Below are 72,089 nucleotides of genomic sequence, written 5' to 3'. Positions count from 1 at the left end.
CTCCAAAGAATACAAACTCAAGAATAAGAGAACCGAAGATCATCAAGTCTTCAAGATTGAGTTTGTAACCCTTAGGAAATCCAAAAATGCAAACTTAAAACCTGAAAAAACATGAAAAGATGCAAAACATGATGACAACTCTAAATGCATGCACAAAGAAACACATAATCAACAAAAAGGTTTTGTAACACCAACAAATCCTTTTGTGAGAGAGAGACCAAAATTCAGGAGAGATACATCTCAAACATGTTTCTAAAAACAAAATTCAGGAAAGCTCTTTCAGAGACAAACATCATCGTATTCATTCCAATATTTTGAGTGTCATCTTGGGATTCGAAAATCTAATATTTCACTCTTAAGACGATGCTTTCAATGCTTTCTTGTCGTTTAAGAATTATTCATTAACCTTGACACCGTAATTGATCCCATACATATCATCTTAATCATTACCATTTGGTTAACATGTATAAGCTAATTTTTCAGTACTGCAAGCACCGAACATTTGGTACCTCTATTGAACATTTGGTGTAACAGTAAAATCTGTTAAAAATCCAAGATCTTATACTTTACCAAATGAGAACCAACCATAGCATCCTTAAATTATAATTAGAGTGTACTTCACCCTAATTTATTTTTTGGGTATTACAAATTGTAATCAGGTTTGATAGTAATCAAATATGATTGATTTGATTACCATACTTATCTATCTCAATTTTCCTATGAATATGAGCTTTTGTATTGTAATATTATCAAATGAAATAAGAGCAAATGTAGCCTTAGAGCTTTATCTATAGATGTAGGTCATAGACCGAACCATGTAAAATCATTGTCCCTTTTATTTATTTATGCTATTTGTTTATATTTTTCTATTTGATTTATATTTTCTTCATCGGTAACCGAACAACTTCTGGTGGTATTGTTTCCGCCAAGGTAATTTCACTGTTATTAATTGTGTAAATTCACCTTTTGGAACCAATAAATTCAAATGTGAACAAAGTGGGATTAGGACATGTGTGGCAAGAAAATGGTTTTTCCAACCACTGTCGCATGCTTCAGTTTCGAGTTATTACCATATTCAAACTCTTGTTTAGTAAATTCAAGATCTCTCTTACTATAGCTAGCACTCCAGAATTACCTCTACAAAAAGTTGAGTTAGCCTTGTCCTATCTTTAGAAGAAAATTTGAAGTTTTAAAATTTACCATCGACCAAAAGAAAAAAACCTTCAAGTTTTTTCAAAATGAAAAATGGGACTGCTTTCCTACTGCATTAGAGCTTGGTTCAAAAGTGAGAAAACCATAAACATAGTAGGAAGCAATCCCATTTTTCATTAGAGAAAAACCACGAATACCCAAAACACGATCCAAATAAATGTTCAGCAGAACCACGAAAGCCCATATAGTAAAGCTTGTGAGAAGTAAAAAGGTATGCTCAAGGGAGAGGGAGAAAGTGTTTTGTTGTTATCGTTCACAACAACAATGATGAACAATATAAAATCAAGAAGAAAGAGATTAAGAAAGATTCGAGACACAGATTTAACGTAGTTCGACAATGTGTCAACGTCCATAGAAAGTGCGGCTGTATTTTGCTATTAATGATTTACGGTTACATTATAATATATATATATAGGAAAATCCTAAACCCTAATTGTACGAATGTATTTTAAAAATTTCCAAAATACCCCGTACCGTACCCCCACAACCTAGTCATTACCCTCGCAAACTTAATTACGCCCATGGGCTAGTAGACTCCCGCTCCGTGAACTTCGCTATCTCCGCTCCTGTCTACTTAACCTTACACTGGTGTTTTAATATCATGAGCCACTAGTTCCAACATGTTTCATACGCACAAGCAGTAAAAAGATATAGGATGGGCATTCTGGTCATTCTGGTCACGATAGTTCTAGCAGATACGATTAGTGCAAATGCAATAGTAAGTTGTATATGTTGAACAACGACTGTTTATAAGTTACGAATTAATTGGAGGATGATATTACATACCAATAAGCCTCTAAGGCTCCACTATTTAGAAAGCCATTACCATGCTATGATCATGCCCCATGGATAAGCCCACACCTGGCCACGTACCAACAATTGGACGCACCCCATCTCTTTGGGCTGCACCATTGGTTATCTCCTCTTTGGCCTAGGGGTTTCAGGCATTCCCTTATATCCCCACGAAGGCCACGTGCAGAGGACTTTATCTTCCTCTCTCTCTCTCTCTCTCTCTCTCTCCTTCTACTACAAGCTTTTACTAAGCTTTTATCACCCTAGCTATGGATTTTTTGACTTGAGTGTCGGAGGGGTGACTCTGGGTCCAATCCCGGCCACCCTCTGACGTCTTCTTCTTTCTTAGCAGGTGCAGGTGAAGCTCTTCTCTAGAAGACGGCCTAAGGTCACTGTCCATGTTCTTTAGATCAACACGAATGATTGTGAATATGTTGACTTAGTATTCTAGTAATTAAAATTTTGTATTCTTCATTAGTTTTAGTTATGTAAAAAAATATGCCTACCAGATAATAGTAGGAGCATCACGTGGATCATGTAAAATAGTGCTTCTCATGGGGCGTTATGAGACGGGTTCTTTACTTTAAAGGTTTTTGTAAAGTATGAGATTGATTGTAATTGTTCTTTATAATGGATAAACTATGAGACTGATTGACTGGCCCCCGGCCATAGTCATCTTACTTCCGAAGAGTTTTTTAAAAGATTTTTACTTTTATATCAAAACCTTTCGTTCAAATTGTTTTATGCTTTACTTTATTTTTGTAATTATTGTTTTGCATGGCTGTGGAATTTTTATTTTGCTTTCATTGTTTGCAAACACCTTTTCACTCTTTTAGATGTTGTTCGGGTTCATTGTGCATTTTTCAAGTTCGATGAGTGGATAGTTTTAAGAAGGGAAATATCAAGCTCAAAAGGTTGATTGGAAGTGTCTGAATTTCGGGAGATAGGAGATTTTGATGCTTTTCTTAGTTTTGTTTTGTTTTGTCTTGTTTTTTTTTTTTTTTTTTTTGTGTTTTTTGTGTTTTTTTTTTCAATATTAGTGTTTGATTTTCGGTGGTAGGTTTTATGAGTACAATTCAAACAGCTTCATTTACATTCCGAAATGCATATCTCTATAAAGGATTAATGAAAAAACATTAAAAACATGTTGGGAATGGGTACTCTACCGGGATGAGCCAAGTAAAGGATTGAATAAAGAAAAAAAAATATTTTAGGTAATATGAAATAATGAATTGGGAATCATACCAAAATTAACACCGTTTGCTCTTTTCCTGCCAATTCACAAGTACAACACATTCTAATTCAATTAATTTTAATTACCAACTCATGGGTTTTCAAACAGGCCAGAAAAACATTAATTTTTTTTGCAACTGTTTTGTCATTACACAACCAGTCTGAGTCATGAGACTAGACATCTTCTATTTTAAATAAAAACTAAATAATGGTAAAATCTAAAAATTTATTTATAAGAATAAACATTTTTATTAAATTCTCATAATTATGATGACTAGCACATAACTCGTGCTATACGAGAGATTCTTCATTATAATTTAATTTCAAAACTTAAACGCATCACATCTTACTTTTCATTATAAGTTAAAATAGGTGTGTAAAAAAATATACCGCGCCTCTTTTAATAAAAACATATACTAAATGTTATATACTGAACATGTACTTTTTTTTTTTTTTTTTTTTGAAGTGTACCAAACACGATTATCAAAATATTAATAGAAAATTTGTTCGAAACTTTAATATTGTTGATGTGGTATTTATTATATTTCAATACAAATAAAACTCATAAAGTTCTAATCATTTCACAAAAATACAGGGTAAAATAAACAAAAACTACACTCTTCTTTTTAATACAAAATAAAACATATATTTCGCTCAATATTTAATGCAATCAAATAAATCTCTTCAACACTTTCAAAAAAATGCTAAAAAATTCAAGTAAATCAGAAAAACGAAAAAAAAAAAAAATCTAACAAAATATTCAAATGAATTAAAACATAAAATTTTAGTGGTGTGATACCCATTATATTTCAATACAAAGAAACTTTCTATAGAAACAAACATATAAATAATCAATTTACAGTCATTAAAATATATACATAAATACACGAAGATAAATCCAAGCAACGAAATTTTTGATTAAATAGAAACCATACACAGTATCAAATACAATGCAAAATAAACAAATTTTTTTATTTTATGAGTACCCAATAAAACAAAATTTGCTCTCAGTGTTTAATGCGATCAAATAAATCCTCTTAGGTTCAATGTCTAATTATCTCTTTAGTGTTTGAAAAGAGTTTCTAATTCTTTTTTTTGCACAAAAATCAAATAAACGCACTATAATCTTCCATTAGCCCACTAAAAATCCAAACAATTTATTATCATAATTCATAAGTTGCAATTTTCATCAAAGAACAAACTGAAAAAATAAATTACCTACAAATACAGTTAATACTCAATTACAATTATTTGGAGAGGGTGGTGTCTTATTAAAGGTTTGTTTAGGATTGCAATTTTAATAACTGAAATTTTAAAAATTGCTTTTTTAAAATTGAATTTTTGAAAGGTTATGAATAAGAATTACTTTGAATTTTTAGGTTATTATTGTTGAAGAATGGAGAGAGAGAATGAATTTTTTTGTCATTACACAACTTGTCTGATCAGCCATGAGACTAGACAAAGGTGGTAATTCTGTTTTAAATAACAACTAAATAACGGTAAAATCTAAAACTATACTTATAAGAATAAACCTTTTTATTAAATTCTCAAAATTATGAAGATGTCAAATTAGTTTATGTTTATCCGTACAGAAATTAAAATTAACCTAACTATTTAAATGGTTCTAGAATTTCAATTATTACTCTGTTCATGGTTCTTCATAAACAACTGAATAATGCGAGAAGTCACTCTTGTGTCCCTCTTGGGCTTGTAATTAATCAAATGGTAATTTTAAAAGGCACCTTGTTCATAGATTGAAACAAAAATGACTTCTAGAATTACTTCAAACAACCTAATTATGTAAAGTTTTGGATTAAGAACGAATGGTTTGTTGACTACCTTATCTTCACTTTAACTAAAAAGGCTTTGAATCTTCATGATCTTTCGGGCAGCTGTTTAAAAAAAGTAAACATTAAAACAAACTCATATGCAGCTTGGTGAGCAGTGTGGCTTGGTGAGCGGTGTGCTATATATATATCTTGTTCTGGATCCTCAGTTTGCTCACCTAGGATGAGATGATGTTGTAGACATATCCTTGAATAAATAGCATATATTATTCAAAAATAAGAGAAGCTGCAACTTTGTTTTTCAATGGCCAATACCAAAGTAATTAGAAGATGCATATTTTTCATGCTAGCCCTACCTTTTGTGCTGAGTGATAGATTTGTTGGTGGAAGAAGGATTGAGACCAAGGAAAGCAAACAGTTTGTTAAGCATAAAGGAACTCTCAAAACTATTGAGGTCATAATGAATATATTACATCTTTCGTAGTTGTTAATTTGTATTTTAATTCTAGATAATCTCTTTCTTTTTTCTTCTTCTTTTCCGCCCCTATATATTTTTCGAAACTTCTCTGTCTTGCTTATTAATGGTATAGTAAATAAAATCTTTATAGGGTAAGAATGGTGACATAATCGACTGTGTAGACATCCATCAACAACCTGCTTTCGACCATCCATTACTCAAGAATCATATCATACAGGTTAATTTTTTTACTGTTTTTCCAAACTCCATTGATGCTTTACAATACTATGTAGTTGCTTTATTATTGTCATGTTTAAAGGATTTGTATAATTGAAAACATAGTTCAAATGTATAACTAAAATGTTGATAATTTTTAGTACAATTTTTTCTTGTTTTTTGTTGAGCTGTCATTTCATATAGAGAAATGATTATTCTCCTTCTCATTGGTCATCTCCTGTCCAACTCTTGCAAATCCACTATTGGATTTGTGGGACCTAGATCCACAAATCCAATGGTGAATTTGCAAGATTTGGATGGGAGGAGGAAAAAAAACATGTCTCTTTCAATTCATATAATGATGGGTCAATTGTAATTTTGTAATCAGATGAAACCCAGTTCCATTCCAAGGGTAACAAATGGAGAATTATACAATGACGAGCTGCTTCAAGGTTGGCATGTGGATGAAGAATGCCCTGAAGGAACAATCCCAATTAGACATCGCCGAGAGGGTGAATCTTTTGTCCATCGTACTATACACCCAGTTGCACGTCGAAAAGAGCTTAATATTCGCATTGATGATGATGTTCATACAGGGCATGAGGTATATCATATTATCAAATGATTATTGTTTTCAAATGTATAACAATGACAATTGCAAACTAATTAGAATTCCTTAAACTAATTTCAAATTATTTTTCTTTGATTTATTGATCATTTTTTTTTTTAATTTTTTTTTTTTTTTTACATATGAATTATATTTGAAACTAGTACGCTACCGCTTCTGTGAATTCTGGCAACTACTATGGAGGACATGCAAAACATAACGTATGGAGCCCTGTGGTAATGGATGGAGACTTTAGCCTTAGTCAAATATGGCTTGCAGCAGGTCCTGAAAACAAAGTAAATACCATTGAAGCTGGATGGATGGTAAGTTTGTCGACCAAATATAGTCCTTCCTGGGAAGATAAACGTCAATTACTTTTGATTTTGAGTGTAATTTAATCTAACTTTGAAACAATTATAAACTTTTGGATTTAGATGTGGGGGAGAAAATTGATGTCATAATGAAATTCAAAACAAAAATCATACAAATCAAGCATTTGTAGAATAATTTCTCTTCAATAATTAATTTCATGGTTCCAGGTTGATACACCTCACGGGCAACCCAAGTTTTTCGTATATTGGACTGTAAGTTGGCTCATTTCCTTTCATGATATTGATAAATCACATCTTATCCTAAAAGCTTAAGGTGATAGAAAAAGGTAAATTTAAGAGGTAATTACTTTTTCCCCCCATCAACTATAACGCATAGTCAATTTCCCCCTATGAACTGCCAATCTTACTGCTCGATCCTATCATATTACCATTTTCTTCCCGAAACCCACTTTCGTCAATCAAACTCGTTAAAAAATTTGAAATGATCTAAATACCCTAACTTTATAAACAAAAATTATATATAATACCCTTAAAATTATATATATATATATATATATATATATATATATATATATATAGGGGTGGCAGCCACCCCCTCTCTTTTTTTTTTTTCAAAAAAAAAAAAATTAATTTCTAAATTTTATATACTTATATTTTATGTTTGAATTTTTTATTTGGTGGTAATTCTATCTTTTAATGAGATTTAACGTCTTAAAGAGAATATTTCATCCAATTTAACGAGTTTGACTGACGGAATGGGGGTTTTGAGAAGAAAATGGTAGTTTGATAGGGTCGGGCAATAAGGTTGGCAGTTCATGAGGGGGAAATTGACAATGGGTTGTAGTTGATGGGGGAAAATGTAATTATCCCTAAATTTATCATTTAGTCAAAAATTTAACATTCTTCCTCAAGTATGAGCTCAAATTCTCTTTTATTGGGTGTAGCCTAACACGTAAAATATTTAATTTTAAAATGATCATGTGTTCGATATTTGACTCCGTCCATTCACCCTCTATTTATATTAAAATATTTCACGTGTTGGACCTCACCTAAACCTTATTAAAAGGAATTTTGAACTTACACGTGAACGTGAGCGTTAAAGTGTTGATTAATGATTATATTTACCTCTTTCTATATGCTTAAACTTTTAAGGTAAATAGTGAAACTTAAATTCGAATTAGGATTCTCAATCATAGTACTGTCAAATGAGGAGATCATCTCGAGTTTTGAGCTAATCATTACCATGCACGTGTCAAATTGCTACTCAATATTGCATTTATTGCTAAGTTAATTTGTTCAAATTGACTAACTAACCAAGCTATAATTATGTGTGTGTGTGGTTTGTATAGCGTGATGGGTACGATAAAACTGGGTGCAATAATCTTGACTGTCCTGGTTTTGTGCAAGTAAACCGTAAATTTGTAGTTGGTTCTCCTTTAAAGTCTGTTTCAAGCTACAATGGGGCACAATACGATATAGGGATAACCGTACACAAGGTAAGTAATTTATATGCACAAGTCTATTTTTTGACATTTTTAGGGGTACATAAATTAGGCTAAATTCTCCAACTTATAATATGAATCAGGATAAGGAAAACTGGTGGCTACAAGTGCAAGGTCAGGAAATTGGATATTGGCCTCAATCCATCTTCACAGATTTAGCAACAAAGGCTGACTCAATCGCCTGGGGTGGAGAGATTTATACCACAGGGAAAGAGGGTCATCACACATCAACTGATATGGGGAGTGGACATTTTTCGAGTGAAGGGGATGGAAAAGCAAGTTATGTTAGCAATATTCAATACATGGATAGCAATGGCAAATTCATTAATGTTGGTCAGGAATTGCTAGCAGATTCAACAAAATCTTCTTGCTATGATATAAGTGTTAAAAATGGAGGCGATGGAACCCTATTCTACTTCGGGGGTCCTGGGTATTCAGCAGCATGTCCTTAGAAAGAGAAGAAGAAAAAAATGATGGTATTAGTACAAATAAATCACATCTTTGAGGGATCAAAATGTCTTTAAAAAGATATCAACATAACTTGTGTCGTCCAACTATTGTTTGGTAGCACAATTTGTGCCGTCCAATTATTGTATTATAAGTAATATCCTTAATAATTTGAAATTTGGTCATTCCCTAAGCTTTTGTGCTCATACTTAAATGTCAAATGAAGATTATCAAAGGACAAAAACAAAAGTAAAAATAAAATCTCCACGCTATAGTGACACCAAAGTGTTCGAGATCAACTAGCATAAGATTATGCAAATGTTGGACGAAAAATTAATGTGCCCATCAATTTTTTTCTCAAATTGCAATTGTTGATTTCCTTCTTATTACAAGGGATTTTGTAACACTTCGGTCCCATATTGAGAAATTGAGAAAAAGTCCACATAGAGTGGGTGGTTTATAAAGATAGTCATAAGTGCTAAATCTTATATTGCCTAGTTACTAGGTGAAACTGGGCTTTATAATAAACTGCAGAGAAGCTTTAAATTGACTAGTCATTTTGAGGTGGTAGCGCAGATGTGGCTAGCGCCTTTCCCTAGGTCGTTACAAATTTTATTGCATTCTCTAACAAGGGAAGATTCTCATACAAACACAACTTTAAATGTGGCACACTAGAAGTTTGAACACGCCCATCAAACGAAACTATCTGAAATTGACATATGGAGGTTGTGCCTGAAAAAGTGTAGTGCCCCCAAAATTGGACTGATTAAATCGATCCATCTTGGTAGGGTCATTGGCAATTCCTCTAGTGCAATTAATTGGAAATTGACGAAGGCGATCGTCTCTAAACAACTCAAAGTAAATATAAGTAGAAGGTAAAATATAAGATCTGAGAATTTCTACAACCGTAAGGTGCACAAGTATTATCATCAATCATAAGCTCAGAGCTTCCAACCAAAATAAGAACTATCAGGCAAACCTAGTATTGCTAAATATTCACTTGGCATCTTTATCATAGCAAATTGGCTTACACTTAAGATTGTCAACCTACTAAACCGCAATATACTGTATAAGTCCAAGACTTAGTAAGTAAACCTCACAATTGAGTATAAAATGAGCTTTCATTATAAATACTGTACTAAATGTGTGTTTTCGCAATTTTGGTAGGTATTGCCTCAGTCATTACATCATGAAAATATAATTTTGTTTTGAGAAGTATTGATGTAATATCAATGAAAATCGCCAACATATTTTAATGCAAGAGAAACTAATGCAGTGTTTTAGGTCATAGCTATCTTATATAGCCTACTCGAGATATTATTCATTTTCGGCAGGGTTGGTGCCGTCTCATGGGACTTGTAATATAATACTGGTGCCTTTAATATTGCACAAATTGTCCATGACACTAGCAGCCTGATCAAGTCCGACCTCAAGTGGCCTATACTACTAATGATGTACAATTTATAGTCCCGCCAATCAAATATGGTTGTGCCGGCCATGAAAAACCACTGGATCTGAGACCCATATAAATGCAAATCTCCTTTGACCATAGAATTAAGGTCATAGTAAGCTTATGACCATTATATCAAATGTATCGGGGTACTATGTCATACGATGCATGTCATTATTCATTTAATTAGGCATTACCCAATTTCATGAAAAGTAAATAGACTCATAATATACGTGTGCTCAGTCAGATGACATATCATATGTTTTTATAAAAAGCAATCGTAAGTATTTATTTACTTTATACGCTCGCACAAATCCTTAGACATCTTGAGTTCCTGCTATATTGAAACATATTCTAGCATTATATGCAGTACTAGAGAATCTATTGTAAACACATAGAGTCCTAATTGTAAAGCAAACTAGATAGAATGTCATAAAACCCTAATTAACCATCTTGGACACTGTCCAAACATTCGTGCTCATGGTCGAACATTCAAACTTGAGGTCGAACGTTCGGTCAGGGTGCAGCGAACGTTCAATCAAAATGCCAGAATGCATACAAAGTTCCTATTTCTAAATCAACACATAGCAAATCTCATCCTAGGCTCCTAATAGGTACATCAAGACATAATAAACCATAACAACATAAAAATCTAAGAAAACAAAAGGTGTTTTAAAACATTTCAAAAACCTTTTTGCTTTTTAAAAAGAGTAAATGCATAAACTCATCATGGCTTTTAAAACTTGAAATAGACATGAAAATAATATAAACAACATGAAAACGAGCTTCTGTAGAGGAGTTTACCTTTGAAGATAGCGAACCACTTCAAAATCTTCTCCTTCTCTCTGTAGTATCTCTCTCTCTAGGTTTTGGTTGCTGGGGTGAAAAGTGAAGTTTGGAGGCAATGATGGGTGGTATTTATAGAGGGGGGGTTGGGGGGGCATTGCCAAAAGCTAAGAAATTGGATAATAGGTTAAAATTGCTTTTCTAACTAACATCGAACATTTGGTACTATGCTTTGAATGTTCTATGCATTATTACTAAATGGTTCAAGGGTTGCAGGTCAAACGTTCATGTGGTCTAGGCTTGAACGTTCATGCTATGGTTAAGGTCAAACACTCGTGCTAGGTTTAAGGTCAAACATTTTCAGATAGAAACTAAATGTTGGATATTTTGAGTTGTTTTTCAAACAAAAAGGTTTTTAATCAATTTTAAGGAACAGTTGCATTTATGAAAGGGATTATTGCAAGTGGTTGTTTTTCAAACAGTTGTATTTCTCTCTCTCTCTCTCTCTTTTTTATTTTTATTTTTATTTTTTTAATTTTAGGGCTTCACCAAAAGTTAATGTCATGATCCAGAAAAATGCTAACAAAATCTGCACCAAAGTTACAATTGGAGCTCATTGAAATCAGTTTTAAAACACAATTTAACCTATTAAGGAAATAATGTAGGACTTAGAACCCATACAACATCATATATACATATAAGCTTGATCTTTTAAGAGACTAACTTAAAATTGTTACAAATGGCAATCCAAAATGATGATAAATGTCTCTTTAAATATAATATATAGCAAAAATCTAAATATATTAGAAATCTAAATCAAATAGGATTTCATATGATTCTCAAGATGGCATAGGTGACTCTCAAACTCAGCGCAGCCACCCTCCGTCCATGATTCACGAATCTTTGTCTTGTGCTGCAACATGAGCTCCTTGTTTTCTGCTCAGTCACAAGACCGCTGCAGCCTGGATTCTATAGCTTGATCACATGGCTGCAGCTACGGTTGCTTCTCAGCCTAAGATAGAAGTTCTATCTTTTTCCTTTCTTAGTATTGTATCTATTGTAATCCTTAGCTCTTCCTTGTATCTCTAGATGTAAGACTTTCCTCTTATGTTTCTTATTTTTCTTGTAAAAGCACGATGCCTTGATAGCTATATAAAAGCACTCTGTTCTTGGTATGCAACCAAGACAGATTTCACTAACTTCTCTAAATTTACAATATCAAATTAGAGAACTGTATGTACCAAAAATCCAAAATAAAAATTCTCTTCTTTTTTTTCTTTTTTTTCTTTTTTTCTTTAGTATATATATATATATATATATTCTTTTTTTTTTTGTCTTTTTTCTCAAAGCCTCCAATAATTTTGATTAGATTTGACAGGTAATTGAAGGAAATTGAAAGTTTGATACTCTTAATTGAAAGTTTTTGAACTTTGGGGGAGTACTTTCAAAACACTTGAAAGTTTAAGAGGGTTTTGTGACATTTTTCCTAAAAAATAAGAGAAGGTTGCAACTTTGTTTTTGAATGGCCAATACAAAATTAAGATGCAACTTTTTCTTGATATATGTATCTTTGTGTAGAGTGAAAGATTTGTTGGTGGAAGAATGATTGGTACCAAGAAAAGCAAAGTCTAACTATGCATAGAGGAACTGCCCAAACTAATGAGGTCATAATGAATATTAAAGGAGTAACTTCAGTTACCTTCAGAAATGTCACACATTTTGCAAACAAACACCCCCCCCCCCCCCCCCCCAAGTTTAAAAACTTTCATTTTGGTGTATCAATCTTTTGATTTTTTCCAATTACCCCCATCTGATGGGATTTTCTGTTAACTCCTAACGGAGGGGGTGTGAAATTCCTAAAATACCCTCATTTTCTATTAAAAAATAATTTTATTTGAAAAAAACTCATGACCCGTGGTTTCACTAGTGGATCTAACCCACCCGCCTTGTGACCCACTGGTCATATTATTATTATTATTTTTTTTTAAGAAAAAAAAAAAAGAGGGACCCATCGTGGGCCACAAAGTGACCCACAGTGGGTCATCTTGGTCACCTTCATGAGCTTGTGCATGCTCCACTCATCTCAAGCTGGGCAATGACTTTGATACCACTTGTAACACCCACCCCAATGACACACAATATTGTCCGCTTTTGGCTCTCCCTAAACTAGACTTCCCAAGAGGTCACCCATCCTGGTACTACTATCGTAGAAGCACGCTTAACTGTGGAGTTTTGATGGGTTCATGACCATTACTGCTTTAAAAAGTGTCATTGTCATGAAAGATATAAGTATACATATAAGCACATCTTAATTTCCATACCTAGACGATACGAGACGCCGCATAAGTAATGTTACCCAAATTAGATCATTCTTTTTTCTTTCTTTTTTATTTTTTTATTTTTTTTATTTTTATAATTCTAGATAATCTCTTTCTCTCTTCTTTTTCTTTACCCTCACTATATATTTTTGGACAATATCAGGCTTTCTTATCGGTGGTCTAGTAAAATATTTGCAAAGTAAGGATGGCGATCTAATACACTGTGTAGATATCTATAAACAACCTGCCTACAACCATCCACTACTCAAGAATCACACTATACAGGTTTCTTTATTGTTTTTCCTAACTCCGTTAATGTTTTACACTATGTAGTTGCTTTGTTATTGTCTAAGCCCTTCGCATGTTTAAACAATTTGTATAATTGCAAATATATTTAAAATGTATAGCTAAAATGTTTATAATTTTAAGAGTTTTTCTTCTTTTTGGGTGGGCTGTCATTTCATATGATAGTGTTATATCTATGCAAAAACAAAATGGAAAACAAACGCCTATAATTGAAGTTTGCTTATACTTACTAAAAGGAAGATGGATGGTTTGAGCTTAAGTGAAAGAATAGGGTTACCTACAATGGCTTCAAAGTTCAAACTCCTTTTCAACAATCACCTCCCATTACGTGAAATAGTTAATTAAAATTATTGGTTAATTATAAAGTAAAAGTTTGAATTTAAGACATTTGCTTTAATACCATATTAAATTATAAATTGTCTCAAGATAAAAAGAATATAAATTTAATTATTTAATTAATATATATGTAACATATATCTTGGGAAAGTTGTTATAGGAATTAAGTAATTACTTCAAAAAAAAAAAAAAAATTCTTATCCTTTCAAACACATCATTTCGAGATCTAAATTGATCATTAATATGAAATGCGTTAGAAATTTTGGGTTTGGCTTTTTATTCCAACAATCGAGCAATAAGACTCAATATAGCAATTTGTTTGTGGTTAACAAGATGGAACCCAGTTCCATTCCAAATGTAACAAATGGAGAATTCTACATTGCATAGTTGTTTCAAGTTTGGTTTAAGAATGTACAATGCTCTAAAAGAACAATCCCAATTAAACATGCATGAGAGGATGAATATTATGCACAACATGCTATACCCTTATGTTAGTTCTTGTGTTAGCTTAATTTAGTTCCAAAATGTATAGGCTACTGTTCATGGGCTCAAACACTGATATAGAATGCTCAGAATCCAATCTCCACCGTTCATAATGTAGATTCATGTGTTATGAACGTCCCTGCAAAATTTCAACTCAATCGGACCACAAACACCCATCGATCGGAGCTATCGATCAAGACTGGACAACATTTCCAAAATGTTGTTTCACCCATGTCCGGACATGCCTTCCCTGGGTCGGACCACATTTCCAGAAACTCAAATTTTGCTCCGCAAAGCCCTGTCCGGACAGCCCATTAACCTGTTCGGACACCCCATACCTTTTAGGCCCAAAAATGTGATTTTAAGTGAGTTAGGTCTAGGGTTTTGTCGGGGTATATATACATTATTATAGAAGAAAGAGGTACGAATTTTCACCCCCAGAGAGTTCGTCGGAGGCTGTGCTAAGAGAGATCATATGTGGTGAGCGTTAAATTGAATCTCTTAAAGTTTTAGTTATTCCTTTGATAAATCTACGGTTGAGAAGTCTATCGGAGTTCCGGTAAAAGGAAATCATATAGAAGAATTGTGCCAGATGTTCTGGAAATGGCTACTGCGGTAGAAGTCAAGTGGGTCGCTTGTCGTGTGCAAGGAAGTGTCAATTGCAAAGGTTTTGTAATCCTTCTTGTATTCCTTATTCTTCTTATAGTGGATTGATTTCCTAGGTTTGGCCGCCCCGGAAAAGTTTTACATTTAGAGAGTTCTCTAAATGGTTTCCTCTTCGTAACCAAATATCTGTGTTCTTGAATGTTTATTTCATATTTGTATTTAGTTGAATTTTAACTGTTAGGTTAGATCTTATTCTGCATAATTTTTGTGAAATACCTAAACATTTGAATAGGTGTCGTTTGGAGTCGTTTTTAGAATTTTCACCTTATATCTGCCTTGATTATGATTTTAATGTTGGTCATGAGGTATTTCATATTATCAAATAATCAAATGACTATTGTTTTTGCATGTATTGTGACAGACTAATTAAAATTCCTTAAACTAATTTCAAATTAGCTAGGTTTCTTTAATTTATTGATCAATTTCCTTTCTTTTCTTTTTTTTTTTTTCTCTTTTTTCTACATATGAATTATATTTAAAACTAGTACACTAAAGTTTATCTGATAAGTGGCAATTACTATATATGGAGCACATGCATTTATTAATGTATGGAACCCTGCAACCTATGATGGGGAGTTTAGCATTGAACAAATATGGCTTTCATCTTTGAAGCTAGATGGCAGGTGTTGTGTAAATTTTAATTTACTCGCAAGTGCAAGAATTGTTTTGCAATATAGTATTGTAAGTGCGAGATCGATCTCACAAGGAATTGTATTTATAAAAACCTAATCTATCTAGACCAACTAAATCTTAACCTAGTTCCACAAGATGGGTGATTTTTAAACAGCAAATAAAGAACATAAAATAGACAAACTAAATTTATCAATTGACAAAGCACTAAGGTTTTTGTATTTCACACTCACCAAATCATAATAACATATTATCGTGGTTATCCATACAACCGAAATTCTCTACATAATACTCTTGATTCCCATCAAGATTGTTATGGACAATAAAAGTCCCATGCACATTCTACTTTGCGTAAATATTAAATTAAATCATTCACTGTATCTATTTATGGCATAAATCACAATAAATACCCAATTCAAACAAAATCATCCAATATATCAGTTTGCATAATGGATATCCAATTTGAACCAAATTATCCAATATATTTGTAAAACGGGTCACAATTAATATCCAATATTTTGACAAATGAAAATCCAAGCAATCTATTAAATGAAATTAACCCACTAATTAAATTGAAGTAGAACATTGGAAACATAAAAATCCGGAATGTATAAAAATTACATGAAAATAAGGTTGATATTCATTGGTGTTCATCCTCAACCTTAGTTGAGGGTTTAGTAACATATAAATAAGAAACTAAACCCTACAAACAAAATGCTAAACATGAAGGAAAAATTAAGCTAAAGAGAGAAAAACAATGCTTCTTGTGTTGTCGCCAAGAGAGAGCCAGCATGCTTCTCTTCTCTTCTCCCTCACTGCCAGCCGTCCCCACTCTCTTCTCTTTCTTTTTCTTTCTATATCTCTTTTTTTTAGGGTTTCTTTCTTTTCTTTTCTTTTTTTCCAAAATCGGCGCTGGGCAAGTCTGTCTGATGCGTACACTCGAGCGCACTCGTGCTTGTGGGGTGCCTTCCTAGGGTGCAGGTGCTTGAGCACTGATTGACCATGCTCAAGCGCTTATGGGCTCGAGCGTCTGTCTTCTAGGCTCAAGCGCAGATACGTTAGAGCATAAGGCTGCTCGGCTCGATCCTTAACTCTTAGGTGGCTTTTTCCATCATTGCTTTTCTCACATTAAATCCGTAATTTTCCCTTAGCAACTGCAAAACACCAAAAGTGCAGAACTAACACAAAACATTATGCTATAATATGACTAAAGGATTAACGGATGTAAATTAAGGCGCTCAAATATGTAATATTTGGCACTTATCAGCAGGTAAGTTTGACCAAATATAGTCCTTCCTAGAAAGATAAAAGTTAATTGAGTTAAAGAATTTCTTTTGATTTTGAGTGTAAATCTAAATGTTGAAACAAGTAGAAACTTTGGGTTTCAGATGAGGAGGAGAAAATTGATGTCAAAATGAAATTCAAAACAAAAATTGTAACATATGAATCAAGTATTTGGAGAATAATTTCTCACCAATAATTTCATGGGTCCAGGTTACTTCACGTTACAAGGAAGCCAAGTTGTTCAAATACTTAATTGTAAGTTAGCTCCTTTCTTTCCCTATCACAGCACTGTTATATATTGTATGCATGCTTCTCAAACAAAAAGATAATCTCGAGTTTTTCAAGCTAATCCTTAGGATGAATATGTCAAATCACTAATCAAGCTATATATGTGGTTGTAAAGTTGATGGATACCAAAGAACTAGGTGCTACAATCTCAATTGTCTTGGTTTTGTGCAAGTAAACAGTAGATTTGCACTTGGGGAGCCAATACTCAATAGGAATAACCATATACAATTCAATATGCACATGTCTATTTTCTGTTGAAAGAAATGTGTGTTGGTGTGTGTGTGCGTGGGGGAAGGAATCCTGACATTTTTGTTTTAAATTCATTTTATAGTTCATAATGAACTTCTCCAACTTATTTGCTTTAGAATATGGGAAATCGGTGGTTATGAAAGCAAGACTAGGTATTTGGATATTGGCCTTGCTCCCTCTTCGCGAATTTAGCAATTAGTACTACCCAAGTGGGCTGGGCTTAAGGTTGTAAGCGAGCCGAGCTAAGTTGAGCTTTGCCAAACTCGAACATGCTCATTTTGGAACACTAGTAAATGAGCCAAGGTCAAGCTCGAGCCGAGCTAGGAAAACCTCAACTCGGCTTGGCTCGTTGGGAAGATTTAATAGCTCGAGATCGAGCTTGGGATCGACAAAAAAATAATTTTGAGCCAAGCCATCATGTAGCTCGATTCGGCTTGAGCTCGAGTAACTTGCTAAGGAAAAACCTTGTGCGAGCTCAAGCTAGGCTAATAACCGAGCCACTTGGCCTGAAAATGTTTTTTTTAATAAATCATCTTGACTTAGTTGAATCAATTATTGTTAAAAAAATTGATTTCTTCTCACCATTTAAATTTCAAATGGTTTAGCACCAAGGGCATTTTAGTGATTCCATTCACTACCCATTAGTTGGCAAACACTTAACCTACAAATGATTGGACCATCTAATTTATAGAAGTGTGAAGTTGGAGTGTTTGCTTCTTTTTTCGATGTGGGACAAAGACAAGACAAGGACAAGCATATGAATTATCTCCTCTATGAGTAATTCATCATCCCAACAAAAGACTGCAACCTAGTAGTAGACAGAGGAGGAGGCTTTCTGTACATAAGCATCACAATCCCCCAATGGCAGCAACAACAACACTTGCAACTAGTACATCCCAATCCCCAGTCTACCCAAGGATTGTTGCCAATGCATTTGCTGTGTAGAAACCCAAAAGAAACAGAAATATCTTCATTGGGAACTTCTTCCTAATCAAGTTCAACTTCTCCAATACAGCTGCACTCACAATTCTGCCCAATCGAGTGCGTCCCATGATTAGGGCATCACCATTCAATATATCAAAGCACATTGGAAGGAAATTCATACATTTGAAAACCAATTGACTTGTTCATATTCTTCAGTGCACTGAGTCAACCCTTTTTTTTCTTCAATATCACCTATACATCATCACTCTAGTTGTAACAACACAAATGCCTCACAAAATTCAACAATTTTGGAACTAGGAGTTATATACTATTCAATGAATCATATTGTCATTACATTATATAATAAGATATATTGTGTTATATGCATCACTTAACATTTAATATCATTGAATTTATTATACTATATCATATGATTATATAATAATACTTAGATCATATTATCATATAAAACTTAGATCATATGATCACAATCGTATGATCATTTGATATAAAGTATAATGATAATACATATCATCATATAATCTTATGATATCAATTCAAATGACAATACTTAATTTGTGATTATATGACATGACATACATTGTTATTCTTGATTATAATGCTAATCAGTTCATTTGCAATTATTCCAATCACATTGACATTGTATATGATATGATTGTATGAAACTATGAATAAAAGGATCAAGTGTAATAAGTTTTCATTCGAGTTCTAAATGAGTCAGGCGATTCACGACTTCAACAACTCGAACTCACAAGCCCCGTCGAGTTTAATTGAGCAAGCAGAATATGTATCACTAACTAATTGAGCGAGTTTCAACAATAGCGAGTGAGCTTGTACAATGTCAAGCTCAAGTTCGGGTCAAGCTTAACCGAGTGGGTATCGAGCAAGCTGTCAAGTGTGTCGGCTCAGTTATAGCCCTAGTTGGGGTGGAGAGATTGTCAACTCAGGAGAAAAGGGTCATCACACATCAACTCAAATAGGGAGTGGACATTTTGCGAGTGAAGGCTTTTGGAAAGCAAGTTATTTTTGCAATGTTCAATACATGGATGGCAGTGAAAAATTCAATGACGCTCATAAAGGTTTGGTAACAAATGAAACAAAAACTTTGTGCTATAGTTTAAGTGTTGTAAAACATAAGAATGTAGGCTTTGGAACCCATTTTTATTTGGGGGATCCTGGTTATTCAGAAATATCCCCTTAGAAAGGGAAGACGAAAAATTGATAGTATTAGTAATAATAAATCACATATTGGAAGGATCAAAAAGACATCACCACAACCTTTATCATCCACTATTTTTTTTTATTTTCAATAATATCCTTAATAAGTTGAAATTCGATCATTCCATAAGAGGCAAAAAATGAAGTTGATAATTTGAAATGTCAATTCAGTCAATCCTTAAATGTCAAATAGAGCTGATCAAAGTCCACAAACATTTAAAAAGGAAATAAAAAAATAAAATAAACAAACAAACTCTCTGTGCTATAGTGATACCAAAATGTTTAAGATCAACTAGCTAAAGATTATACAAATGTTGGACGAAAAATTAATGTGACCATGAATTGTTTTATTTTATTTTTTCAAATTGCGATTGTTAATATCGTTTTTGTTACAAATGATTTTATTTCATACTCTTACAAGGGAAGATTCTCGTACAAACACTACTAAAAAACCTAATGGACTCCAATCTACACCTAGAAGGGGATTGAATAGGTGTTTAGCAACAATATGTAGAATTAAAAATTAATAATCATGCAAGCATTCACCAAATATATATATGCAGTAGATCAATGAGACACAAATATTTGGTTATGAAGTTGAAACCTTTTGAAGAATGCTTCAAAAGTAAAATCACTACAAGGTAGCCAAATCCAATAAATCATTTTATAATGGGAAAACAAGAAAATACACAATGTCAATACTTACAAAACCTTTGCAACTAAAAATCTCGTATACTTGTGGTTTCCTCTATTCCTTGGGTATGGAGATGAACATGTGCTTATATGTATACTTACACCCTTCATGACAACAATGCGTTTTAAAGTCATGATGATCATGATCCTATTAGAACTCCTTAGTTACGCAAGCTTATACAAGAGTAGTACCAAGATGGGTTACATCTCGGAAAATTTGGTTTAGGGGAGCCAAAAGCAGACAATATTGTGTTAAACAAATGGTATCATAGCCATTGTCCAGCCTGAGATGGGGGGATCATGTACAAGTCCATGAAGGTCGCTAGTGGGCACTCGTTGGGATGTCAAGAATGGGCTAATCCCATGAAGGTCGCTAGTAGGGATGATGGGTCCCAAGAGGGGTGCTTGTGGCATCCCACATTACCTTTGTATGGAAATGGAGATGTGCTTATATGTATACTTAACCCCTTCATGAAAACAATGCGGTTTAAAGCCTTGATGATCATGATCCACTCAAAACTTCGCAGTTAAGCGAGCATATGCAGGAATAGTACCAAGATGGGTGAACTCTTGGGAAGTCTCGTTTAAGGGAATTAAAAACGGACAATATTGTGTGTTAGTGGGGAAGGGTGTTACAATACTAGGCAAATGACCACTTGACTGCCACCACAGTAATTCTCCTAAAACCTCTTGAACATTTCTTCTATGTGATCTTTATTGGAACTCCGGTAGGCTTCAGTTATTTTTGCCATGAGATGAGGATACAACCTTTTACTCGAAGAGAGAATAATCCTAACACTCTATATCTGAAAAGCTCTCTTAGCACACATGATTCTCACATAGAATCTATATAGAATTCATGCTTAGTAGTTCCCTATATATAGAGTACAAGATTCCTTAGTCTAATAGAATACAAATTGTGAAGAAAAACTACAAAACTTAGTCGGCGTTCGACGTGGTCCTTTCTTGTTCAGACGCAACTAGGTTTCCTAGTGCAGAATACCCAAACGCTATATAGGTGAGAATTCAAAAGAGACTCCCTATAAGGGTGTCTTGTTTCAACAAGGTCTAGACGAGCGTCTTTGTGAGGGCCTTGTTCGGACGAGGTGCGGATGAGATTTCAAACGAGCGTTTCTGTGAATCTAGAAATGATGTCTCGTCCGAACATGCTTGAGACGGCATTGTAGATGGGCATATTTTATCACTGAATTTGGCAATTAAAAATTTAATAAACTCCCCTTTTGGCAATTTTGTGACCAAATTCACAAGTTACATCAAAATAGATAAATCTTATTTCTTGAAACACTCAAAAAAATGTTAGGTTTTAGGTTGGCCTAATTCAATGAAATCTCTTGTAACGTTTTTTGTGTTTAAAACTTTAAGGAAATAGCTCTGATGTCTTCAAGCTGTTTTTGGTGAAGTCTCTGTTTTCCTATTATAACGAGATATATAATGGGGAGTTACTGTTTCCTCGTCAGGAGTGCCGTCAAAACGAGACATGTAACGAGGAGCTACTATTTTCTCGATAGGAACTGCGTCAAGATGGAACATGTAACGGGGAGCTACTGTTTTCTCGTCAAGAGTTGCGCCAGGACGAGGATGTGACAAGAGTGAAGCTGAAGCTACTGTTTTTCTCGTCAATATAGGACATGTAACGGGACCGATGTTGGGCTCTCTGTTTTCTCGTCAGGTGGCACATTAAAACGGGACATGTGATGAAAATGAGACTTTTATCCTTCCAGTTATAATGGAGTAGCTTTCTCGTTAGAACGTGGAATTCTCAAATCTACGGATTTGTTCTTCCTGTCATAACGAGAAATGTATTCCGTTAGGACGTGAAGAGTAAAACGTCTCTATTATAATAGGATTTTCCTGTCACTGTTCAAAGCAGACTTTGGATTTTATTCTCTGAAAGCACTTTTCACTAAAGTCTCAATAGTTTCTCTTCGGGCGCGGTGTCTCGGGAGTTTTGTTCAAGAGAGGACGTGATATAACCTTGGACTATCCTTTGCTCTTGATTGTTGGCATGTTGCCTTGTTCGCTTGTTGATAAAAAGATCGTGAGTTCGTGAGTTTGAAGAAGGAAGTCTATTGAAGGGTTGGTGAGAAAATGCACTCTGTGAAGATAGTAAAGATGGAGACAAGCTAAGATGCTTGTTATTCTTACTAAGTCTAGAGGTCCTCAAGGTTGTGAGTATTGTCTAGTCTGTAACTCTGAATCTTCATATAGTGATTTTATGGGTTTGGCTGCCCCGTAGTGATTTTTACCTTTGATGTGTTCAAAGGGTTTTCCACTTCGTAAACAAATCTTGTGTTGTGATTATAATGATTGTTTATATTCCACTATGCTTGATTTAATTTGTTGTATATGTAGTTCGTTGTTTTGATTATTTAGCAATTAGAGGTAGAGCACGATGCTAGTCATTATTTTAAAAAGATATCAAACATATGTGGAACTAGAATACCCAATGTAACAAATAATATAACAGATCTGAATAGAATATAATCATGAATAGCTCACCAAATTTGTTAGAATACAAAATATCAATCTTAGATGCAACAAGTATATCAATATCAAAACCATTTATGGTGTTCTATCTATTCCCCTAGTCAAACTCTCTAAACTTTCTCTCCCCCTTTATTGTCATGAAATGGCAAAGAGTGTGACAATTAGTCAACCAATAAACTTAAGGAAAGTCAGAGAACAACACAAACAAGATCGAAACGGCAAAATGCATAATGAATGAAATGCAAGATCATGATAAAGAAAATTTACTTCTCCCCCTCAATGTAAGCATTTACTCAATACATATATAATTGTAGTAAATCAATGAGACACAAATATTTAGTTAAGAAGTGAAAACTTTTAAAAGAACTCTTCAAAAGTAAAACTACTCCGAGGCAGCCAATCCTAGAAAATCAATTCACTATAGAAAAAACAAGAAATAGGCAATCCCATGTACTAGAAAAGAGAGCCACTTGCACACTACCGTCATAGTTCTCCCAAAACCTCTGGAATATTTATTCTATGTGATCTCCTTTACTAGAATCTCGATAGGCTTCGGTTATTTTTTATCTATGATGAAGACACAACCTTTTACTCTAATAAAGAACACCCTAATGTTCTATATCTCAAAAGTTCTCTTATCACACTTGATTCTTACATAGAATCTATATAGAATTCGTGCTTAGCGTTCCCTATATATATACTATAAGAGTCCCTAGTCTAATAGAATACTGTAGTGACCCAAATAATTAACTAGGCTTAGGTAGCTTGGTTAAAGGCTTAATTGGACTTTAAGTCGCTTGGAACAGTTGGAGGGGCATTTTTGGGAACTTCAGACTTTCTAGCTAAACATTCATGTGAGGGACCATGCGAATGTTCGCCTTCAAACAATACACGAACACTCGTGTGGGGACTGGCCGAACATTCGTTGACTTTTGGTTGACTAGTGGATATTGCCCGAGTGTAAAATGCAACCCTAAAACTGCTTGGGTAAATAGTACATGAACTATTAGATATTTTTGTCAAATATGTATCTGGCATATTTCGGTGATCAAAACATTGTAATTGCATTCCACATGTAATTTGGCAACTCTAGGTGTAGTAGGAGCACTTTGCAACACTTAAAGGAGAGGTTAGTGTTCTCCGTTTGCCCTCCACCAGAGGCTGCTATCCACAGGCTGAAACACTGATAAAGAACGCTCAGAATCCCATCTTCACAATTCATATTAAGGATTCACGTGTCATGAACATCTTTGCAAAGTTTCAGTTCAATCGGACCACAAACGCTCATCAATCGAAGCTATTGATCAAGAGTGGTCAGAATTTTTGAATTCAGAGACACTTTGGAACAATTAGGGGAAGGCCGTCCATGACCGTCCAGACGAACACATGGGTGTCTAGACAGACGAAGCTTCGAGGAAGCTGCCGATGAAGTTAACAACATTGAAAAATTGCCCGATACATTTAATGCAGTTTTCGATGCAGTTATTGCAGGACATCCAGATGGAGACTAGGGCGTCCGAACGGAGGAAGCTTCCATCCTGAAATTATCAAACCATGTGAGAAATAGTTAGCCGTCACATTGAATGCTCTTTGGGAGACATGACGCTGCAGCATTTAATACTAGGCCGTCTACATGAACCCTATGCCCGTTCGGACAAACTCAGGTCAAAGCTGCGTTGAATTTTCCCTGACAAATTTAATGCTTCTCGAGAATCAAGGATCAATGCCATAAATGCTAGCCCATTCAAATGGCCTCCCAACCTGTTTGGATGGCTTGTGGTCAAAAGTCAGCACCGTACATTAAAAGCTTGCCGAAATTGTCAAGATGTTGTCCATGTGTCACTAGGCCATTGCACCGACAAAGTCCGTCCGAACGGCCCAAACAACATTAAATGCATGCTGAAGTGGCACCCCATTGTTGCCTATAAATTGAGCACTCATGTTGCTCATTTGGATCAAGGAAAACAAAGGGCAGAAGCATGAAATTGAGAGAAAAATTCTAAGTGCTTGAGTGAAGTTTTTCCTTGTGTTCTAAGAGAGGTTTGTTCAATAGCTCTTGTTTTTACATTCTAGGTTCATTTTAATTTGGACTTAGGACTAATGTTAGGTTTTCCACAGATTTGGAGAACTTGAACCCCTTGGTGGATTTATACGACCCGGATGAGTACGAACTCACATAATGCTAGCCATTTCTTTTTCTGCATTACACTACTATTTTGTGTATTAAACATGCATGTTTACAGCTCTCATTAAATACATTTTGCTACATCATGAACTCTATCATTTGTAAAAATTTGCTACATGACAAGATAATGGAATGATTAGACTTGTAAAAGCATGCATGTAAAATACGAACAAGACTAATTGCATCGTATGACATGATACACTGGTACATGCGGGATAATGGCCATGGGCTTACTACACATGTTAACTCTATGGTCAAATGTGTGTGTTATATGGGTCTTAGATCCAATGGTTATTTCATAACCGGCGCAGCCTTAACGGGGGAGTCACTATAAGACGTACATCATTAATAGCGTGGGCACCCAAGGTTGGACTCGGTTTGGCTGCTAGTGTTATGCACAGTAGCGTACAATGATTGAGGCATCGACATTGTATTAGAGGTCCCTCGGGAAAGCGCCAAACCTGCTGAGAATGAGGAATATCTCGAGTAGACCATATAGTTGAACTATCATTGATTCTCATGATTATAGCATGTATTGATGAGTGCCAAATATTGCATATTTGAACCCTTTAATTTATATTTGTTAATCTTTTAGCTATGTTTTAATCTGATGTTTTGGGTTAGTTTTGTTTTTTTAATGTTTTGTAGGTAGCTAAAGGAAAACTGCTGATTTAAGATGAGAAATGCAGAGTTTTGAACAAAGTTCATTAAGGGAAAAGCAGCACCTATTCAGACAATGGAAACGCCTGTCTGGACAGGCGTGCGCTCAAACGCACTGATCACGCACTCGAGTACACTCGGGAGAAGCAAATGTGTTCGGACACAGAAAAGGCCTGTCCAGACAGTTCACTCATCAGATTTCATAGCTTCAAAGCCCAGTGTCGTTTTGAAGGCAAAAAGCCCTAGAAAACCCTAAAAATGGCTCTATAAATAGAAGAGACATCAGAGGAGGCTAGGGGGGCTGTAGAGAACGAAATTCCACCATTTTTCTCCCATTTAGTTTAGTTTTTCTTTAAGTTTAGGTTTTATTTTTCATAATCATGTGTAACTAAATTCTAAACTAAGGTTGAGGATGAAGCCTCATCAATGAAGCACAACATTGTTTTCATGTAAGTTAATATTATCCAATTTTATTGAGTTTTAACATTTCAATTGTTTTACTTCTAATCAATTTGTTGAGTGATTCTTAGATATCTTGTGTGATTCAAGGATACATTTGATGATTTGAGATAATTTCACATAATTGATTGCTTGATTTTTTATTTATAAAACATTTGGATATCCCTTGTGATTTATTCTACGGATACAAATGATGTTTTGATTTAAATTGGATATCTTTTGTGATTTACAGATACACTTGATGATTTGATTTAAAGTGGATTTCTTTTGTGATTTGTGTAAAGGAATAGATACATGGAATGATTTTGATTAACTCTTTGAAGCGAAAGTAATACAAACCTATGATTTTATTATGAGAACTTTGGATAATATGGATGAACATGGAACATGTTGCTATGATTTGGTGAGTGTGGATTCCAAAACCTTAGTACTTTATCTCTTGATTTATTTAACTTTTATTTAGTTTATGTTTTCTTTTTATTGCAAACAAAAAATCAAATCTATTTTGGAACTAGGTTAGGATTTAATTAGTTTAGATATAATTTGTTCTTCAAAAACAGAATTTCCTATGAGATTGACCTCACACTTGCAATCCATTAACTGCAAACAATTTGTGCACTTGCGAGTACATTAAAATTTTCACAACAAGTTTTTGGCACCGTTGCCGGGGAATTGTTTGATTTTTTAAAACAATTTATTTCTAAATTAATTTTATCTTTCTACTAGTTATAGTTAGGATTTTAATTTTGCAATTTGATTTTTTTTTTTATTATTCTTGTTGCTATATAAAAAATAAAAAATAGAGTTTCTTTTTTTCTTTTTTCTTTTTGGCTTGTTTTGCAGCTTCTGACTGACCTTCGTCCGTACACTAACTCGAGTGCGATCAAGTGCAAGTGCAGCACGCTCGAGCGCACTCGTGCCATATGGAGAACCAGTCCACAGACCAATGCACAACAAACAGCACCTTCCGCATACCAATGTAAGTGCAATGGAGCACACACCTAGTACGCTGGAGCGCACTCGCAGCCAAGGCAGCATCTAGCCCAGTTGAGCGCACTTGTGCTCAACAACTTCGTCAACTCGAGCGCACCAGCGCTCAAGGCAGCACCACTGACTAAACAGTGTGCCTGCGCTCGATCCCATCTAGCTTGCACTCGAGTGCACCAATGCTGTGGGCAGCCCCAACAGACTGGCAGTAGCTGAATTTTGCCAAAATTTATTTTGGAAGCTTTTGTGAGTTTTTCAATTTTAGGTTTTGGTATTTTTTTTTTAGTTTTATGCTTCTTTGTTAGTAATAATTTTTGATTTCATAATTTTTGTTTTTGTTTATTTTATTTTATTTAAAAAAAAAAATTGTTTGTGTTTCATGTGAGATATGTGCATGCTAAAGAGTGAGAGTGAAGCATGAATTTTCTGTTTGATAATTTTAATAATTTTTCTATACAACATGCTTCTCCTAGTTGTAGGACACTAGCTCCTACCAACTACCCTCACAATTTTTACCCACATGGACCATGTTCACGCTGCTCCAATCCTTATCATCATATTAGCAATTGTTTTTACAACTCAGACTGAAGCAACCATTTTGCTGATTTGGTGCAACCTGATTCCACTTGTGGTGGGGAACATTTTCCAACTGCTCACATCGATGACCTTGCTGGTAGAGCAAACCAACTCATGGCAGCTAGGCTTGCCCATGCCCAGTTTCCTCACACTTATGCACCACATAAGTCATCTTCATATTGTTTTAATCCTTATCACTATGCAAGAAAGTGTCCATTCATAGATACTACATGATTGATGATGATGATGCTAGTAATTCTTATCATGAGCATGTCAAAGCTTATTTTTCCACCACACTTGGGAGTGAGGAAATTATGGATAACCATGAGGAGGAAGAAAAAGAGGAGCAAGTTGAGCACCCATAGCAAATTGAGTCCCCAGCAGATAGTCCAAGGACAAGAAAGTGAGTACTGAAGCTCCTTCCTTCTTCATAGTCTCTCTTGAGACACATCATGAACCCAAAGCTTCAGCACTTCAATGCCTCAAAGAGCCATATTATGTCAAGATCTTCAAGGACTTATGCACACAAGCGCACAAATTTGGGAATCATTTTCCTAAGAAAATCCTTCAAAGCAAGCAAATTGCCTACCTAAGATGGTAAAACATCCTTCTAGAGTGCTATCAAATTTTAAAGAAGAAAGGGTGGAAGGAATTGGTTGGACATCCAAGTAATCGGGGAAAGTACGGTAATTTTTAATTTTTTTTTTATTTTATTTTTCGCACTTCATTTTTTTATTTCTTTTTCCTTTTTCATTTTATTCTTGTCATTTTATTTTTGTTTCTAATAGCAATTAATTGTTTGATGTTTGTTTCTATGAGAAAATATTGCTATTGGTTTTGTTGATAGGTGTTTTGGTGTTTATGTTTGGGGGACGCCCTAGCCTTTTTCACACTCAGTTGTTTCCTTACTGCGGGTAATGTATTTCTATACTACACATTGAGGACAAAGTATAATTCAAGTTTGGGGGTATGGAAAGACACTCTGTCTGTTTGTTTGTTTTTATTTGACTGTTTGTTGTAAAATAAAAAATAAAAAATAAAATAACAAATAACAAATAAAAAAAAAAAAAAAATTTGCTATGTTATTGTTAAGTATGAGTTAAGCTGTAACTGTGGTTTGCATTTCATTGGTTTCTTTAAAGTGTTGAACTCATAATGGTTTGTGACAGCTGCCTTACCTTAACTTAGATAAAGGCTTTGTATTTATAGAATATTCAGTTACACAGGACATTGATGTATAGAGTATAAATATATGTCTTTGTGAAAGCTGTTTACATATGACAATTAAACTATACATTAAACTCATCTTTGGCTTGTTGAGTAGTGTGCTTTTCTTGATTTGAATCCTCTTTTGTTTTGCTAGCATGAGATGATGTTTCAAACATATCCTTGACAAAATAGAAGTATTCAAAAAATATAAGAGAAGTTTGCAACTTTGTTTTTCAATGGCAAATACAAAAGTAATTAGAAGATGCATATTTTTCTTGCTAGCCCTATCTTTTGTCCTGAGTGATAGATTTGTTGGTGGAAGAAGGATTGAGAGCAAGGAGAGCAAAGAGTTAGTTAAGCATAATGGAACTGTCAAAACTATTAAGGTCATAATGAATATATTACATCTTTTTTAATTTTTAATTTTTATTTTGATTCTAGAAAATCTATTCCTCTCTTCGTTTTCTTTTTCTTTTCTATGGCTATATATATTCAGGCTTGCTTATTCATGGTCTAGTAACTATTAAAATCTTTGCAGGGTAAGGATGGTGACGTAATAAACTGTGTTGATATCTATCAACAACCTGCATTCAACCATCCATTACTCAAGAATCATACTATACAGGTTTCTTTATTGTTTCTCCTAACCCTAGTTGATGTTTTATAGTGCTATGTAGTTGCTTTATTATTGTCTCAGTCGTTCTCTTGCTTAAACAATTTGTATAATTGAAAATATAGTTAAAATTTATACCCAAAAAGTTTCTATTTTTTACAATTTTTCTTCTTTCGGGATGGGGGTGTTAAAACAAAAATAAAACAAACAAAACAAAAATGGAAAACAAAGCGCTTTACTGCCCATGGATGTCAGTTAACTCAATAACTAGGTTTTTTTGTCATTGCACAAGAGACCTATATATGCTTGAATCTTGCTAAAAGGTAATACTATGCTTGAATCTTGCTAAAAGGTAATGCGATAAACCACATTTTATCCCACAACTATCTCACAATGTTGACATGGCAATCATAACCAACTTTTGAATCAATCCCTGTTGAAAAAATAATAATAATAAATAGAAAAAATATGGGTTGGTTCGCACTACCACATGTTATTTATGAGATATAAAAATTTAGTTTATAAGATTACTTGTTGCTTATATAAACTAAAAGAAAGATGGATCTTGATGATGTTGTGATAGGAAGCTAAACAAGTTAATAATTTTCCTATCCTTTCAAATGCATCATTTTCGAGATCAAAATCTATTTAATATGATACATGTAAGAAATTGTGGCTTTGGCTTTTTATTTGGTCAATTGAAGACTAAGACTAATTATAGTAATTTGTTTATGGTTAATAAGATGGAACCCAGTTCCATTCCAAATGTAACAAGTAGAGCATTCAACAATGTCGAGTTGTCTCAAGGTTGGCTTGAGAATGGAGAATGCCCTGAAGGAACAATCCCAATTAGACAAACTCGAGAAGATGAATATGATGTACATCGTGCTATACCCCCAGTTGCACATCGGAAAAAGTTTAATATCAGCCTTGATTATGATTATAATCGTGGTCACGAGGTATATCATATACATATATTTTTTCTCCTTTTTACATATGAATTAGAAAAATGCTAAGGGTACTAAATTTTTACCAAGAGAGGCTTACCATATTGATGTGTAACTCATTCATATGAATTATTTTTCAAATTAGTACGCTGTAGTTGATCTACGTGGTGGTAATTACTATGGAGCACATGCATCAATTAACGTATGGAACCCTGCAACATATACTGGGGAAATTAGCATTGCTCAAATATGGCTTGCATCTGGTCCTAAGAACCTAATAAACACCATTGAAGCTGGATGGCTGGTAAGTTTGATCGATAAAAACATCATTAAGATTAGCAATTGCTTCTGATTTTGCATGTTAATTTGAATGTTCAAGCAATTAGAAACTTTTGGATTTCAAAAGTGGGGGAGAAAATTGATATCATAATGAAATTCAAAGCAAAAATGTAACATATAAATGAAGCATTTGGAGGATAGTTTCTGATCAATAATTTCATGGCTTCAGGTTAATTCACGTGACAAGCAAACCAGGTTCTTCATATACTGGACTGTAAGTTGGATAATTTCAATTCCTTCCATGATATAACTTAAATTTGCATATATTGGACTGGTCGTTTGTTGCCACTTAAGGGTTTGGGCATGGTTGAAAGGTATTTTGAATGTCATATCCCTGTTTGTGTCCCTCACATTGAGGATCCGGGTAGGGTTTAAGGATTTCAAGATAGTCATGCCCCATCTTATACCTGCTATTCGGAAGCTTGTTCTGTTTATGGAACCCTGCATACACTTACCGCCTTTTACGACAGCCTCAGTTAGCCCTTTGGGCCGGATCACTTATTTTACTCATTTCCAGCTACTTTTTGGGGAGCACTGTCGCCTTTTTTTTTTGAAAAAAAAAAAACAAAAACAAAAAACAAAAAAAAAAAAAATTTTGCAGTAGGAATCCCCATCAAAACACTATTACATATTGCATGTATGTTTGTCAAACCACTAATCAAGCTATATATGTGGTTTTAAGCGTGATGGGTACCAAAGAACTGGGTGCTACAATCTTGATTGTCCTGGTTTCGTGCAAGTAAACCGTAGATTTGCAATTGGTTCTCCCATTAAGCCAGTCTCAAGCTACAACTCAAAGCAATATGAGATAGGGATAACAATATACAAGGTACTATGCAAGGATTGGGATTCTTGACATTTTTGTTGTAAATTCTCTACATATTGCTCACTAAATTCCCTAACTTATATGATTCAGAATAAGGGACATTGGTGGCTACAAGTGCAAGATCAAGTACTTGGATATTGGCCTCACTTAATCTACACATACTTGGCTAGTAGTGCTACCGGAATTAGCTGGGGTGGAGAGATTTACAACAAAGGGGAAGGGGGACATCATACATCAACTCAAATGGGAAGTGGACATTTTCCGAGTGAAGGCTATGGAAGAGCAAGTTATTTTCGCAATATTCAATATATGGATTACACAGGAAAATTCAATGACCCTGATCAAGGACTGGTAGCATATGCAACAAAACCTTCATGCTATAGTATAAGTGTTTCCAACAATAAGAATGGAGGCTATGGAACCAATTTCTATTTTGGGGGTCCAGGGTATTCACCAATATGTCCGTCTTAGAAAGGGAAGAAGAAAAACTAATAGTAATAAATCACAGATTGGAGGGATCTAAATGTCCTCAAAAGAATGTTACCACAACCTGTACTGTATTTTCAATACTATTTTTAACTAGCTTATAACCCGCGCAATGGGCAGGATTTTTTATTACAAATGAATTATAAAATTTAAAAATATTATAATCGTACTTTTCATAAGTATTATGAAATTTACTTTTCATAATTGCAAGAGAAAAACTTGAATTTTGCTTAATCAAAACATTAATATAAAATTAGAAAGAATCTATAATATTGTTGGTGTAATACTTATTAGATTTCAATACAAATAAAACTCAAAATTATGAACATTCGAAAAAGTACTTTGGTTGTAGAAAAAAATATGCGCGAGATTTTTTGTTATAATTTAATTTAAAAATTTAAACATATCTCTATCGAACTTTTTATTATAGGTTGTAAAAAAAATAAAAAAATTACACCTTTTTAAATATAAAGACATACTAAAGGTTATACACCAATATACTACTCAAGATAATAACACACAATCATACACAAAACATTGGATAAATGTATAAGTAGCATAAAATTTTACTATCATAAGGCATTTAACTTTAATTAGTTTAATCCATATAAATTAAAACACGTTAAAATCTTTGTTCCCATATGTATAGTTTAAAATGAAAAATATAAAAGAAAAAAAAAATAACGAAAAGAAAACGTGGATTGTGATTATCAAAGCATTAATAAAAAGTTAATAAGAATTAATATTATTCATCTTATACCTATTATATTTCATACAAATTATAAAAACCCATATACTTATGAGCCTTAAAAAAAGTACATAGCAAAATAATAAAAGATATTTCAGTCAACAATGCAATCAAATAATCATCTCACATTATATTCAATCTTAATTATCTCTTAGGTATTTCGAAATTCTTTTTTTTTTTGTATAATAATCAAACAAAATTTTGCCTTCTTTTACTTTCAAAAGCATAAAAAGTATTTTAAGAAAATATCTGAAAATCATGGTAAATCATACAAATAAACAAAAAATCTCATAGGTGAATAGGTCTTAGGCAAATATCAAAGATCCAAAGTTCATCAGACCACCAAAAATAATAGGTAATCCACCCGAGAAATATAGCAATAATTATTGTGAGTTTCACGAAGCTGGAGGCCACTACACAGAAGGATGCATAGCACTAAGGCTATTAATAGAGAAGTTCATCAAGGATGGAAAGTTGAGTCAATTCTTGGGGGGTTGGAGGGATCAACCAAGGCATGACTGGGACAACCGTACTCGGGAATACCGTCCACGGAACCACTCGCGCAAGGATGGAGGAGGCCGGGAAACCATCCTCGGGAAGATGAACCCTGGGAGCATGGTTATAGAAGAAGAGAAAAGAGCCGGAATTGTTATATCGAACAATTAACGATTTTATAAACTAATGGACATTAAGAAAAAATAAGTCCCAAGATGATCGTTGTGATTTTACACTTTGGTTTGGACATTGAAGATATAATTGCTCGTAAGATGCTAATCATATATACAATTAATAATTAATATACAATATATACAATTAATAATTAATATACAATTATATATTAAAAAAAAAAAAAAAATAATGCAATGAAATTTTTGATTAATAATCTTTATGCCTCTTAAAAAACCAGTTTTTTATTATTTTTTATTAAACGACTAAACCCATGCAACTTAAGTTCTTTTGAACCGGTCTCTTATTATTTTTGATTGATAATGCAATGAAATTTTTTTCTATTTTGTTTCTACATCCTATCGTTTAGTTCATCTAATTCAACTATAACATATAATATTATTTTATATACATATTAAAGTGATTAAACGTAATAGGGCAAGACTTCCAGGCGGTAAACTAGGTTGAAAGGTTGAGATTGCCTAAGGGTTTTTTAACCCCGTGAAATCAAAAAAAAAAAAAAATTGATGGAAATTTATTCCGTTTTAACTCTCGTTATTTTTTTTTTTTTCTATCCAAAACTTCTTCTCTCTCTATTTTCTCACCATACCCAAAATAGACCGTTTTGTTTGCTTTTTCTACCCAAAACCGGCACTCCATTTTCTTGCATCCCATCCCTAGCAAAGTTCTTCTACTTCTTCTTTTTCTTCCAATTGTCCTTTCTTTTTATTCTGTTTAATTTATGAATGATAATCATTTCGTGTAATTTTGATATATGATGAGCAAGATTTGATTTTTAGGGGGTAGGATTTGGTATTATTCCTCGTTTCGGTCAATCAATCTCAATCTTAATCTCTTCTTGATAATCTAAAGGAAATTCTATCTTCGGTAGCTGAGGAGGAGGCCAAGTTTTTAAATTTTTTATTTTCTTTTTAGCTTTATTATCATACTCACAAAGTATCATTAGCCTGAGAATTGGTTAAAAGGGATACTGGGTTTTTGGGGGGTGGAGGAGGTAACCTTTTGTTTTGTTCTTATCTTTAATAGTTGCTTAAAGCTATATGGGATTGGGGGAGGAGAGAGCCTTCATTCTCGTTGGCACTCCAAAGAAGAAGAAGAAAGAAGAAGATTTGGTACATTTTGGGTATTATTAGAAAACAGAGAGAAGATGTTTTGGGTAGGAAAAAAAAAAAAAAAATTAAACGGAATAAATTTCCGTCAATTTTTTTTTTTTTTTTTTTTTTGATTTCACGTTAGTCTTTGGGATAAAAAAACTCTTACGCAATCTCAGCCTTTGAACCAAACTACCGCAGAAATGCGGTAGTTTGGCTCACCGCATGTAAGCCTCTTCCAACATAATAATACATAATAATTTGATTTGTATCATTTGTTTCCTTATTTAATTTTGACATTAATAATTAATTTTTTGAATAATTTATATATGGAAAACTCTTCAAATATAATTAAACGCCATTAATTACCTTAATTTAATGACCGATTTTTTTAAGTAAAAACCGGTTCACTCTTAAAAAATCGGTTCACAAATTATGCCTTAAAAAGCCGGTTTAGCATTAAAATAAAAAAGGTTCATGCCACATGTCGCAATATTAAGATACTTCCGAGAGTGATCCGGCTTTTATATATGAGAAGTTGAAATTTGGTCATTGCATAAGTTTTTGTTCTTACACCTAAGGCTTCATTTGTTTTGGCGTAAAATTTTTTTCGTAAAAGGTTGTTATTATTTTTTATTGTTTGGCGTGCCATAAAATATTGGTCAATCTGAAAATGATTTCAATTGACTAAAAAAAATAACATTGACGAGTCGTAAAATGGTTTACGCTTCTCATTTGAGTAAGCTATTTCTCTCACAATTTCCAACCCAAATTGCAAACAATATGAGTAGGCAATTGCCCTGAATCATCTCAATCCCACCGCCAAATTCTTTATATTTTGACACTCTTTTCCTTTACGACTCCTATTCATAATGAAGATAGAAGAATACAAAAAAGTTATACTTGCATTTGCATTTGACCACTTGATGTACGATGAGAAGGCTGAAAGATCATTTATGGCAAAGAATGCTAGACTTAGAAAGATTTAGTTGGACAAATTTTTTCAACAAGCATGGATATTAAAATTTGCGTATTATCGATATGTGTCCATTAATTTATTATTATTATTATTATTTTCAAATTGTGATTGTTAACTTCATTTTTGTTACGATTGATTTTATTTTACACTTTAACAAGGGAAGATTCTCATACAAACACTACTTTAAACGTGGCACACTACAAGTTCGAACACCCATCAAACGAAACTCTTTAAATTTGATACAAGGAGGTGTGGCTCTTATGCCAATTGATGAGGGAAAGTATGGCTCTTGTGAAACCCCGAAAAGTTAATTTCACGATCCAAGAAAAATGCTAACAACATTTGTGTTGAAGTTAAAAATTGAAGCTCTTTGAAATCACTTACAAAGCTCAATCTCACATATTAAGGAATCGTTGCTTGACTTGGCACCCATGCAACATGTTCATAATCCACCTACCTAATGTGGAACCAAAATTTGGGGTATCACAATCTCCTGCGCTCAAATCTTTGATGTTATCATCATGGTTTACATCATGATGTTACTAGGTTTCTCGAATAACATTTGTAACAATCAAAGAAAAACACTTACCACATCTACACAATTACTCTAAAAGGACTAGTCAAAGTTAGATTGAAGCTTCTTGAAAAAATCTATAAATCTCAATCCCACATAATAAGGAACCAATATGAGATTAGTACCTATGGAACACCTTCATGATCTACTCACCCCAATGTGTGACTAATTTCTAGGGTATCATAGTTAAGTGACAGAGACATAGATGTTGAGTAGCTCCACCTAGATCTTTAGGGCATTGTATTAAAGCCTAAATCCTGCATACGAACATTGATACATAGTGCTTTGCTTTCACATCATATTTAAGTATGCTATTAGTCTTAAGTTTTAACCTTAACGAGTGATTTGATAAAAGTTAAACCCTGCAATATTTTTCGCATGATTTCTTAAGAAATTAATTGTGATGCAGGTTTGCCTTAATTGTCTCAAATAAAACCAGTAAATATTCGCTGGTCCGTGGTCTACCTGCAATCTTTATTTTATTTTTGATCAAGTTGGAAAAGGGTTGCCTGCATAAGGAACATATGATAACAGAAGAGTTCAATATTGCCAGTCAAAAGAATTTCTGTGACTGAATTTTTCTTCTGAATACATAAATGGAATAACAAGGCAAAAAAGATTGTTTTTCAACCTTTCAAAAATATATTTACAATATTAACATGTGTGATCATAAACAAGATGATTTACAGATACAAAATTCTCAAAGGAGTATGACAAAATAGTTGATTCCCTCCAACTACTAATCATAATTGTTTCCTCTCTTCCTGTATTGACCGAAAAATCCGGAATGCTGATTCAGTTGCTGATCTTGGATTATGAGGTACAACCTTAATAACTTGTGTCCGATTCTCACTAGTTTGCACATTTTGATCCATTAATGCGTGAGCTGTGGGTGTTGTAGGAAAAAGAGGAAGTGCATCATCTCCTTTAGCCCTGTAAGAGGGGCTACTTGCTGCACTTCCCTGTAACTCACTCTCTTTTGATGCTGGGAACTTGCCAGCATGACATGAGATTACTCGAGTTACCTCGCTGGACATGTTACATGAGCTTTGCTGGGGTATGGTGAAGTTGATGTCCCCAATCATCAACTGATTGTCCGGTCTATTCGACTGAGCTCCAGCAAACGGGCTCGTTTCCTCGACACCTGAACTGGATACAGATTGATTCATGACTGGGAGACCATACAGTGAAAAGTATGTCTGGCCTAAAGGAGGCGTGCCCGGAAGAATGGGAGCCGGAACACTATAAACAGTGTTTAACATGAAAGCTGAAGTTGGAAGACATGGCCCCGTGTAGGGCTTGTAAACAAGTCCTTCAGATGGAGACATTGCAGGGACTAACCACTGGTTTCCTGGTGGTGGGTGGAAACACCATGGGGCTGGTTTGGTGCTGGTGGTCAAAGGAGTTAAAGCTGGATTTGCTAAATGAAGCCCATCATTTGATTGGTGGGTAGCAAGTCCCTTGCTGTTATCATAATTGACAAAAGGAAGGGGAAACTTTCCAACTGCACTTTCATCTGTATATTCATCATCTTTGGGGTTTGACTTCATAGAATCATCATTGGCTTTAACAATCAGGGGAGCTGGTGGTTCTGCAACATACTCAGACACCAACTTCTTAACTGGAGGAGATACTTTTGTTGAACGCTTGCCCAAATAAAGGTTATCTTCAAGCAATAGTTGCGGTGACCCAGCCATCATTCTTTGTACCTGTTTCATTTGGAAGGAGTAATATAACTCCTTTTCCACAGAGTGAATTGAAAAACAGGAAAAATACGACCACATCTAATCGAAGAAGAAACGGCTTAGCAATTTGAGCAGGCAATGACCAGCTTACCTTAATCAGTCTATGCAACTCAAACACTTGCAGTGCGAACACTCTTTGTTGACTGAAAATTAAAACACAAGAGTTGGATCAAACACTAAATAATTTTCAATCATAAAAAGTTGGAACTGAAACATATAAGTTTTAAAAATAAAATGTTCATGGAAAAAGTAGAAGTAAACCAAATGGAATCAACTTTATGGTCTAGTCAAGAGCAACAATGAATGATGAAAGCACAAAAGAAGGAAAAATTAGTTTGGTAAAAACAAATAAAGAAGGACAAGTGTTCATCCAAAAAAAATAAAGAGAAACAGAACATCACTGATTGACAGAAGAAATTGTTCTTGATTGCCAAACCCCCTAAAACGAGAACAGCATCCGATCCATAAAAAAGTGAGAAGCTGTAAACAACAAATCCCAAACTGTGACCTCAAACTTTACTCATATGATACCACTCTTAACAAGACTCTGGCCTCCTTGGATCCGCTTACTCTTAAAGCTGGAGATAGTTTAGGATAAATTTTAATTATCTACCTCTCTTTTTACACCATTTTCTTTGGATTCCCAAAGTCTGGCTCTTTGTTTAGAAAAGAAACAGGAATCAAATTTTTTCTCGATGTTAATGGGTTCTGAAGAATAAAGAAATAAAAAGACACAATTGAAAGTGTAGGATAGGGGAAATTCATTGGAGAAGTGATGCTTTTCCTTTGCAACCCTTAATGATTTGTTCAATTTGCACTGTCATTGTATCTCTTTATTCTCCTTGCATCTTATTGCAGTGCTTTTCTCCTTGCATCTTCTTGTTCTTTTTTAATAAGTAATCGAAATGTCATTAAAAGCGAAAAGCGATATCCAGGTACACACGAAGTATACAAGAGAAACATTTAGTTAGAAGGAGAAAAAAGAACAAGAAAATCATGAACACTAAGCATCAAAGGAGTTAGAAATGCAGCTGTCAAATACAAAGAGTATTAAAGAAAAATGACTGAAGTTCCACCAACATCCTCTCGCGGTCCTCGAAACTCTATAATGTATTTCCTTCCAAAGGCACCACAAAAGACAAGAAGGCACCATCTTCACAATCTAACAACTACCACCAGTCCGCCAACAAGCAAATTAGTCAACTAACCTGTCTAGGCATAACCTAAGACAACCCAAAATGATTGAAAGAAGTATTCCATAAGGCACAAGCAACCTCACAATGGAGGAGAAGATAGTCCACATTCCTCTTACACATACAACACCTATTAACCACAATGACATGCCACTTCTTAAGGTTGTCCATGGTAGGATTTTCCGTAGGGCTGCTGACTAAGCAAAAAGAGTCACTCTCAAAGAAATCGTAGTCTGACAAATACTCTTCCTCTTCCAAGAGAAAGAAGGACACTATAAAAGGAGTTAACAACAATCCTTTTTTGGAGGGGGGCCCATCAAAGCTTGTCTTTATTTTCCCGTCTCACTCTAACTAAATTGACCTTTTGGATCCAATAAATTCAAAGGTGAACAAAGTGGGATTAGGAAATGTGTGGCAGTAAAATGGTTTTTGCAACCACTGTTGCATGCTTTAGTTTCGAGTTATTACCATATTCAAACTCTTGTTTAGTAAATTCAAGATCTCTGTTACTATAGCTCTAGTATTACCTCTACAAAAAGTTGAGTTAGCCTTGTCGTATCTTTAGAAGGCTAGGAGGAAAATTGAAATTTTAATATTTACCATCAACCAAAAGAAAAAAAACCTTCAATTTTTTTCTAAATGAAAAATGGGATTGCTTTCCTGCTGCATTAGAGGTTGGTTCAACAGTCAGAAAACCACTAAAGTAGCAGGAAGCAATCACATTTTTCATTTAGAAAAAACCACGATTGCCCAAAACACGATCCAAATTTATGTTCAGCAGAACCACGAATGCCCATAATAAGGTAAAGCATGTGAGAAGTAAAAAGGTCTGTTCAAGGGAGAGGGAGAAAGTGTTTCATGTGCACAAGAAGTCAAAAGATATGGGATGGGCATTCTGGTCATTTAAAAAAAAAATACCACATTCCCAAGCCAAGGGCATGTTGGATTCCCACCTCTCTAGAAAGGAATCCACATTCCCAGCAAAAGGCACTTGGGAGGGAATCCACATTCCTTAAGTGCAGACAAAAAAGGTAAGCTTTTAGGATTTGCAGGAATCCTAACAGATTGCGTTCATCCAAACGCCCCATAAATGTTACCAAAACCAAGAATACATTAGAATGAAGTAGACACATCAAGTATCAAAACTTTCTACAAGTTGAGAAGTATGTGGAACCATTTATGGATATTCTTCAAACCAGACCACAAATGACAGAAAACAGATTTCAAGTTAAAGAACCCATTAGAAAATAAAAAGAGTCAATTGTAGGTACACCAATCAATGCATATTAAGAGAAATTGATAGATCAAATCTTATCTTAATATGGTTGCAAATTAATATGAATAAACTACAACTGATTCCATATTTTTGACACAGATGAGCACAAGTAGATGTACATAGCAATCAGCAGGTAAGAGATACTCACTTGACAATAGCGCTTCTGGCTTTCCAGAATAGTTTCTCACCTATCACTCCAACAACATCATCAGGAGAAATATCCACAGCCGACATAGTTTCCACCATGTCGGCATCCGAGACATTGTCATGTCTGTCTACCACTTGTACAGATCCACATCTCTTGTCTTCACAACACTCACTGCCACTTACGAACACATTAAGACTTCTATAATCATCTCCAAGTGATGGCCTTGAACATGATTTGCTTCTCAGCTTTGAAGCATTTTCCATGGGAACACCTATTCTGGGTACTACCATATCATCTCTGGCAGCTGTTCTGTCTTTCACAGCCACATACGCTTGTTGCGACTGTGCATTGGTACCTTGCAACCTGTTCAAATTATCTACTGAACTGCTTCTATTTTCTCGATCGGATGATGCAAGTTTTCTCTTTAATGATTCAGAATTTTTAACTTTAGTTGATGGGATTGAGGATGTATCAACCAAATTATTTCTAGATGACGTGATTGAAGCAGACCTTTCCACAGGGTCCTGATTACTAGGAGACACTTTTGAATCTTCTCCTGTTTGCTTCCTCAAAAATCCTATTGAATTTAGATCTATGGTGCCATCACCATTTATATTCTTGTCACAAACATTTTGATGTTTCACCAAAGAGCTTAAGCTCAAGCGAGGGGGTTTTTCCCTACCTCTTCTGTACTGAGAGTTGTCACAATGTGGAGTTATTCCTTGACCAGTAGTAGGAACTCTACCATCCTCATCTCCAAGCTTCTTCGAAGAGAAGTTCTTAAAGTTGGAGAAATTGTATGACTGACTTGATTCGCATTTCAAAGTTGATGATGACAACCCTGTGGCATTAAAACTTCGATAACTTGTAGGTTTCGTGGAATTCTGCTCATGATTTGCCATCACAGTGTTCGACTTAACTCCGCTGAAAGAATAAGAATTAAGCTTCTCTGCCAGATGAGAAGGTGAAGGGGAGTTGCCGAACGGAGTAAACATACTCCTTTGGTGTGCACCAACCTACAGTAATGAACCACTTCGTATAATTAGGCAAGATAAAACAACACAGAAATAAAAGCATTCATAATTTATGCAAAAAAAAAAAAAAAAAAAAAAAAAAAAAGATCAAGCCAAATTTAGTAAAACCCCTTTTAGTTTTAGTACAAGGCAGTGAAACTTCCTATCAAAAGTGATGAATGATAAAATTCTGTCACATGCAAATTAAGCCACCCTGAAGCACCTAAAGCAGAAACGAAGGAAAGATACAATATAAATCCAGAAGTCTTCGTAAGCAAGCAGAAATCATCGTGGCACTTAGGGGAGGAACTACTAAGAGGCTTGGGGGGCTTCAGTACCCCCAAACCTCAAAATGTTTCACAATTTTTTGATTTTATTTTATTTTTTAAATACCCGTATAATTCTTTCCAAAACAAATTTTTAATATCCTAATTTGTTTTTTAAAATTTCGACCCCTACATCTAAAATCCTAGTTCCGCCCCAGACGGCACTATTTGTTCCCAAGGTATTAGCGCAGCTAATAAAAAAGTAGTGAAATGATACCCACAAATTGAAGACGGGCAAACCAATAACAAGGTTTTAAAAAGTCATGGTTCAATCAACCAGTATGAATTTTATTCAAAGTGAATGACCTAAAACAGAATAGAGCTAAAACAGAAGTAATGCCGTTAACTACATGCTATACAACACTACAAATTTGAATCACTTCACAACAAGGAAATAATTGGCTACATGAACTATAAATTTGATACTTAAGAACAAAAAGGCATAAGTTATTGAACTCACATAACTCGAGGAGATCAAAGGAGTCAAGCTGCTGCCGTTACTGGGCAAAATAGGCAACATGGATGCTGATCCAGAGGTAAACCCTTGAGAAGGAATACTGAACTGTTCATAGAGAGCCATTTTGTTCCTTGGAGGTGCTCTTGGCCCTCCTTTCTCTGTATCATTTACATGAAGTCTAGGAAACATAGGACTTACCAACTTTTCCTCATCTTTTCTCCCTCTCATCCTCTGTTTTCACACTATCTCCACTGACAAAAACAAATCCATTCACCAACTTCACAACAAAATCCCATTTCCTATTCTTTCCACACAAACACCTGGAATGCTTGGTCCGCTAAATACAACTCTCCACAAGTACTTGGGATAAACCTACTTCCAAAACGAAATTTTTGGGATAAATTCAACCATCAAAAACTATAAAATGGACCAACCATGTAGCAAAATCAGTCATGTTCTGAAGAATTCACAACTTTATAACTGCCCAAGATCAACCCACACCAAAGAAACAAATATCCTCATTGAAAATCCTTCAACCCACACAAGAAGGATTGGTGGGAAAACACACATTTAGAAGTACCCAAAACCAATCCACTTGACAAAATCAGAAATTTTTGGCCGAAAACCAAAAACCGGACTAACAAGAAAACAGGAGTTTGCTACCCTAAGCAAAAGTTTTCATGTGACCATAACCAACCCACCTCCAAATAAAGAAACCAAAAGTTCAGTTGAAAATCAGATACAAACAGCAGACACAAATGAAAATTGTTGACCCAGCATAGAATAATAGGCGGTAGAGCAAAGTTAAAGGAGAGAAAGAAACAGCAAAGGAAGATATACGTGCGGTAAGATAGATTCTGCAGGAGAAGAGGGTTACCTTGAGAGGATCTCATCAACGGAAAAGGTGGAGAGCCAACAAAAAAACTAACAAAGAAGGTGTGGGCATTATCGGACCCAAGTGGATAGAACTACAAACTCCTTTTAGAAAATATGCCCCTCTCCAACAAAATTCCCTTCCATTACCACCAAGTCCAGTCCAAGATCCTGCCAACTCATCACTCATCCACTACCCACGCCACACAACATTGTTCTTTCCCGTTAGAAGATAGACAGGATCCTCCGTACATGACACGTATGTTGATAAAGAAACATGCATGTTGTTTGAATCAGATAATGAAGACCAAGGGATAGATATGATTTAAAAAAAAAAAAAAAGATTATTACATTTATTTCATGTCTGTTAAAATACATATTTATAAATTTCCATGAAGGAATACAGATGTGGCAGAAAATGTTGCACAGCCAGTGCAGAAAGCTGCTGCCTTCTCGAGCCTCTCACATGGTGGTTTTTGGCCAAAGTGTTGTATGTTTTATGACCACATGTTTTTCTCTCAAAGTTTTGTTAACGAAATATCTGCTAAAGGTTGTGTTCCATTGTCCATTGAGCAAGAGCGTACACTTTTTGGTACAGTCTACAGAATCATAATAAACGTTGTCACGCGCAGGTTAGAGCGTGCTTGAAACTGTCGATACCTCCCACAACATTGCTGTATCCTGTCCTGTATATGCCCATGTGCTTTTTAGGATTTTTTTTTTTTTGGTAAGAATATGCTCATTCGGTCACAAATTTAAGGAGTAAATCTTCAGACAAAAGGCCTACCATATTTATTGGAAGCATCATGGGAACCTCGATATTTGCATTTTACCATGTACGGATTAATGTCTCAACCAGAATGAACAAGTCTTAGAGAGAGAGAAGCTCTCACCCTTTTTCCACTGGGAAATCTTTTAAAAGGCACTTTCAAACGATAAACTTGATGCAGTATAAAATCCCACTTTCAGACCTTCTCCAAACACACTATAATGGAGAGAGGGTAGCAAGTGAACGAATTGATCGTACCCGGGCTGGAGGGGCCGCTTCCTACCTATTTGCAGACTGTATAATTTCCTGACTTTTCTCTAGTAGGGCATGAGTTTGGGGAGTAAACGAAATCGTGCTCCTGCCTAGAAAATCGGGGAGGTAATTTGAGTTTTGTCACAGTTGTCTATGTCTCAAATCTCAATATTCGCTCATACTTTCTATGCGGCCAAACGCGCATAATTCCTTACTAAATGGACGAAAATTTAACGGAGCAGGCCCTCGGAGACCACACTGTATCTTTCTCCAAGTCTCGAACTTTGCATTCTTCTGCACTGATACAGAATGCCAAATGTAAAACTAAAAAAAAAAAAAAAAAAACCCATGTGCATGCTTATAAAACAGAGCGATGTTTTCTAAATGGCTCATTTGTGTTTAGGAAAAGACTTGACCCATTTGAGTGTTGGGGGGTTTTGATCACACATGGCCTACACCCCTTTGCCTTCTGACTCTGGTGTATTTGAGCTTATTGTAGTTCCAACTGCAAAGGTATACATTTTCTTTTTGGGTTCTTTGCTTTCTGGGTTTTGATTATTCTTATGATTGTGGTTTTGGTTTTTAATTGTGGGATTTTTTCTGATATTTTGTTGACTTTTGCTTTTTCTGGGTTTTGACAATTACTTGTTATTTGAGCTCAATCTAGTTCCGAGTATTATCTTTTACACTGTTTTGGGTATTTTGCTTTCTGGGTTTTGATTTTTAGCAGCTTCTGATTATGGGCTATGCATATAATTGTGTGGCCTTTATCGAATTCGCTCAAACTTATTGCTTTCAAGGTTTTGACTGTTCGACTTTAGGATGTGGTTTTTACCTATAATTGTTGGGGGTTTCTTTTTTACTTCTGCTCTGGTGCCTTCGATTATTAGAAGCTTTTCAATGTCGGTTTTGCTTTCAATAGTGTCATCATGGGAATTGTTTAGACTATTTGGTATTGTGTTTATGTTGATCATGAGGATATAAATTTATTGGATTGCCATAAATTGATCTTTGTTTTCTGGGGTAGCTTGCATTTTGAGATGCTATAATTTGGTTGATATTAATCCGGGAGGAGAGTGAGTTCTCAGTTAATTACTTTTTGATAGATTTTGACATTTTGTAGAACATAGTATTCAATAATAACCTCAAGGTTCTCCACCAATTTTTCTTTTTTGTAGGTATTGTATAGTTTCAGTGCGGTATCAAGTTGCGCAATGTTACAGATACTCAGGTTGGTTAAAATATTATCCTCTCTTGCCTTTGGAAGAAATTGCTGCATGTAGTTCCTCTGTACTCATAATTGCTTTTCTGGCGCATGGAAACCTTATTGAACTATTTTAGCTTATGCTCAGTCCACGCACTCTGGACTGGCTGTTGTAACCCAGAAGACAGTATTGGCAACTTGGCATTACTTGCGAATACTATTTAATAAAAGAACTCAAAAACATGGGGAAAGGAATCTTTTTTCTTTATTTGTTTTCTATTGATAATTTTCTAAATTTCCCTTTTTATTTTAAGGAAAAAGTTGGGGTGGGTTGCAGGGATGAGGCAGATTGGTACAAATCTTGAGTAGAACTTACCCTTGAAAATTGGCTTGTAAGAAGAGGGTGTCCAATAGCTTATATACACATAATTAAGATTAGACTTAACCAATGTCGGATACAAGAATCGCAATATACCACCACACACCGCAGCCAACATCCACGGCAGTTCACTTTATCAACACTGATTCGATGATAGCCATTTTTCTTTTGATGGCTCCACTCATCTGTTAATATTTAATGATTTACTATACTCATACATAGTACTAAGATATTTTAATCCGGTTTGTGGGTCACCTTCTACGTGACTTGACTACAAAGTCGCAACCCATTCGATTTCATACTAAACTGGATCTCGATCCCATACTTGACGGGGAATCTGGCTCTGATACAAAATGATATAAACATTAAGTAAAACTCACCTTAAAAAACGGTTTGCGAGAGGAGGGTACTTAAGAGCGTATATACATATAGTTAAGATTAGAACCCATGTGAGACACAAAGATCATAATACAGATAGGGCTTAAAAATTTGAGAGGTGAAGACAAAGGGTAGGTTGTTATGCTTGACATAAATTGGTCAATGGGTACTTATCTACAGAATGATATACATGCTGGCATTGATCATCCTGCTTTTGCAGGTTTTTTGACCAAATCAACCTGATTAAGCTGCCTTGTTACCTGGTCCTTCACTCTGAATCCTTTTATTTAATGAAGAGGTCTCTGAAAACTTTTTATTAGTTAAAATAAAACCTGTATGTTTGATTAATAAATCGTATCTTACCTCTGCTTTTTGTGTCCCTTATGCTAATGAATGAAGGTTTGTTGTTATCAGATAAGTTAATTGGTGGTTTTCCTTAGAGCCCTTTTTGCCATAGATTTTAGTCACTGCTTCACGAATTCATATGATCATATAAATAAAAATCATCGCAGTTGACGTGATTATTTAGAGGTAGGTATCATGAACTTTAAGAATGAGTCCTAGCTTGACTTTTACCATGAAGTGTTACATTGAACTTTTGTCTAGACTGTAGTCGCGACGATATGGCATTTTCAATTCCAATTTACACAACTTAACAAACTTCATATTTTTGGAGTATTGTGAGAGCATAAGCTATTCTAAGTTTTCAATCCTTAGTTTCAGACTTTATTATTTATTCATGCTCAAGTTACTGGGTTTACACCCTTAATTCTTCTGTCACTAGACTTCATTGCTGCGTCCTGTTTTATGCTTATAATATTAAAAATATGAAACTGTAGGGGCATTGCTTCATATTGTTCCGTTTAAAGTAAAATGTTTTGATGGGAAGCTTTTACGTCATGAGTGATTGTTGGGAGTACATTTCCGGGGGATGATTTCTATACACCCATGTCCATACAGGTTGCATATTACCTGATAGAGGAACAACAGGGATGTACAAGAGCACCAGATGGCTACGTTTCTTTTGTTGGCCTCCTTGCAGATCCATGGTATTTTGGTACTGTGTATTTACGGTTCTTTTCAATTCTTGTAATGTTTTCTTGTCTTCTCTCTAATTGAGAAAAATTCATTACTGGTAGTACTTGTTTTCTGTTTTGTATAAGATATTCCTAGCAATTATCTCTTACTTTAGCCTTTTCAGCTACTCTTCTAATGTTCATATTCTGTTATCATTATGGTAGCTTTTAAGAACATAATCGGGCATATGTCATAGTCATTACCTTTTAGTTTCTGTTGCAATGAGCATTCTTTTGTTTATAAAAGCAAGCATAACTGGAAGTAACATATGGAATAAACCAAAAGGACAACAAAATAAAGATGATGCAGTAAGGACTTTCTCTGATTCTACCCTGACCAGCTTAGATGATGTAAATTGAGAAATAAAGATGATGCATTTAGGACATAATTGGGCATATGTATTATCATTAGATACTTGGTATAAATATGATTCATAATTATCATACTTATCATAGATGATATTATTCATTATTATCACACTTTCTTTTGCCCCCTCCTCTCTCTCTGTCTCTCTTTCCTTTCATAGCTTCTTCTCTCTTTCTCTCCCCTTATCTTCTTCTTCCCCCCTATTTCCCGTTCTCTCTTCCTTCTTTTACTTACTTTGTGGTTTTGTTGTTATGTTGCATCAATTTTGGTATCAGAGTCTTTTGTGATTGTTTCCTATCAACATTTGTGTGATCCAACACACCCAACCTAGCCACACACTTGCACCACTTGTTTTTGTCAACCACACAAAGCCACATCACTGAAACCCAGTGTCCAACCGCACCTAGCCACAGTGCACCTTGTCACACGGCAGCCCACACCCCTTCATCCACCGCAGAAAGCACTGCACGGTATAACTTCAGCTTTCTATTCACCCTATCCCTACTGATCCGTATGCCTAGAATTTGTTTTGCAGCCCCCCAATCCTTAGCAAAGTCCTTGGACAGCTTTGCCTTGAGATTTGAAATCTCCTCCATGCTTGAATCTGCTACAAGCATATCATGATTATCATCTACATACAGGAGCAATATGAGATAAGAGATGTCAAGCTTTTTGAAGTAACATCAATGATCAGCATGACCTGTGCAAGCCCTCATTTCACATAAATCCATCAGTTATGACTAGAAAACCCTCATTGGACATAAATCCATCAGGTAGGTTAGTCATAACATACATTCCATAGCTAATAATGATGTAGTGAACAGTTGAATTGGGATAGTGTTTTGCACTAAGGGCCATTTCCGTTTGCTGAGAATTTCAAAACTCAAGAGTTTAAACTCATCAGAATTGGAAATCCCTGAATTTGACAGTTTTTTTTTTTTTTTTTAGCATGTCCGCACAAGGGGAGGAGGATGAAGATTCGAACTAGTGACCTTTGCTTAATGAGGTGTGGTCTCCAGCCAATTTAGCTACCCTTTGGAGACTTGACAGTGTTCTACGGATATATTTAGAATTTGAGTAGAAACGGTTTTTTAGACATCAATATATTTGAAAATACAAACTTTCATTGTTTAAAATATCGTATACATATTCATTTAGTACATACAGAATTAATACTTTGACCATTATGGGCACTATTTTAATGACAAAAATGCCCTTGAACATTGATAAATGTACGGTTGTGTGAAATATAATAATTTTCCTTTCTAAAATGGCTCTATGCAGTTACTTTTTTCACTGAAAATATGAATTTAAGTTGCATTATAAATTATTGTAAAGACCGTTATGCAAGACTTGACATTTCCTACCTTAGGGAATTAGAATTCTCGTTTTTTATGGGAATTGAAATGTTAATGGAAATTGTAATTTTTGTGAATTTTTTTAAATGAACAACCAAATTTTCACGAATTCCCTGAAATTAACAATTCTCATCCTAAGTTCTTGGGTCACAAAAATACGCTAAAAGTGAATAGGGACTCAGTTCATACATTTCTTTTCCCTCTACCTTGTGTGTTTTGGCACTGCTTTTGTCCTTATTTTCTCCTCAAATTCCCACCCAAAGGTCATTTAAATTCATTAACATATCTTAGATCTTTTCTGTCTCTCTATTGTGTTTCTGGTATTCCAATTTTTTATCATTTCTTCGGAACCGTTGGGTAGGCAGTTGATCTCTCTGTATCCATGAAAATTCCTTGATAAATTCAAAATGTCTCTTTGTAACATTATTTGCAGAACTTTGTCCATTGTACTGGCTTACGCTGTGCCTCATTAAAAGCCCGATGCATCTGGCTAAAGAATTAGTTCCTTTTAGCACATGTGTTAAGAAATGAAGGGATTTTTCAAAAGGATGGCGGCCCATATCCATACACTTTACACAAATGTGCATATGCTTTAGTTACAAGTTCATTTTCTCCAGTCCAGTTGGTATAGAAACTGATATGCATCTTAACTTTCATATCTAGGACATATAGACCCTTGTCTGAATTAATGATCTGTACAGCTGCTGATGATGTCCGCTTTTTTTCCTAAATAATACTACTTTTGTGAATTCACGAACGTGCATATGCTTTATTGTCAGTTTGGATGTCAACCGCCCAGAAAAAAAGGTTGGATGTTAACCTTTTATAGTCACTTTCTTATTCCTCAGAAACATATTATACGCAGGTTTTAATTCCATTTAGATACATTAAGGAGCTATATGTGCTGCAGTAGGATCGTCTAGAGTGAGGGTTTTTCCTAAATAGCAAGTACCACAAATTTATTGCCACTGGGATGCTCTCAAAACAACATTTTTAACGTGTTGATGTATAAATTAGCTAACCTGGATGTTCCTTTGGACAAGTACATTAAAAGCACGCTTGCATTCTTGCAAAACTAAGGAGTTGTGTGGAGAAGAGTCTTTAGTTCAATAAACCATGTAGTGAGCTAGGAATGAGAGGTGAGAAATGTGCCCTGCAGCTTGCAGATGGCAGTAGAGCTACTAAATTGACTACGTTAGATTTGTAAGAAAATGATTGTCAATTGGTGTTTTAGAAGGAAGATATTACCAACGATAGTTGATGATATTGAAAAAGATTGGAGGGTTGAATAAGCGTTCACAAGGATCTAAGAAAAGGATTAAGATTTAAGTTGAAGAATTAAACTTGGAGGGCAAGTGACTAGGCAAAATTTTCATTGATAACAAGGGTGTCGATACATTGTTCGTATTTAAGGCATCAACTATGGTGTATATCTTTACACCTAATGGATATGTCAAAAATTGAAGGAATTTTTGTCTGCTGTGTCTTGAATTGGACTCTAATTTGATCTACTCACTTGAATATTCTGGTGAACTATATAAATCTGCCTTGACTTGTTCATGACATTATTGACGACACTAATGAAATGTTTAGAGGAACATCGACTGGTGTAAAGACAAGTGGTAGAGAGGGATGAGTTCTAGTTTAATTGTGTCCAGACCAAGGATTATTATCATGAGCCATATTCTTTTGCACAGGTTATGGTTAGATCAATAGTTTATACAGGCATTAGATACTTTGGCATATGCTGTTTGTAGATCATTTGATGTCCATAAATGAGGCTAGATTAGAGTAAATGTAAATTGTATGTGCTGATGGTGCATTTAAATCCAATGGGTTCAGTATATATTATAAGTTGGACACTTGAACCAAGATTGATGATCATATGGAATACAACTCTAGATACAAAATTATATGTATAGAAATACATGATGAAGTACTTCAGTGAAACCCACATTACTATTCTTGGGTCAATGAAAACTAGGATAGGTAGATTAGGGAAATGTCCCTTTAATATAAGGGTTCCTACCTTTGAGTAAGATGAGAGACAAGAAGCATATCTGGAGTTATATCTTGATTTGCGAATCTTTCCTTTCTCAGCTAAATTTTTATCATTTCATTTTATGATGGTTAAATCATTTCACTTTTCAATCATGTGGGTATCCAAGTAATTTATTAGCATACTTCGGGTTGACTTATGCTGGTCTGGATGGTCAATCAAGTCGAAACTCTGGTGGGCTGAGCAAAGGTTACTTTTTTCTGAGCTGAGATCAGGGTGAGATAAAACCCTGGAAAGTGTTGAACTTAATTTTGAGAGACATCTTGAGATGATTTTAGCAAAACAAAGTATTAGAGTATTATGTGGAGAGGATGTTGCTATCGCATGATGTTGGATCGGACATTTGAGCATCTCATCTAAAAATCAATTGATGGCCAATGAAGCGTTTTTTATGGCATTTAAAATCGCAACTCGCAAAGCATGTTCTAAAAGTTGTGCATATGAGCAGAGCGGCACTATTGCACCTCAACAATTTCTCCCTTGACGTGACGCTTCTGCGACTCGAACTCATGATCCTGACATTAATACCATTTGTTGGATCGAGCCCTTGATCATCTCATCTAAAGAGCAATTGGTGGAGCTTACCAGGTGTGCTGGTGGGGAATAGTTCTGATGTCTAAGTCAATCAATGTTTTACACAGAGAAAGCAAAAAAATTATTTTGAGAGAAATTAACCTGGTAGGAGCTTCCCTTGTATAGGCATTAAGTAGAGATTATAGTCAAGTATGGCCCCTGAATTCTCGGCCCCCACGTTACCTAGGAGTCCAGTGCGAATAATGCTGAAATCATGGATAGTGGATCGTGGCAATCGTGGGATCTTGGGGTCCAATTGAAGTCTTGGTCACGTTCTTTTTAGAACGTGGTTAAGCGCTCTTAGCTCGGCCACGTTCACTCAGCATGTGGCTTGGCGCTTTAGATGATTGGATTTCTGTTGTGCCCTCATGGGCTTGTATCTATTTTAATATGGGCCTTTTCTTCATGGGCTTGCACAATAACTTAGTTTGGGGGCCTTTATTGGTATTTTGGCTGATCCATTACCCAACACATGAGATATGATGGACGAGGGTCTACAGGTTTCTATGTAGTCAAAGATTATATGCTGCTTAATCTTACAAACATGAAATAGGAATGCATTACCATTTTAAATTTAGAATGCATTTCTCATGCGCCTGCAGTTTTGATCATGAGACAAGAAATCGTCCTCTGAATGCCATTTTTGTATTCATCTTTTTTCAGATTATCTCACTATGGAGGAGAATGCTCATGAAGAAGAAGATTTTATCAGTGAAAATGGAACGTGTTATTGGTAGAGAAGGGGCATGAGTATCCATCTTGTCAACTAAAAAACTCTTGCAGGTCTCTCCCTCCATCTACTGGGTTATGACACAGCATGCGCCAGGCAAGGTTAGATAATTAGTATTCAATGTAATCTTCTTCCCTGTTCTGACTTTTAAAGCTAGAGTGTTGGTGGAACTTTTATGAATTTTGATGAAACACATGACTCAACTGATTTTGTGACCCTATCTACTTTTATTGTCACCTCATCTTGCAGGTTTTCATAATTGGACCGGTTCTGCAGGTAAGAAGGGCTGAAGCCCCATTATAAGAAAATGTGGATGGGGCCTTTTGTTGTGCATGATTTTGACAGAATTATGAACATGGAAATCTTTTCTTGCTGTACAAAAACGATGGTTTGCCAATTCATTTGACCCATCAACTCGAATCTAATCCCATTGCTAAACAAATCAGGTTACAAGTCCGAACCCAATGAAAAATGCTACACTTTTCAAAACAATATTTTAAAATTTGCACTCCAAATGGTGTCTCACAGTTTCACGAGATGGTGACATATTTTTCAAAATAATATATTATATGGGATACGATTGTAACACATGATTTAGAGAGCAAATTTTTAGAAACTTTTTTTTTTTTTTTTAAAGAAATGTAACCTTCCTCGAACCCAGAAGGGAATCGACAGTATCCGATGCTAGTTTTGTCTGCACTATAACTCTAGTGATGTGGTCACGTGGGTCTGCTGCCTGGTGCACGTGCGGGTCAGCATCATATTCTGGGACGCCAGCTTGGGAATTCTAGGATTATGTATATATATATATATATATATATATATTATTATTATTATTATTATTATTTTTTTTGTTGGGTCGGATTCTAGAATTTATACTAGTTACTAGAAAATGAGAGGCTCAATACTGCCCCCCATTCCATGGGCCTTTGGCCCTATATGAGTGGCAGGCTAAGGCCATTGAATGTGACAAACTTAAGTACATGCATTTACATGAAAACCTAGCTGCCACCCAAGTGATAGAGATGGATTTCGTGGACCGCGACAAGTCGTCGACGGTGGTGGCCACTGGTCACATCTGTTCTGTGCCGACATGCCGTTTGACATCTCTACTAGGAGCCTGGAGCCGCACACAGCCAATGAAAGGGTTGTCAAAGAGCGAATAGTAGAGCTGGCAATGGGCCATGTTTTTGTAGGATAATACCGACAACTTGGCCATCCTGAATTTAATGTGGTTATTTGGGTACTCAATGCTGCTCCATGGATCACCGAGCCTGCACGAATTGAAACGATCGACTTCATTTTATGTGAAGCGTCTAGATTTTCTTTTGTCGTATTTAACGCTGTATATTATGTCACGTCATTTAAAAGTTTAGAATATATATATATATATATATATATATATATATATATATATATTTTGCATCTGAATGAACAAAATTGGGTGTTAACTATTTTCCTCAATAACCACTTGTTTCGCACAATGCAAAAAGAAAAAAGGGTGTCAATACATTTAAAAATGTTATCATATTATAAAAAAAGATTTTCAGGATCTACTCTAATATCTCTACATACAGATGAGATTATTACAAAATGTTTTTCTAATGGCAGTATAAATAAATAAATAAAAGAAGAAGAAGAGAAAAATCCATGGCAACATCTGCATTGTAGAGGATAATGTTTAATCCGATGGTCCCAGTTCGAGTTCCACCAATCTCATTTCCCATGTGGGAGAATGCTATCTCATCAGTTGATCCGCCAATAGTGGAGGGCCACATGTGCACTGGAGCGTCGACTTCACGTGTCCGCCGTAATAATAGAAGAGGGGAGCCGTACGTGGGGCCCTAGGTTTGTTGCGTTTTAGCCCCCTTTAGGGACCACAAGCGGCTGCTCATGAGCCGAGCCGTGAGGAATTTGCTTACGTTGTGTAGAAAGCCCGAAATAACGCGGGAGGGGACATTGAGATTTCGACATTCTAGAGAGATAGAGAAAGTAATGGACCACTTCATCACCGCAACGGCCCGAGAGTGGGGCCCACCAGATATTAAATTTTTTAGGAGTTTTTGGATAAATAATAGGGGAGGAGAAGGAAATAAATTGACAAGTGTTTGTTTAGATATTTATCGAGGTTATAAAAATTATTAAAAAAATAGAGTATAGAAAAATTCATTGAACTTGGTAAAATCTTGAATAAAATTCAAATAATAACAATAATAATAATAATAATAGAGGGAATTTAGATGAAAAAGGAAGCTACGCGAAGTTCATGATAAAGGGAGGAGAAAATTTTATTTCTTATATTTTTATTTTTTTTCTTTCTCCAAATTCCTTTATCTTAAATAGGCAAATGTTGAATTCACAGTATAGAATAGAGTAATACTACATACACTCTCACTTTCTAACAGTCATTTGGCTAAAGTAGGAACTTATTCGACTTCCTCAATTCTTAATATATGTTGTTATAGGCAATTATGTTATTTACAAGTGATTAAATATATATATATATATATATACATTGCAACAAGGGAAAAATGTCCTAGGACTCCAAATAACACATAGAAGAAGGTAAATAAATAAAAACTTCCAAACCATGGCGACTATCGCCAAAATTAATTAAAGCAATAAAGAAATTGTTAAATAAAGTAAAGATGAAACGACATAAAACAAAATAGAAATGCTCCTTAGATGAGTTACAAAGCCACTTTCCTTAAGAAATTATTTTTTCCCCCCAATTCTGATATTCGTATGCAAAGAATTACAACAAAAATTGGTCTAGATACAATGAAGCGCTATATATATGGTGTTTTAAAACTTGTTTGTGGACTATTTATAGTGTTTTTTTTCTTTTTTTTTTTTAAGGAAAATCATTCTTATCTCATTAATAGAGGAATCCAGAGCATTAAAACTCTTACAATCACAGAACATAACGTTCTAAAATATCCTAGCCAAAGCTAAAATATCAAAGTCGTAACTAAAAGATTACACATCAAAGACGCCAAACATCCACTAACCTATAACTAATCTTCAATTGGAATAACAGATCTACGCTAGGCAGACACAAACTAATGCATAGGTAGCTCTTGTTCCTCGACCCTGGGATCAAAAGGACCCCATGCCGACACACATCCTCTTGAACCTGAAAGCCAGGGTATCGTTCACATCCACAACCTCAGGGGTCTGGACCAAAATAACAAGCGAAGAGATCAAAAGAGAGGACATGGCCTTATTACAAGTAGCAAGAAAAACAAGAAAAATACAGGAAAAATCAAAGCAATACAACTAAAAATTTAAAAATAAGAGCACACTAGGTGGATGACAGCAGCCGGAAAAAAAGCCGATCGCGTGCTTGCCGGAAACCGATGCGTAGATGGCGTTGGAAGCACATCGCGGTGGGGACGCGTGGAAAGACTCAGCAGACGACAGTAAATGGCAAAGCTGGCGCAGAGGAGATCGGCGGCGCACTCAGAGAAATTGGGGGGAAGTTTGAGTGAATCCCTCATGAGCGGCACCCACAAAGTGTGCCCAAACAAACACCTAGCAAGAAAAAATAAACAAGCAAACAAAGAACAACAACAGGAAAAAGAAAGCGAAATCCAAAAACAAACACAAAAAATAAAAGAAACACAGATCGGAAAAGAGAGGGAGGGAAGGAAAATGGGAAGAGAGGGGGGAACAGATCAAGGAAAGAGAGGGGGAAAGAGAAGAGGGGGGGAGGGGGAGAAACCCCTCTCCCTCAGCTGTGCGACACTTCCTTAAGCTCTGCTAGGGTTTTTTTTTTTTGGTGTTCAAATAAATTAAAGAATTTTATAGTGTTAAGATAATAGCTATTTATGTCTATTCACTAACAGACATTTGATTTTTTTTTTTTTTTTTTTTTTTTTCTCTCTAGACCTAGAGAGGAAAAACCAGACCTGTGGGGAGGAGGATCCTCCTCCTTTCCCCTCCCCCTACTACCCTCTTCTTTCCTTCTCCTCCCCTTCTTGTTTTTTTCCTTTCCTTTTTCAGGTTTTTTTTTTTTTTTTTTTTTTTTTTGGTTTTTCCGACTAGTTCAGTTGCTTTGGTCATTCCTTTACTTATGCCACGTTGCCTCCGTCTGCCCTCCACCATACTACGCCGCCCTTCGCCTCCCTCGCCTCAGCTGTTGTAATTGTTTGTTGATTTTTTTTTTTTTTTAAAGGGTTTGACTTCTCCTTAAATCTACTTTCATGAACAATCTTTGGGGTGATAGTTTTTGTCCTGTCCTTTGGGTCGAGGAGGATTAGTTTCGGTGTAAGGGTTTTGCTCTTATATATGGCCGAGAAAATAAAAGTTGGAATATGGTCTACCTATATATTAGATTGAGTCTACCTGAAGCAAATCTATTCTATAACTAAAGTTTTGACTTAGGTTAGCGGATGTTGAAGTCATACATAAAACTTGATTGTAAGATTTTATATTTGTCTCTATGACGTTGTAACTTCATAGCCTTGGTTATGATTTATTAGAGCTTTGTGCTCTCTGATGTAAGAGCTTTATGCTCTTGATCTTTTTTTAATGAATGAATATGAAAGATTCCTCTAAAGAAAAACGGCTTAGTAAAAAAAAAAAAAAAAATACACTTGATTTCGAAATTAAAAAAAAAAAAAAAAAAACTGTTATTTTAATAGCAATAAACTATTGTTTTAACAATTATTAAAATATGACTAGTAGATCTTAACAGATACTTAGTTTTGACATTTATATTAAATATTATTAACGAATATTTAATTATAATTGTTAGATTGTAATTATTAGTAATTGTGATGTAGATAGGAGTGCTGGAGTGCTCTGGACTACACGAAGAAGACCCGAACAGATGTGAGTGTGGGGGCACCCAGAAGAATCAAGACTAGATCACAAATGCGCAAGAAAGCAGAAGCCCGTCCGGACGAGGAGAGCATCCGCCCGAATGCCTGTGATCCCGAGAGCTTTGTCTAAAGCTCGTTTGCCTCAAGTCCGAATGAGGCTCAACCCAAGAGTTCTCGTCTGCAATCTCGTCCAGATGGAGTCCAATCCGAGAGTCCTCGTCTGGGGTTCGTCTACCGCAAGTCCGGACGCCTATGTTATTTTCTACAATTTTACTGCTTTTTCCCTTGCCCGGCTAAATGGCCCTATATCTCGTCCAGACGACCAGCGTAGCTATAGTTTAAACCAACTTTAAATCTATTTCCTTCTAGGTTTAGGACTCTTAGGGACTATAAATACATGCTTATAACTGTGAGAACGTAGCTTTTGATTATTATATGGTTTTCTTCAATAAGAATACTCAGAGTTTAATTTCTTTTGTTTTATTTCCTTAAACCTTAGATAGCATCTATTGTTTTAAGAACATTTATTTGATTTGTTGATAGTCTCACAATCACAAGAGTATTTATCCCTTCTACTTGCTGTTAATTCTTGTCCATCACAATCCTAAGCTGCATCAAATTGTCACTTAATCTCAACCTATAAATCAAACTTAATTTTATATTACAATTGACTTTACTAATGGTACAGCATATTGAACCGTTAGATCTAGCTTAGAAGTATTCTATGATCCAGATCAATCTACCAGATCATATGATCTTAATCGTCCAAAAATAAATGGTCATGATTTGACTGCTCCGATGTTCCGTGCTAAGTGCCAAGTCCAGCATCAAGGCGCCACTAGCACCCTACTACCCATTGCCATGATCTCATTATAACGTTTTTTGAAAGGGCTTGTGTTCAAGACATTAATTCTGCCTTGCATTTCTAAAACTTATAAAATTGCCCCATTCTTTTAATTTCCAAGTCCAGCATCAAGGTGCCACTAGCACCCTACAACCCATTGCCACGATCTTATTATAACGTTTTTTGAAAGAGCTTGTGTTCAAGACATTACTTCTGCCTTGCATTTCTAAAACTTATAAAATTGCCTCATTCTCTTAATTTTTCCTCTAAATTTCTCAAGAGCACAATAACACCAAAACTCGTACATACTTCGGCAACTTTTTCCTAATTTTTAATTTTTAAGCTGGTATTTATTATTATTATTATTAGAATTAAGCTCTAAGCCTATTTTTATAGAAAGAATAATTTTAGAAGGGGGAAAAGCCATGAGAGTTCTTATTTTAAAACCAACTTCTAATTGTTTAGACTTCGAAAGATAGGACTGACATTTAGGAACTTGGACTCAAGTTCTGAGAAGTCGGTTGGTCTAATATTTGTAGCTAAGATATATATATATATATATATATATATATATATATATATATATATATATATATATATATATTGAAACGTAGGTAAATGATATTTCTTACCCCTTCTACATATATACATGTGTTATGCTATACTTGGATATATAAAGGTTATGATTCTATCCAAGTTATGAAAATATTTTCATGTTATGATTTAGTTTATACATGCTATAAAATGGTTTATGTTGTTTATATGTTAACATGTGTTATGTTAAAGTTTAAAAATGATATGATGTTATTTATATACACATGGTACTCATATGTTTCTAAGAGAAAGAAATGAATTATTTTTAAGAAGAGAAAATATCCATCTCTCATATTGCCTCCAAATTGTAAGATAAAAGTTTAAAAAAGAGAAAGAAAATGATGGGCATATGAAGATGCGGTCGACATTTATATACATATTTGATCTAAGAGATTAGAGAAGGCATAACATGGTACTAGAGTTGGGATGGAGTGCAACCGCCATAAAGTAATTCACCACCATATTTGTCAAGCTGAGTGTACCTAAAGTTAATTAGCTAGTCAAAGGGCATATCCTTGGCCGCATATGATGCCATGATCTAGAAGGAAGATCACACAAACATAGCATGCATGCAGGGTGTAACGGTATGCATAAGCCATAGTAAGAGAATAATAAAGAAAATTCTTAAGAGATGTTATGAAGAAGGAATTTTAAGTTTGTTTCCTTATATAGTCAATGAAATATTTTTCAAGTACATTTTCAAAAGGAAGTTTTTTTTTTTTTTTTTTTTTTTTTTTTTTTTTACCTATAGTATAACATGGGCAAGAGATTTTATGAAGAAATTGATTAGGAATTTCTTTTTTGATGTTGAAGTCATTGTTTTCAAAGATGGTTTTTCGAAGAATAGTTTAATAATCTTTTATGCTAAATTATGTTTCAAGGAAAAATTTTTAAAGAAAAGATTTTTACCAAACCACTTTTAAATTGTTTGGGAATATTAGTTAGTGAGATTTTTCGCTAATTCGTTTTGTTTTCATGTTTTCAAGACAGGATGAAATGTAGAAGGAGGCCGGATGAAACTTAATTAGATGGGGGATATCATTTCATGTCATGCTATGTTTTAAGATTGACCTATTTTCAATAAGTGCCTAAGGGAATAAGAGAGAAAAATTTCCACTCTTTTATCATTCCATGTTTAGACCTTTAAATTTTCGAATTTGTCTTTAGTAAAAGCTTTTAAGCTCATGCATTTAATGTATTGTTTAGTGCTCTATTGTTCATATTTATGACCTTTACACCTTTGAGGCAACTAAGTTAACAAACCTAACTCTATAATGATACAAATTTTGAGTAAAACTAGTTATCGTTAAAATCAGCTTGGGAGGAGAGGCTTGAGCTTATATATACATGATTATAATTGTACTTAAGTTGTGTAGAATGCTTAGAACCGTAACATATGATGCAAAGACAAACAACAAGTAAGTAACAATTTTTCTTAAAAACTTTGAGTCTATCAACAATTCAAGGACAAAACATAAAACATACTTAAACTCTAAGCTTTCTTATTGAAAACTGAATAATTATCACAAAGCTACCTTCTTGGGTCTATAAAACATGTATTTATTGGCTCCAAATTCCTAACCCTAGTAGTAATAGTAAATAAGTCGGTTTAACAAAATTGTGCTACTCGTTTGCACGTAACATATACTAGTTTGAACACGGTGGGATAAAACTAAAGAAAATATAACTTTTATTTCTTGTTTGCAAGCTCGTTTGGACGGGCTAGCGAACGAAGGCATATGTGACTCCCCTAAAATGCTTCGTTTGCAAGCTCGTTCAGATGGGCTAGCGAATGAGGGCTTTAGTGACTTCTTTCTGAATAGCTGGTTTTGACCCAGTAAATATTGGAATTAGCAAAACCTCTTGAAACATGACTTTGTAGATATTTGAATTAGCTTTCAAATGCCACCAAACCTACTCCAATCCGATGTCCGAAACTAGAGATATGACCTTTTTAGTAAAACCAGTCAAATGTGAATTCCACCTTATGTCAAGATACCATCACTCTCCACAATCGACGCTCACAACAGCCCATTTTATTGACACTAAACTGATGGTAGTCCTTTCTTTTTTAGCGGCACTATTCATCTATCTATATTCAATGACTTAATATGGTGTTCATACATTGTATTAAGGTATTTTAATCTAGCCTATTGGTTGACTCCTCCATGCATGACTCAACCACAAAGCCACAAGCCAATTGATCCTATACTCGACGAATTGTGTCTGATCCCATATTTAACGTGGTAGTTAATATTAATACCAAATGATACCAACATTGGGTCAAAATAACATTTGAAAATTGGCTTGGAATGGTATGGCGCCCAAGAACATATATACATACACATGCATGGTTAAGATTTTTTATTTTTTATTTTTTTATGTAGTTAAGATTAATGCACTTAAGCCATATGAGATGCTTAGAATCATAACATAGAGGATTGTGGGTGCTATAGAATCGTATACTCTTAATACTGTTTAAAGGAAAACTTTTTCCCCTCTATATTACCAGATGACTCCAAAACCCATAATTAATATTCGGGATAAATGTAAAATTGGTCCCTGTGGTTAGTCTAATTTACAAATCTCTTCTTGTGGTTTAAAAAATAATTTATAGATCTCTAGGGTAGGCCAAAATAATATTTTACTCCCTGAACTCATTTTCCATTAAATAACTTAACAGAAACTGTTAAATTGCCACATCATACCCAATTTATTTATGCTTTTAAAAAATTACAAACAAGCTTTTTCACATCATTTTGAGGCTCCAACACACATTTCATGTCAAATTAAATAATCATAATCCCTCTATATCTCTTGTGCCGCCGTCATCTTCGTCTTCCCCAACAATTTTTGCCGTCATCTTCATCTGTTTTTGTTAAGACTTACATCCACACATGAATATTCCTACAAACACAAGCACCATCTTACACATGCACATGCACTAAGGGACAAAGCAAGCCCACAAAAGATAAAAAAATAAAAAATAAAAAATTGCATATCTAAAAAAAGAGATTAATTTTTAAAAGATGAACCTATGGTTTGCTTTTTAAAGCCACCATCTTTCAATATCTATTTAACACAAACCAGAAAGCACTTGCCATAGAACAAAAACAAAAAAATTAGACACAGAGAGGGAGAGATTGTTTCCATAGAAAGCATTGCCAAAAAACGCAGATGCCCAAATCTCAGACGTAGATGAAGACGACGGCAATAATCATTGGGGAAGATGAAGACGACGGAGGCACAGTGGATATAGAGGAATTAGATTTATTTAATTTGACGTGGAATATGTGTTGAAGCTTCAAAATGACGTGGAAAAGCTTATTTGTCATTTTTTAAAAACATAAATAAAAAAGAACACGTGCCTTATTTTTATTGGATGTGATGTGGCAATGTAATGGTTTCTATTAAATCATTTAATGGAAAATGAGTTCAGGGAATAAAATGTTATTTTGGCTTACTCTAGAGACTTATAAATTATTTTTTAAACCACATGGAGTGATTTGTAAATTAGGCCAACCACAAGGACCAATTTTGCATTTATCCCTTAATATTCAATCAAACCCAAGATAGAGCTTGCCGCTTCCTACAATTAATGTGTTTAGAAGCATTCTCGAAATCTCCCATTTTTTTATTTTTTCCATCTTACATGCATATTAAAATTGAAAAAGACCCTTTCTAGGCTATATTCCAATTTGACAGGCCGTAATTGACAACTTGATTTAAACTTTACAGGAATAGGGTCAAATTTGGTGACAAATGGCCCATCGCTAGTCAACCTACCAAGGGAATTTTTGATGAATTATCCCCTCTCCTAAACAAGTTGTCTCTAGCACAACCAGTTTGTTCACATTATTTGGTTTTTCATTTCTTCTTGAACATTTTACTTCTCCATTCTTTCTGTCTTTTAGTTTTTTTATCAATTTTGCCAGCAAAGAAACGAAAAAGAAAAACAAAAAGAAGGGGTTCAAGCCTCTTACTTCAAGGTAATTGAAAGCCACTTATAATCTGTAGTTATTTTCTCTCTGTATTGCTCTCTCTCTCTCTGGGGCTTTTCAATGATCTCTCTCAAGAAATCTAAGTTTTACTTTTTATATATCCTCATCTGCCAAGCAGGTGAAGAAAAACATGAGAGTTGACAATAAGAGATGTTAAACAACTGCCATGGGAACCCATTCACTGAGGTGTAATCATGGGGCGCATGTGGGTAGGTCTCAGAACCCAGCTGATGCCTTTCTCTCTCTCTCTCTCTCACAGTATATATAATAAAGTTAAGAAAGGAAAAAATGAAAAACAATGGTTTCGAAGAGACAAAATTCTTTTAGCAACTTGCTAGCTTTCGCTATCTTCTTCTCTGGCCTGGCAATATCTTTTATGCTTAAACCTCCCACTACCAGTCTAATGTTCAAAACAGCGATCCTGAATAATCATGCCTGCAGATCCTGTTCAAGTTTTTCATGTTTTCTATGTTATAATTGTTTTGTTTTTTTTAATGTTATTGTTGTGGTAAAATGTAGGATCTCACTGTCATCCACAATTAATGGTTCATATTTAATCTACCTAGCTTAGCTATATTGTAGTTGAGGAAGCTTAAGCATTTATTGGGTCCGTTATATTATATATATAGAACGTACGTTACACATGTACAAACTGACGTTACATTGTTTCTGTACGTTTCTTGGATGGGTGACTTTTTCCACACAAACAATATAACATACCGACAAAAGATGTCTAAAACTTGGAAAAGTTCACTTATTTCTTCAAATTTTCACCCTCTTTAATTACTTTACCACTCCATTTCGATTGCGTCACTATACCACCAACAAAAAGATCAAAAAAAACTTAATAAGATAAAAATACTTCTATAATTTTCTTTTTTTCTAAAAAACATAAAAACTGAAAACTATATTTTTTCTAGAAAGGTCGAGGCTGGAACAGGCCATTGCTCCCTATTCCAGCCTTTTCTTTTCTTTCGATTTTTACTTTTATTTTATTAATAGTATTTTTGTTATTGAAAGATATGGATAATTTTTGATATTTTGATGAGAACATTAACAATTTAGTTTGGAAAAATATTAACAATTAAATCATAATTTGAAGAGAGTATGTGAATTTTTTCTTTACTCGTTTAATTTATATCATAATACAAAAAGTAACATCTTTATTAATTAAGACCCCCAGTCGGATTTCATGTGTTTATATAATTCAATGAAGCTTTAAACCCATGATATCGATGGACTGTTAACAAAAAAAAAAAAAAAAAAAAACCGGAGATCGATCTTTTCGATGGGAAGAGAGTTGTACCATGTATATATATGTTCACCAAGTGAAAGTAGTACTGTAGTAGAAAGTGAGGCAGTAAAGGTTATGATTAAAACTATGATTAAAGGAAATCCTTTTAGGAAGAAAGTGGTACTGTTAAAAGATGCTTTCATTTCATTCTCACTGCAGTTTTGCTGAAACTTTACAGTGCGCATGGAAGAGAATAAGCTACAAAAGATGGTCAGAGCTTTCCCCCCACTAAAACAATACATTAATCAATATATATTAAACAATTTAACTACATACCATTTAAAAATCCTTCTCTGAAATCTCATGCTCCCCATCTGCAAAAATATACTCTTACACCCCCACCAAACTGACCAAAAAGCCTTATCTTTTTCAAACCCCATTATACTTCTTTCAACTGTTTCAAACTATATTTTATTGGGCTTCTCCTTTTCTCACACCATTCATCTTCAAACCTCTGTAACCAACATTTGTTGCACTATAAAATTTGACGTTTTCTTCTTCCCATGATCTCTATATAAGCATTCCAATTAACATACCACTGTACATCAATACTACTTCTAGCTTCTCCATGGCAGCTCAAGGTAAAATTAATCTTCCTTCTTTTTCTTTATTGGGATGCTTTTATTTTTTATTTTTTATCTTTTTTTGTGTGAGTTCTTGATGATGAAGCCGTTTCTTTGGGATTGTCTCTGCTAGCTATAACGGTTGACGTTTGCACTTGTTTTTCTGTTCCTCTGATCACAGTTTTCATGGTATCGGATTAGTTCGAATTCCAACAGCTGAATCTGGAAATATTGGTATGTCATATTTTTATTCTTTACAAATTAATTAATTAATTTCTCCTTATAGCAATGATGTTTGACTTGTAGGTTTTTTCTTGATTTATCTTATAACATTCATGTCTTCCTCAATGTGGATTTTTTTGCAGGTGTTGGAAAGACAAGCGCTTTTCATCATCATCTTATAATATTTTGGAGATTTGTCATATATATAATCTGACACTTTTTTAAGAATGGACGGTTTGGGTTGGGATGATGGCTCACAAGTACTTGTAACAAACGCAGCATCCATGTGGAGTAATAATCATCAGCAACATGTTGAAGAAACCTTTGTTTTACATCCAATCGGGGAGCTGCAAGAGCCTCAAACATCTCAATTCTGTCCTTCCACTTTGATCAATAGGCCTTCCAATATCATCAACCCTTTGAGCAGTTTCATGTCTGATTTCAGCCTCGCAAAACAATCACAAACTGGCAAGGCTCCGGCAACAACATGCTCTCTTGAGTCTCTGGATTGCCTGCTGTCGGCTGCCAATAGCAAATCAGACACGTCGGTGGAAGATGACAGAATTTCCATGATTTTCTCCGACTGCAGAAACTTATGGAACTTCGGTTCTGGCGGCAGTACTGCTGCAGTTTCGTCAGGGGAATCCGAGAATACTGCTCCCAATTATGTGAGAAACAAAGACATGAACTGCAAAGTGAGTGAGCTGGACGAGGCAGTGTCTCAAACATCCTCGGATCTTTATGTCAACAACCATGGAAAGTTTCAAATCATATCTGAGAATCCGCCAAAACCGAAGAAACCCAGATCGGAGAAGAGTCCGAGGACATCCAACATCAACTTCCAACAGACAAATTCATCGGTGTCCTCTTCCATGGAGGAGCCTGATCCAGAGGCCATTGCACAGATGAAGGAGATGATTTATCGGGCCGCGGCTTTTAGGCCGGTGAACTTAGGCCTGGAGGTGGTGGAGAAGCCGAGGAGGAAGAATGTGAGAATATCAATGGATCCTCAAACTGTGGCAGCAAGGCAAAGGAGGGAGAGGATTAGTGAGAGAATTAGGGTTTTGCAGAGGCTGGTCCCCGGTGGGAGCAAGATGGACACTGCATCAATGCTTGATGAGGCTGCAAACTACCTCAAGTTTCTCAGGTCACAAGTCAAAGCACTAGAAAATCTAGGCCACAAACTTGACTCAATCAATTGTCCCTCGATCTACTGACTTTGCTTTTTCTTTCAACCCCTCGTTTCCCATGCAAATCCATTTACCACTCCAAAACCCTAACCATATCCACCATTCAACCGGTTGATCACAATGTTATTTAGTAGACTGTTGTACGACTAGGATAACGTGGCAGTAAAAATTAACTTTGGAAAATCAACAAGAGCTTTGTAACAAAAAAAAAAAAATCAATGACTGATTTTTACTGCCACGTTGTCTCATTAATATGACAATTGTATGAAAGTTAACTAAATATCATTTATGTGAAAAAAAAAAAAAAAAACTAAACTAAACTAAACCCAGACCAGACCCAAAAAAGAAAAAAGAAAAAAAAAAAAAAAGCCAATAGCTAGGACTATCAAATCCCTTAAAATGCATTAAGAAGCTTTAACCAAAGACCCCTAATCATGTTCATCATCATTTCAGCACCAATGATTAAAATCCAAATCCCCTTTTCTAGCTAAAAGCACTGAAGATCTAATCCATGACCCCTGTGATATAGAGTTCAAAACTCTTAATGGCTTCTTCTTCTCTCTCTCTCTTTTCCAATTTTTTTTTTTTTTTTTTTTTTTTGTTTTTTTCAAGTTATGTAATATCATCATGTATGAGACCCACCACCACCCAAAGAGAGTTGTTTGGCTACGCCATTTTAAGTAGTAGTTTTGCTGCTTCCAGTATTATTATGTTTTGTTCTTTGAGCCAGGGAAGATGCATGATTGTAGTGGAAGTGATCACATTATAAGGCTGGGCATATTTGAGTTATTCATCATGACCCTTTTCTGCGCAGAAAGGCTTAGCAATTATAACACTTATGATTAAGATGAAGGGCAAGAAAGTGATTCTCACTTTGTTATTATATAATTGCTTAATTATGTGATCTATGCAGTTAAATCTCACTTTCTTGTTCATCTTTATGGTTTTTTATTACGTAATTATTTGTTAGCTAACCAATGCAAGAGACATTCTCTTAAAACTTGTGAGCCCCAGCAGTGGTCCTGTCTCCTTGATTCAACCCAAAGCGTGCCCTTGAAAATCACCCCCAACCTCATTGCTCAGCACGTGTTTATGCTTCTTTTTTGGCAGGCGGCATAAAATTCTTCTCCCCATTTAAAAACTCCAAAATCCATGGCTTATGCAACTAATCATATTATAATAAAGATGAACATGATATTAATTTTTAGTTAGTCTTGTTAATAAGATCAAGCATGTTGCAATTTTTTCAACGGTTCAAATTCATTCGAGAGGCATATATATATATATATATATATATATATATATATATGCATTTTATAATTAAGATTGTTTATGGTGACGACAAACACCCAAATGGTGATCATGTTGGAGTCATAGGCTTTAATGCATATGTTGTCTTGTTTGGCATGGTCTTTAAGGTTTGGGAAAAAAGTTGGTTTTGATTGGATGAAAGAGGTTATTGTGGTTGGAATTGTTTGCTAAATTTAGACTTTCTGTTGCCAAAAAGAAGCCAGATCTCCCGGTTGGCGTTTTTTTTCTTGTATTTCTAATTCAACAAAAGCTAGCTCTCAAGATAAAGATAACCAGTTTGCGTGTGTGTACATATATATATCTTTACACATTCATAATTTGTAGGCTTTTTGACTTTGTCATACAGTTGCGATGTATGTAGAGCTGTTGTTCTGCTGAGGACAGCTACATGCATGTAGCTCAATTAAAGGACAAGTCATCTTCTTAACTGTACAGATCTCCAGGTGTCTTTTTTTGATTGCTTACAGCTAGCAGCAACTGTCCTCAAGTCGCTTGTATATATGCATTGCTCTTCAATTTTTTTTTTTTTTTTTTTTGAACTTCACTTTCTTCCAAACTGTACAAAGGTTTTGAAATAATTGCAATTTAATGTTATTCTTATCGTTAGGATTTTGTATTAATTATCAAATCGCTAATAAGTGAAATATCTCTTATATTCATGTATTCTCTTAAAACCTTTTTTGAACAAAAATGGATGGTAAGTTAGGTGACCCACGCCGGGCAGTCGCGGGTCATCTAATATTCAGCGCTTTTTTTTTTTTTTTTTTTTTTTTTTTTTTTTTATATTCTTTTGTAATTTTATTTTATTTAAAAATAAAATAAAAGTATAGTATCTTAATCATTTTGGCGGCCTCTATTAGGATTTAGTTGAAAATTTTAGTAGCTGATATTTAAAAATCCAACATTGAGAGTAATGATAATTGTAAGTTTTTTATTTGTCGGTTTTTTTAACCTTCTTTGATAGAGGCAAAGTATAGGGGAAGACGTTACATTTTACGACCCATTAATTGGACGAGCCCAGCCCACTCGATCAAAGACCTACCTTCATTCTTGAGGTAAGGTGCCGCAAGATGTTGGAAATGGTTGACTCAAATGTTCCTGTTTAGAGGGAAAAAAACAAAAAACAAAAAACAAAACAAAATAAAATAAAATAAAAAGTTATAGGAGGATTCATTAAATTCAAATAACGGTTGATTTTTGTAGCATAGTAACATTTGGGTAAGAGAAATGCTAAGGGAATTAACTCTTTTATTAACAGAAGCTTAATAATTAAATTGATGTGTAGCTCATTCATTAGAGAAAAACAAAAAAATTAATTAAGAGAAATATAACATTGTTAGAGTGAGGCAGGCGAGGCAGGCTTGAGAGTTGAGAACTTGAGAGGCAGAGCCGCAGTCTCGCAGATGCAAGGAGAAGGAGAAGGAGCTTCAGATTTAGAATCGCAGATGCAGGGAGAAGGAGCTTCGGATTTTAGGGTTAGAAAAGAGAGGAATATATAATAAAAAATTAATAATAATAAAACTGATGTTAGGGGGAATCGAACCCGGAAGTTTTGTTGAAAAACTTGCACATGTACCACTATGCTATAACGCCTCATTGTAATTTATTATATGAAATATATATATAATATAAATATATATTATATTTAAAAAAAACGGTTAGCGGTTAGCGGGTTTCCACAACCGCCTAGGCGGTTAGCGGTTTTTACTAACCGCTTTCAAAGCGGTTAGGCGGTTAGACGGCTAGCGGTTAGTGATTATAGCGGTTAGGCGGTTTTAAATTTCAGCCCTATGTAACAAGTACCAATTATGAATGAGCTACACATTAGTTTAATAAACCTCTGTTAATATAAAAGTTAATTAGTACACCTAGTATTTCTCTGTGGGTAAATTTTTTTTTTTTTTTTTTTTTTTTGGAAGTGAAGGGTAAATCGAATTAAACCAACATTAAACAAAACCAAAAACCAAAATAAATAAATAAAAATAAAAAAAAATCATAAAATACTACTTAATTGTGACATATTTAGGCTCCTAATTCTTCACCATAAGTCCTCCACAAACAAAAAATGGAGGAAATGGTTAACATTTGGGTAACAACAAACCCAGTTCGTGGGTCAGCTAAAACTGGGTCACTTCACTGCTATATATGTCTTTAATTAACAAGTAGCATAAACATTGATTCGGGATCCCAGTTTGTGAGGAGGAAGGGGATTGAGGAAATTAGTTTTTTTGAGGAACTACCTCACAAAATATATATTTTACATATTTACAGTGTTTACTCCATCAGATACAGAAATAATTTTAGAGCAGCGTAAAGTCAAGTGTTATTGTACACTCATGACAGAAAATGGACAGTCGACTTAGTGCATGTGAAAAGTTAATGATTTCTATATTTATTGATGTAGTGTAGAATTCACACTTGGCCTGCTTTACTAAAAAGCTCATATCTCAAGTTTCGAACATCAAATTGAAGCAAGCTTCTTGGTGTTGGAAAGAAAATTCAAATATCTACAAAGTCATGTTTCATGAGATTTTGCTAATTCCAATGTGTTTTGGGTCAAAACAACATGTTTAAAAAAAAATCACAAAAGCTCTCGCTCGCTAGCTCGTTCAAATGAGCTTGCAAACGTGACGTTCCAAGGGAGTCAGAAAAGCTATCGTTCGCTAGCTCGTCCGAATGAGCTTGCACCGAGACAGTCCAAGGAAGTCACATAAGCTCTCGTTCACTAGCCTGTTCGAACAAGTGTGCAAATGAGGAATAAAAGTTGTGTTTTCGTTAAATTTTATATCAAGAGCATTTGAATGAGCCTATGTTCCGGTTCAACGAACAACACAGTTTTTTTAAACCAACTTATTTACTATTACTACTAAGGTTAGGAGGTTGGGACCTATAAATACATGTTTTATAGACCCAAGAATGTAGCATTGTGGTAACTATTTAGTTTTTCAATAAGAAAGTTCAGAGTTGCAATTTCTTTTATATTTTGTCATTGAATACTTGATAGACTCAAGGTTTTTAAGAAGAATTGTTACTTGTTTATTGTTTTTAATTGCGACCCACAATGACACGATGCATCAGTTGTTATTAGAGCCCAGATTACTTTCTATGGCTCCACAAGGATGAGGAAGGGGCAACCGTTTTGCATTCTTGAACGATGTGTAAGAGCGCGATGAGACATCACGTAAGGATCAATTGATGATTCATTTGCAGGACATGGAGGATCAATTTGCTGGTATGGCCTTGCAGAGAAGGGAGCAGATGCACACCTAGTACGAGGTTGTTACCGATCAATTTGCCGACATGGGTGGTCCAAATGGTTGTCGTCGTCAACTAAGTTCGCAGTACGCAGAGGCAGATTACGAGAATATCGTTGAAAGTGAACTTATCAATAATTTTGCATGGTGCGAAGTGCGGGGGAGGTATCCTACGACGCAAGCTCATGCTATTCGATGGGATGCCGGATTTAATCTCAAGATTCTGGAGTTCCAAATTTGCTTGCGGCCTAAAGAATTCCTTGATTGGGTGGCTGCTGTCAGAGAGATCCTCGACTTTAAGGAGTTGTCTGATGAACGAAGGGTCTCTCTAGTAGCAACCAAATTACGGGGGAAAACTACTGCGTCGTTGTAACACCCCGGTCCCATATTGGGAAGATGAGAAGAAGCCCACATAGAGTGTGTAGTTTATAAAGATAGTCATAGGTGCTAAGTCTCACATTGTCTAGTTACTAGGTGAAAGTGGGCTTTATAATGAATTATAGCGAAGCTCCAAATTGACTAGTCATTTTGGGGTGATAGCGTAGATGTGGCTAGCGCTTTTTTCTAGGTTGTTATAAATGGTATCAGAGCCACCTAGTAACGCCAGGTCATGTGGTATTAGAGCACTACATGATGTGGCCTTGAAGAGGACATCAGGAATTTAAAAGGGGGAGTTTGTAACACCCCGGTCCCATATTGGGAAGATGAGAAGAAGCCCACATAGAGTGGGTAGTTTATAAAGATAGTCATGTGTGCTAAGTCCTACATTGCCTAGTTACTAGGAGAAACTGAACTTTATAATAAATTCTAGAGAAGCTCCAAATTGACTAATCATTTTGGGGTGATAGCGCAGATGTGGCTAGCGCTTTTCCCTGGGTCGTTACATTGGGAGTAGGATGTCTCTCGGTCTTAAGTCCCAACTTTCGGACTACTTTCTTTGCAATGATATTCTTGCAACTCCCAGAATCGATGATGAGCTTGGCGACCTTGCCACCGATGGTGCATGTAGTTTGAAATTGTGGCGCGTACCTCTAATGCATCGAGAGACCGATTGGTAGTTGGGTTCTGCCATCTCCACATGTGTCCTCACTTTGTAGGACTTTTCCATGTACTTGTTCACGAATCTAGATGCTTGTCTCCGACTTTGTGACTGTTGGCACATGGTTTGGATATAAAGATGAGAATGCAGCTCTGATGTGCTTTAATAGTTTCTCCTAACTATTAATGTTCTTCTTGCCTTGTCGCACTCTATTTTGCGACATGAGAGGAAGCCCACATAGAGTGAGTGGTTTATAAAGATAGTCATGTGTGCTAAATCCCTCATTGCATAGTTACTAGGTGAAACTGGCTTTATAATGAATTCTAGGGAAGCTCCAAATTAATTAGTCCTTTTGGAGTAATAGTGCAGATGTGGCTAGCGCTTTTTCCTAAGTCGTTATACCCTACCAGTTGTAATGGCTCAAGAAAGGAAATAAGGTAACAGTTTCTAAGCATTGTCTAGTGTCCTTTTCCATTGGAACTAAGTATAGAGATAAGGTTTGGTGTGATATGATCGATATAGACACATGTCACCTATTGTTGGGAAGACCATGGCAACATGATAAAGTTACCGTCTATGATGGAAAGAAGAACACATACAGCTTCATGATTGACAAAGTAAAACTTCTCTAGCCAAGAGGTAGGACCAAAACCTTCACAAAGGG

General features: G+C 35.0%; 4 protein-coding genes and 1 long non-coding RNA gene across 13 annotated transcripts; 4 read left to right on the top strand and 1 right to left on the bottom strand.

The window, feature by feature from the left end:
• Positions 1-5,328: 5,328 nt before the first annotated feature.
• On the top strand, positions 5,329-8,590 carry LOC148584833 (protein neprosin-like). Its single transcript, XM_088517518.1, has 7 exons — positions 5,329-5,478; positions 5,633-5,719; positions 6,086-6,301; positions 6,469-6,693; positions 6,844-6,888; positions 7,986-8,132; positions 8,222-8,590. The coding sequence occupies exons 1-7, from the start codon at positions 5,329-5,331 to the stop codon at positions 8,588-8,590; spliced, it is 1,239 nt and encodes a 412-aa protein (XP_088373644.1).
• A 20,467-nt stretch (positions 8,591-29,057) lies between these two features.
• LOC132187830 (protein neprosin-like) lies at positions 29,058-32,017 on the top strand. Its single transcript, XM_059602266.2, has 7 exons — positions 29,058-29,207; positions 29,360-29,446; positions 30,178-30,393; positions 30,527-30,685; positions 30,890-30,934; positions 31,403-31,549; positions 31,637-32,017. The coding sequence occupies exons 1-7, from the start codon at positions 29,058-29,060 to the stop codon at positions 32,015-32,017; spliced, it is 1,185 nt and encodes a 394-aa protein (XP_059458249.2).
• A 4,696-nt stretch (positions 32,018-36,713) lies between these two features.
• On the bottom strand, positions 36,714-43,680 carry LOC132187116 (ELF3-like protein 2). 5 transcript variants are annotated; one of them, XM_059601298.2, is made up of 5 exons: positions 43,147-43,680; positions 42,273-42,644; positions 40,474-41,489; positions 37,948-37,999; positions 36,714-37,850 (listed from the first exon to the last, which is right to left on the bottom strand). In XM_059601298.2, the coding sequence occupies exons 2-5, from the start codon at positions 42,495-42,497 to the stop codon at positions 36,855-36,857; spliced, it is 2,289 nt and encodes a 762-aa protein (XP_059457281.2). In that variant the 5' UTR covers positions 42,498-42,644; positions 43,147-43,680; the 3' UTR covers positions 36,714-36,854. The 5 variants fall into 5 exon arrangements, with proteins under 5 accessions (XP_059457281.2, XP_059457280.2, XP_059457282.2 ...); XM_059601297.2 differs by having other exon boundaries at positions 42,273-42,641; XM_059601299.2 differs by having other exon boundaries at positions 36,714-37,847; positions 42,273-43,680.
• A 311-nt stretch (positions 43,681-43,991) lies between these two features.
• On the top strand, positions 43,992-52,880 carry LOC132187766 (uncharacterized). Of its 5 annotated transcripts, none has more exons than XR_009440849.2 (6): positions 43,992-44,289; positions 45,342-45,394; positions 47,085-47,173; positions 48,516-48,573; positions 52,221-52,388; positions 52,537-52,880. It is a non-coding gene; the product is annotated as an uncharacterized LOC132187766 (long non-coding RNA). The 5 variants fall into 5 exon arrangements; XR_009440851.2 differs by having other exon boundaries at positions 47,085-47,181; XR_009440848.2 differs by lacking the exon at positions 48,516-48,573.
• An 11,336-nt stretch (positions 52,881-64,216) lies between these two features.
• LOC132188424 (basic helix-loop-helix (bHLH) DNA-binding superfamily protein) lies at positions 64,217-65,910 on the top strand. The gene is made up of 3 exons (XM_059602869.2): positions 64,217-64,427; positions 64,591-64,643; positions 64,775-65,910. Exon 3 carries the CDS (start codon positions 64,859-64,861, stop codon positions 65,846-65,848), a length of 990 nt encoding a protein of 329 aa, XP_059458852.2. The 5' UTR covers positions 64,217-64,427; positions 64,591-64,643; positions 64,775-64,858; the 3' UTR covers positions 65,849-65,910.
• Positions 65,911-72,089: the final 6,179 nt, after the last annotated feature.

This window comes from Corylus avellana, chromosome 6 (assembly GCF_965113065.1).
Source record: "Corylus avellana chromosome 6, dhCorAvel1.hap1.2, whole genome shotgun sequence".
Classification (NCBI taxonomy): domain Eukaryota; kingdom Viridiplantae; phylum Streptophyta; class Magnoliopsida; order Fagales; family Betulaceae; genus Corylus; species Corylus avellana.
Note: the sequence above shows the minus strand (reverse complement) of the source record. Positions and strands in the feature narration are given on the sequence as shown.

Bases quoted from the DNA above. Each gene is read 5' to 3' on its own strand.
- LOC148584833 (XM_088517518.1), top strand. From the start codon at position 5,329: ATGGCCAATACCAAAGTAATTAGAAGATGCATATTTTTCATGCTAGCC. The intron at 5,479-5,632 runs GTCATAATGAAT...AAATCTTTATAG, and splicing joins GAACTCTCAAAACTATTGAG to GGTAAGAATGGTGACATAAT. The intron at 6,694-6,843 runs GTAATTTAATCT...TCATGGTTCCAG, and splicing joins AATTACTTTTGATTTTGAGT to GTTGATACACCTCACGGGCA.
- LOC132187830 (XM_059602266.2), top strand. From the start codon at position 29,058: ATGGCAAATACAAAAGTAATTAGAAGATGCATATTTTTCTTGCTAGCC. The intron at 29,447-30,177 runs GTTTCTTTATTG...ATGGTTAATAAG, and splicing joins TCAAGAATCATACTATACAG to ATGGAACCCAGTTCCATTCC. The intron at 31,550-31,636 runs GTACTATGCAAG...TATATGATTCAG, and splicing joins TAGGGATAACAATATACAAG to AATAAGGGACATTGGTGGCT.
- LOC132187116 (XM_059601298.2), bottom strand. From the start codon at position 42,497: ATGAGAGGGAGAAAAGATGAGGAAAAGTTGGTAAGTCCTATGTTTCCT. The intron at 41,490-42,272 runs GTGAGTTCAATA...TCATTACTGTAG, and splicing joins CTTTGATCTCCTCGAGTTAT to GTTGGTGCACACCAAAGGAG. The intron at 37,851-37,947 runs GTAAGCTGGTCA...TCTGTGGAAAAG, and splicing joins AGTTGCATAGACTGATTAAG to GAGTTATATTACTCCTTCCA.
- LOC132188424 (XM_059602869.2), top strand. From the start codon at position 64,859: ATGGACGGTTTGGGTTGGGATGATGGCTCACAAGTACTTGTAACAAAC.